The following is a 60,680-nucleotide window of genomic DNA, read 5'->3' as shown; positions in this document are numbered from 1 at the left end:
CTTAAGTGTCTTTGTGCTGGGTGAGAAGTGAGGGAAGCCTGATTTAGCCAGATGTGTCTGTGTGCAGTCAACCTGGCAGCTTGCCTTCTCTGGCTGCTCTGCATCTCTCTCCACCTTCCCTCCTGTCTCTGCCCCGCAGATCCCAGTGGAGGGCCTGCCTCGTAACCATGGTGAAATGCTTCCCTCTTGTGTGTCTCAGATAACTCTGCCCTCTTCTCATGGTGCTGCCGACTCACTCTTTGGCAAATGCTGCTACACTCCGACTCTGCTGATCCAGCTCGGTGGTTCATTTTTTCCAAACGTTGCCTGCAGAATCAGCCCAGCTTTCTGTCTTGCTGGATGTCATAGCATTTATCCTGCCAGATGGCAATGGAGCACTTACAGCTCCTGAGCTTTGGGTTCATCAAAGTGGCCTGGAGCGTCTAGTGCTAATGTGCTGACTGCCTCTGGCAGCATTACTCACGCTCACAGTCCCTCCTCACCCAGTTCTCTGACAAAAACCTTTCCAGGATGATGAAGAAGCCTGTGGCCTGGGAGCCGAGTCTCCCTAGCCAAAGCTCAGGAAAATAGCATCTCTGGACTCTGGTGTAGGAAGTTCACTCTGGTCCTGTGATATTTGTGTCCCATGGTTGTGTTCCTTCTGAACCTATTTACACAGGCACCAAGTTGTTAAAAGGCTCTCCTTGTGTCTGGCCATATTCAGGTATAAGAGACAAGGTGGGGAAGGTGATGTCTTTTATTGGACCAAGTTCTGTTGGGGAAAGAGACAAGCTTTCAAGCTACATAGAGCCCTTCTCAAAAAGAAAAGGAGTACTTGTAGCACCTTAGAGACTAACCAATTTATTTGAGCATGAGCTTTCGTGAGCTACAGCTCACTTCATCCGATGTAGCTCACGAAAGCTCATGCTCAAATAAATTGGTTAGTCTCTAAGGTGCTACAAGTACTCCTTTTCTTTTTGCGAATACAGACTAACACGGCTGTTACTCTGAAACAGAGCCCTTCTGCGGGTCTGGGAAAGGTGCTCTGAGCGTCACAGCTAAAGACAAGGTGGAACAAATTTGCTTTGCATAGGTAGGTAACACACATTTCAAGGGACCGTTTAAGTTGAAGTGGCCTGTTAACATCTCTCCAGGCATAGAGGAGAAAGAAGGGGTGGGGGGTGAGTGGGTTACAGATGGTTGTAATAAGCCATAAATCCTATGTGTGTTCGGTCCATGAGTTTGTGTCTAGCAGAGCTACGAACTGAAGTTCCGAGGCTCGTCTTTGGAAAGCGTTGTGCAGGTTTCCTTTGAGAATGCAGGCGCCCCTGGAGCGTTTCTAGTGTGAGCATAGTCCGTATGTCTGTCGGAGCCTGCCGTGCCCTGTACACCCAAATGTATGGACCAGTGGAAACAATGTTATCAGACTTCCCGGCCTTTCTCTGCTCCCCACATTGTGGTACCTAGGAGAGCCTGCCAGCAATATCCCACACAAGCTGCGTAGCAACGCTGGGGATTGACCCTCCGGTCACTGATGCCCATTGCTCTCAGACTGTGCAGGAAGGCTGGGGTCCTGAAAACATAATGTGCTAAAACTCCTGTTCCCAAATCCAATATTGAATTGGAGAGGTCTTCTGCGTGTTTGTAAAACAGTCCCTTCACTTACCGGCACTCCCCCTGCTTTACATGGTCCATTTTAGGCAAGTTGCTATTTTACTAATACCCACAAATGCAAACGCACTGTAGCCTGTGTGCAGCAGTGAAACTGGCATGGTATGTCCTGCCAGATCTAGCATCTACACTGCCTAGCAGGGATTGTTCTGGTGGAGCTGCTGAAGACTGGTTGGAATACATTTGTCATGTTTTAATCAACAACTGAGGAAGGTGTGGCTCACCTGCATTGTACTTAGCGCCCTGCTGTTTCTGGGCTGGAATTTGGTGGGTGATGAATCTGAAAAGACATGGTTGATCATTAGCCTGGTCGGCACATGTTGTCCAGGCATTCTAAGCCTGGTCTCTTTCACGTTCAGCTGACCATTGTGAGTGGTGCACTGTGTCCATTTACATTCAGGGCTCGGGTCTGTCTAGCTGTGTGACAAGCACACACCTGTTTCTTCAGCATCTGAAATGAAGGGCTTCGTGCAGGGTGACCACCTGTATGGGAGTGATGCTTGACTGGGAAAGGGCTGCTGCTGGGCATTGGTTTTTCTTTTCTGATTACCCATTACGAATGGAGCTCCCTTTCTGTGGGACGTGAAGCTCGTTGCCTCCCAGCTGCTTCTTCATTCCAAGAGAAATATGCCGTGACCTGTGAGAGTCCGTGCCTCAGGCCACAGAACTCTGCCAGCCAAGCTGAGATGGTACAAGGAAGTGATGGCTCCAGGAGTCACCTCTATTGAATTAACTATTCTGAGCAATCTCCAAAGGGATTGTGAACACTTTCTAATTAACTTACTGGGCTAATGAAGCAGAGAGGAGAGGCCCTTGGCTGCTTCATCTTTATAGTTTTTCTGTGGAAGTTGTTTTTGCTAAATAAGAAATTGGTTTTCAGCTTTGCTTTAAGAACCTGACCCTGGCCAGCAGCTGAGCTAGGATCCAGGTGGGGCAAAGATACCTGCCTTAAGGGGAAGAACATAAGAACGGCCACACTGGGTCAGACCAAAGGTCCATCTAGCCCAGTATCCTGTCTGCTGTCAGTGACTATTTCAGGTGCCCTAGAGGGAATGAACAGAACAGGGAATCATCAAGTGATCCATCTCCTGTCGCCCATTCCCAGCTTCTGGCAAACAGAGCTGGAGACAGCATCTTTGTGCATCCTTGCTAATAGCCAAGAACCCCACTATTATGAGTTCTCCCTTACCTGCAATAATTCTTCCTCCTTCTGGTTTCTTGGAAGTTAATTGAACCAGCATAGGAGGATAAAAGGTCTGTCTAACATTCAGCTAATGTCTAGCCTGCCTTGACCATCCAGGGGGAAAGCCCATTGCAGGAGCTGGTCTTGGTTTTTTTTCTGGGTCCATTTTCTCGTAAAACAGAACACTATAGCTTCCTGCTCAGAAGCAGTTAACCTGTCATGACTGCACACTGTGGAAGTGATTGTGAATGCCGAGGCTGCTGCGTGACCGGTCCTTTTGTCCACAGCGGGCCACTTACAGTGCCAGAACTTGCTGAGTAGCCAGCAGCCCTCCAAAGACTGAATCTCATTACTGGCTCTTAGCCCACACATTCCTGAGTGCCTTGCCCCTGGATACTATGAGATGGCTGTTAGGCATTTTCAAAGCCAGTAGTGCCCAGCCCCAAACACCTTAAAGGGCCCCAGTGTGGAACTCCTGGTTCGTTTTTTCATGTGTGTTTGGATTCCCCCACTTAGCGGCTCTCTGACCTCTCTTCTTGTAGGGCTTTGGCAACACGGGCCTGCACACCATGAGGTACCTGCACCGCTACGGAGCATGCTGTGTGTGTGTCGGGGAGGTGGATGGCGCTATTTACAATTCCAGCGGGATCCATCCCAAGGAACTAGAAGACTATAAGAAGGTAGGTTCAATCCAGACCCACAAAAATGTGGTCTTAATGGGGGGTGGTGTGTGAGTGTCCAGCCCAGCTCCAGATGCAGAAGAAATGTGGGGAGTGGACAGCTCCTCTCTTCTCTTCTCCTGTAGATTATGGCTCAGGCGTCTACAAACGCCAGCAGAAGCCAGCCATGGACGGGTGCTGTGGTGCAGCTGTGGGCCACTTACAGAAGGGGCTCTGCAAAGCAGCTGGCTGGGCACTGCTGAATTGGCCTTGTCATTCCAGGAACATGGCACCATAGTTGGCTTTCCCAAAGCAGAGCCTTATGATGGCAGCGTCCTCGAAGTACCTTGTGACATCCTCATCCCAGCTGCTATCGAGAAGCAGCTCACGAAAGATAACGCGCATCGGGTCCAAGCCAAGGTACGCAGTACAAAGAATGCTCCCCTTCCCCATCCAAGAGCGCCTGAAGCAACGGGAGCTGTCCTAGGTACCAGGGAGCAGAATTTGGCTCTCTGTATATAAATGACCCAGTGTAGACTGACTGTCAACATACAGCGTGCAGCACCTTGTGCTCTGAGCCGGCCCTTCCTCTCTGCAATTGTTCAGAGGGAATATAGATAGACGGGTTCATCTGAAGACAGATAAGCATCCCCATGGTGCTGGAGCATGAGGCAGAGGTGATGAGTCGCTCTTACGGTGTCCAGGCACCAGTTGCCACGGTCAACGTTCCTTATGGAAACCTGAGTGGTATCAAGCGTGTGTGGTGAGTCAACACCTCACGTCTCACTGTGCGGGGAGGGAGCGGGGAATTGCTAGAGCAGCCTCTTGTGCGCCTCTCAGCAAGCTAACCCTCGGCCCCAGTGCAGCCATTTGGGCCATGCCAGAGGGCAAGAAAAGGGTCAGGAAACCACTGGTGGGGAGAGACATTTCAGAGGAGGAAGGAGATCGGTATCCTCTGCACATGGGGATCTTGTCACTCTCCACTAGGCAACAAACAAATGCAGTACCTCGGGGTAGCCAGAGCATGGGCCTGCTGGCCAGGTGCAGCCCATGGAGACGACAGGTCCCAGCAGGCATGATCTCTACCACGTGGCTCATGGTGGAGCAGGACATGCTGGAACTTGCAGTCGCTCCAGGCCCGAACTCTGCCGTCGTCTGTACTTTACACAAACTCTGGGCAGCCCTGGGTTCTGGTGAGTTACCAATCTGGCCTTCAGCTGGCGCAGGCTGAGCAGCTGCCCACTGGTACTCAGCACCCTGGGAAAGGGCTGCTGGAAATAACCCTTGTTGAGAGTAGGGAACAAGGCTGCGGCGAGTCTCCCATCGTGACCGCAGCCCTGTGTCCACCTCCTCTGGGCACTGGCTGCCTCGTGCCTTCGTTTGTGCTTCACAGATTATCGCCGAAGCTGCCAACGGCCCCACGACACCAGCGGCCCATGAGATCTTCTTGCAGAGAAATATCCTCGTCATCCCGGTACGGCCGGGGACTGTGGTCCTGCGAGTCAGCCCAGGGTGCAGGGTAAACAGGCGGGAGAACTTTCCTTTGCTCTCCCTGGCCCCATGGTGGTTCCTGCTCAGCCCTGATGCTCTAGCAAGGCATGGTTGAGCAGACTTCCCCTCCCGTGAAGGTTCTTTCCCAGCTTGGCTTGGCCAGGGCCAGGGCAGTTGCTGAGAGCTGTCAGATGGACATGATGCTGTAGGGCCAAATCCAGCCATGGCGCACAAGCGGGACTTGGCGGGAGGGTGGGCAGCATATGCTGATTCGGCAGGTGCTGCGCATGCGGAAGAGTGGCCTGCGCTGTGATGTTGTTTCGGGCTTCTGTCAGGGCTTGCTCTGGCCTAGGAGCGAGAGCCTTGCTCAGTTACGCCGCCCCGTCGTGCTACTCCCCGGATTCCCTCGCAGCGCCCAGCTCCGCTCTCTGTGCCAAGGGTGCCAGGGGAACTGCCCGGTAATGGAGGCAGGGCTGAGCCCACAGGGTCAAACTTGGTTCTGACTTCCACTGGTGTAAATCCGCAGCAGCTCCGCTGGTTGCTGCGAGGTTCCTCAGTATCGATGATGGTGCTGCCCACACGAGCACCTGGTTGCGAGTGGCAGTAGCTCTCCCTTGTACCCAGCTGCATGCCAGGGAGGGGCCAGGTTTTCTGCTTTGCCTTGTGCCCCGTTTCCCAGCCTGATCTCAAGTCCATTTCAGGGCTCACTGAGTTTGCCCCAGGTTTGCCCAGGGCAGTGTGACCTGCTCCCTCAAGTTTGGGCCATGAAATCCAGCTTTGTTCCCTGCACTCGGCACACATGGGGGGACTGCAGGGTCTCTCCCATGGTTGTGGCTCTATGAGAACAGGGGGGCCCTCGTCTAGGGCTTGTTTCTGCTCTGGGGGCTGGCTGCCTGGGGACAAGCTGACAGGAGTCTGCACTTCATCAGCTTCAGAACACCCGTGCAGCCAGCGTGGTGGTGACCCTTCGGTGGCAGTGGTCTGGGAGTCCCCAGGGGCTGAGTCCGTGTGGGGGCGCGTAGGGAGCAGAACAAAAGCGGGCCAGGAATGTGCCCAGGCTGCACGGCTCTGCCCAGCTCCGTGTGAACAAACCAGATGCTCTGGATCTGTCCTCCTCCCTGGGCCTGCCTTGCAGCGTCACCGCCCCCTCCTACCTGCTGCTGGAAGCAGCCCCTGGTGCAGATGCAGCGATTCTGGCAGGAGCCGGGTCAGCAGTCGGAAGGGGACCTAAAGCGAGGTGCTGCCTGCACGCGGTTCCCCATGCGACTCCAGTTCCTCTCCCATGAGACGGGTGGCAGGAGGAGGGAGGGACCTGCCTGCAGCCGCTGCCCTAGGATGGCTCTGGAGCGGATGTATCGGGACTCTGCTCTGTGTGTTGAGGGGCCTCCCCGCAGCCACAGGAGGGTCTATTCCATCACGGCCTCTCCCCTCACAGGACCTGTATGTGAACGCGGGCGGCGTGACGGTTTCCTTCTTCGAGTGGCTGAAGAACCTGAACCACGTGAGCTATGGCCGCCTGACCTTCAAGTACGAGTGGGACTCCAACTACCACCTGCTGATGTCTGTCCAGCAGAGCCTGGAGCGGACCCTTGGGAAGGGCAGCGGCGAGATCCCCATCGTCCCCTCCCCGGAGTTCCAGGCCAGGGTGGCAGTAAGTCCAGGCTTTGTCTGCTCTGCATGCTGCTCTGGTGCTGGCAAAAGGGCAGCCTCACTCCAGAGCTGTGGGCCAGATCCAGGCTGGTGCTGGTGCAGGGACAGAGACCTCCCTTATTGGGGTGCAGTGGGTGCTGACATGGGACAGGCCAGGACAGCTCTGAGGGCTGCCCAAGGTGTGCCCCTGCTGCAAGGGCCCGTGGGTCTTCGCAAGGGTGCAGAATTCCCTGGCTGCAGTCCTGACCCCAACTCCCCACAGAACACTGCAGCGCCTGGGGCTGCTGTGCGGGAGGCACAGAGCAGGCTTGGGGTTCCCGGGAGGACCTTATGCCAGCTCTGCAGCCCCTTTGCCCCAGTGTCACTGGTGTGGAAAGGATGAATCGGCCCTGGGACTAGACTGTCCTGACTCCCTGAACCCTTTAAGGACAAATGGCCAGAAGGGTGAGGGATAAAAGGCAGGGCTCAGGCCGGGAAGTGCAGCCTGCAGGCCCCAGCCAGCTGAGCTTCATGGCAAAGATGGGGCTGTCGCAAGGGAGATGCTGGCCCCCTGGGCTGTAGGCAGCCCCCGCTTTGGCTATCTGGAACTCCTGTAGCCAGGGGTGTGTTGGAAACCCAGTGGTGCGGGCTTGGAGCTGGGCTCTGTACTAGTACGAGGCTGACGCCGAGGCCGTAGGGACCAGTCTTTGGAAAGGGGGGGCTGGTGCTCAAGTGGATGGGGACGAGTCGATGTTAGAGCAACGAGAGCCCTGCAGAACTCCCAGGGTCTGGGCTTGGTTCAGGTTCAGGCTGGGGTTAGCGAGGGACGGAGCACAAGTTACAGTGATCTGAGACCTGGGCCAACCAGGTTCATGCTGGTGTAAATTGGGCGCAACCCACTGAGCCAGGGAGTGTCCCCGGAGAAGCGCCGCAGCAGCCTGCCCAGGACGACCCGGCCCACAGGGTTCACCTCATGGCCACCCAGCCTGCGCTGGTAGCCCTTCCGTGGAGTGGGCTGCCTCTCGTCCCGAGGAGGAGAGCTGAGAAGGCTGTGTCCGGCTATGCAAGGGGGGTGATGCTCAGCTCATCCCTGTCCAGGGATTCATTTGTTTTCCCCTTGCAGGGGGCCTCCGAGAAGGATATCGTGCACTCGGGTCTGGCCTACACTATGGACCGCTCGGCCCAGGTATGTGCCTCTGAGCATCAGCTATGGTGACACCTGGGGGGAACAGGTCCCTCTTCCTGACTGCCCTGGGGTCCGAGTCCTAGCCCTCTTGTTGTGCGGGTTCCGTCTAGTATTCATACGGGGCCTGCACACCTCGGCGCGCCCAGGAGCTGCTCCGAGCCGGGGCTCCGGGGATCAGTGCCAGGGCAGCAGTTTATTCCGTTCCCTTTCTTGTGGGGCCCCCCCCGGGTTGTAGCCGAGTAAAGAGCTTCCCTTGGCCATGCCTCTGCACTGTTATCGGCGCAGGGTGTGAGGCCTGGGAGCTCCCAGCTGGCAGCGCAAGTGCCTCTGACCAGTTGCGATCTCAGGGCTGCTCTAACCACAGTCTTGGGGCCTGGGAGCGGCCTGGGGCTCCGGCAAGCCCCTGGGTGCTGAGTGAGGCCCCGCTGGTGTCCAGCCCCTCCCAGGCCTCACCCACGCGTGTTCTCGCTGCTGTGCCTGGATGGGGAGCAGCTGGCTGAGCAAGATGCAGCCTCACCTTGAAGTGCCTGACAGCCTGCCACTGCCGTTGTCGAGGGCTGGAAGCCGATGGAACGTCTGTGGGTAGAACTGGGTGCCGCCCAGACTGAAGGCTGACGGGAGGTTCCCGCTGGAGATGCGCTGCCGTGGGGGGTGCCTTGTATAACCTGCCAAGGACGTGGCCCATACACAGGCCCTGGGTCCCAGTTACCAGGTGCATTAGCAGCGCTAGGATCGTTCCGTCCGAACTGCTGAGTGCAGGCTTCTCCTGCGACTGGGAGAGCCCTGCTTGGCCAGCCCAAAACCCCATTTTCCCAGGCACGGCCTCTCCACTGCCACTGAAACCCTGGGTCTGACCTGCCCCGGCTCACTGCTGGAGCTGCAGAAGGGATGGTCCTGGGCCCAGGCTTGCTGGCAGCTGCTGGATTTCACCGCGCCCCCCCCCCCCCCCCAGCCCTCCCGGTTCTCAGCCACCTGGTGTCCAGCTCAGCCCTTGTGCCTCTGCGTATTGTTTGTTTTCTAGCAAATCATGAACATGGCCACGAGGTACAACCTGGGCTTGGACCAGAGAACCGCTGCCTACCTATGCGCCATCGAGAAGGTGTTCAGGGTGTACAATGAAGCTGGGTTCGCATACTGACATGAGCTGTCCCCTGGCCTTGGCTCTCCCTCCCCAGGCTAAGGGCACAGCTGCCGAAAAGCTCCCGGAAAGAGACTCTCGGGGGGCGGGGGGAGAGAAGGAGAAGTGCTGGTGGTGGGGGTCAGGGCATGTTTGTCCCTGTGGCTCCAACCTCAGCCCTCCTGCGTTGCAGAGGGAGCCGCTGCCGAGGCTGCGTTGGGGTCACCTAGTTCTGCGAGTGCCACCATGCATTGTCTCTCCATAAACCATTTACTGGGAGCACTTAGGCGGGTTTGTTTTGCCCGATGGCAAATATGAAAAAAAAACAGATGTTGAAAATAGAAAACCTCAATACTGATGTAAACAAAGAGGAAGGTTCCAGCCCGTGGGCTCAGCACCAGTATGTAGATAGACCGGACCCGCTGTCATCCTGCAGCCATAGGAGGAGGTCCTGGCTCTAGAGAATGAGTATCCCCCTAACATGCAGAGCTACCAGAGCACAAGGTTAAGGACCAGCAGTAACTCTGAGTTTAGAGCCACGCTTTATAGTGCCAACCCTGGACTCCTTAACAGTGCGTTGTCCGCCGTATGTGCCCTGAGTGTTGATTCTAGACAGACCTAGCCACCGTATGGTCCAGTGTAACTTCAGCAGTTAAAGTACTCTTGGAAGTGCTGGCATAGCTCAGGGTTTGCTGTCTTTCCTCCCTCTTTCACTGCTCTTCTGGAGAGAGAACTTTTCACACAAGTTTCTTTTCACTTTTTCCCAAAATTTCCAATTTTTCCAGACTGGGCCTTAGAAAAACCCCTGTGTTTTTCTGGGACATTTCCATCTTTTCCCCTGGACCGCGCCTTCTCTAGTCTTGTCCCCCTGAGAGCAGGTGCCCCTTGGGTGGGAAAAGGGTCCATCTGATTTTGGTAACCCCTGGGTGCCAGAACTGCCTGGCCCCATGGCTGCTGAGTGGGTGTGTTGGCTGCAGGGCTGCAGGGATCTGGTAAGGGCTCCGGGTGGCTCCTGCACATGGAACCAACGTGCAGAGTCTGGCTGCTGCCTGTGTCCACCCTTGGCTGCTGGCAGGGCTTTCCCCCGGGGCCCTGTCTGCGTTCCAGGGCAGAGGGAGCCCGTTCTTGCTCTGTGGCGGGAGCTGGGGCCCAGGGCGCTGCGGGGAGCTCTGCAGGCTGGCAGAAATGCTGCAGAGGGGATTGCAAGGCAGCAGCAAACCAGTTGTGAGGTGGGGCTGTGGGCTGGTGCCCCTTCCCTTCTGTGCTGGGGAAGGTGACCAGCAGGCCTGGCTTGGGGGATGTAACTTGGGTGGGGGACCCAAGAGCGGTGGCCTCCATTGAAGTGCGAGTGCGGGCTCATTGTCCCCACCTAGGCGGGTTGCCCTGGGTTCCCCGTTTTCACAGCCTCACCCTTTCTCGGGGCTGCGCCCTGCCCTCGGGGCTGGCTGGCGTTTGCTGAGTTGGGGATGACGAGGGCCCAGAGCAGCGACCCCCGCAGGCAGGAGCTCTGAGCCGTGCGAGGGCCACGTGTGCCTCTTGCGAAGGCCCCAGCTTGAATTGTGGGTGTGAAGGCACTATCCTGTTCCTAGGTGTGGACCATAAAGGCTGCCCAGGAGTGAGAGAAGGGCCCCACCTCTGCTCCTTGTGCCTGGTGTGTTACGGCGTGTTCCTTGGGGCCCAGACCACGCAGGGTTAAGGGGGGTCCCCCCTCACACGCAGCCTGTGGAGACGTACTCTTGGCACCTGGCCCCCTTGTCTGGGCACCTGCCCAGATGGCAGTGGGGTGCCGACCTCTGCAGCTTGCTGAACCCCCACCTCCTGCATCAGCATGTCCCCCCCTCTCCTGTGCCTGCGTCATGGCCTGGCAGGTGGGGTCCTGGGCAGCCCGCACCAGCCCTGAAAACCCCCTGACGGCCTCGCAGCATTCTTCTGGCCAGACCCCATCGCCCTTGTGTCTATCCACGGCCCCCTCTCCCTGAGCCCTTCAGGAGCATGTAACCCAGCTACGGGGCAGCGGCAGGGCCTAGGGGCACCAGGACTCCTGGGTTCTTGGCCTGGGTTGCTGCCGGATGCTCAGCATGTCACTGCATAGCCTCATGCCTGCTTCTTCCCCCCCACATTATGTAGGCGAGTCAGGCCACCTGCTTCCTGGGGCTATGCACTGTGGGGCTCCATGCACTTACAGCCCTTGGGGCTGGGGTCCCAGGCAGCCTGTCCCCGGACCTGTGAGAGCTGGGCCACGTGGTGAGGGGCCCAGAGCCAGCCCCCCACAGTGTGCACCTGGCCAGGCCCTTCCCCATAGAGCAGCTGCCCATGGGGCCTCATGTTGAGCCAGGTCCAGCCCGTCCCCATGCACCAGCCATGGGCTCTTCTGAGAGCTGGAGCAAGGTGCCTGGGAGGGGAGATCCCTGTGGGTGAGCTGAGGGGACCCTGCAGGGTGCTGACTGTATGCACCTGGGGGCTGCTGGGGGACAAAGACACCCTGCAGCATGAGGTAGAGGCTGGGACTGGCTCTGGGGCCTCTGAGGCACGCTCCCCCTGCCCCTCAGGGAAGAGGCCCAGGTGAGCGTGTCCCCTAGGAGCTGGGCTCAGCATGGTGATTTGCCCGCTGGCCTGGGGCAGGGGCTTAGCTCAGAAGCCCCTGGCTGGAGGCGAGTGCCTGGCAACCCTTGTGGGGTGTGACCCCATGCCCAGCCCTGTGGGTTACACACCATGACCCTGCCCCAGGAACAACAGACCCGCACCAGCAGCTACAGACGAGAGCTGGCTTTATTCACGGACGGGGCAGCTGTGTCACTGGCAGCTGCCCCGAATCGCACACGCAGGACGGGGGGGGGGGATCCATGCCACATCACAACACAGCATTGGGGGGGCCCTTGGGACGTTGTTTGGTGAACACCGACACGACGGGGGGGGTCACAAGGGCATAAACGATCCAGCCGAATATCAAAAAAAGTTCCACAAAGACAGGAACAGACTCGGCGTGAGGCGCGTGCAAACGAATGTACAGCAGCCCTGGGGGCGCGCGCCGCACCAGGGTCCCGGCGGCCAGGCCGCTCGGCTGCACTAAGCATGCGGGGGACGGACACGGGGCCGGCCGGGCTTATGGCACTGGGAGGGACGCAGGGCGACAAGCCGGGCCTCGGCCACCCAAACGGCTCCGGGCGGTTGGCCGACGAGTCCTCTGAGCACTACAGGACACGATACAGCAACACGGCCTCCGGCGAGGCCCCTGGGAGCGGGGCTGCAGGAAGAACTTGTGACTTAACGGGGTGGAGGGTCCTCGCCATCGCCCCCTGTGCCGGCACCTGCCGGGGGGGGGCACGAGGGGGTACTGTCATTATTGTGCTGCTGGTGGAGGTGGCGGGGTGGGCGCGGCCATTACGCCTCCGGCTCGTACTCCTGATAGTCCTGCAGAGAAGAGACCGTGCCTGGCGTGAGCCGGTGACTGGGCCGTGCCAAGGCACCCAGCTCAGCCTCACGCGGGCAGCAGCTCTGCAAGCTTGGGCCTGGCCAGGGGCTGCCCCAGGGCCCTTGCCCCCCGCGCAGGCGGGGGACCAGCTGCCCTGGCACCTCAGCAGCCACCACTGAGCAGGTCAGCAGAGACCCTGGGCGGGCCCCGACTGGTGCCCTGTCGGCCCCTGGAGCCGAGACCCGCCGGGCGCCGCGTGCTCTGACCACGCCCTGGCCCCGGAGTGGGCCCTGCTGGGGGCTGCTGTGAAGACATGAGACCAGCACCGGCCAGGCTGGGCAGTGCCTGCCACGGGGCTTTTCCTCAGGCCAGCGGGGCAAGGGACTGGGCCTGCCCCCTCGAGCGGCCTGAGGGCACGCGGGTGACATCTGTCCCAGCACAGCCTGCTCCAACCTGGGGCTGTGACCAGGCTGGCGCCTTCCCCCTCCAACAGGGCAGGGTGTGGTGTGAGCTGGTGTCGCTGGGGCTGGGGGGTCCCACTACGCTCAGCCTGGGTGTTACCCAGCTCAGTGGGTGGGACAGTCCCGCGGTGCAGAGGGGCTGCGGAACGGGGCCTATCTATACTAGCTCCCAGCCACAAAGAACTGCAGCCCCACTGGGCCCTGGCCCCCACAGCCTGCCCTGCCCAGGAGCTCCCAACGCTGCAAGGGGCTTGGGGCTGGGCTCCCGTCCCTGCTCCGATGGGCCGCGTGGGAGAGAGTCCAGGGCAGGCCCGTGGCTGCGCCCAGTGCCCCAAGGTTCTGACCCCCTGGCCTGGCCCCTGGGTCAGGGCTGGGCCTGCGGAGGGGAGACCCACCAAAACGTGTCAGGGGAGGGGTCTGTGTACCCAGGGCCACACGCCGCCCAGGCCGAAGGGCTGAAGCTGCTGTGGAGTCCAGGGTGCGGGCACCAATGTGGGAGGGAGAGGGTCAGCGCTTTGTGGCTGGTGCCATGGGCCAGGCGAGCCCATCCCCCGGGCATCTGGGCTCCTGCTCTGCAGTGTCTCTCCCCCGTGCCCCTGCCCACGTACCTGGGGCGGCTCCTCGTAGTTCTCACCCTCGGGCTCTATCAGCGGCTCCTCCACGGCCTCCTGCCCGACCTCCTCAGGCTGCAGGGGAGAGGGGGGTGTCAGGGGCAGCTCCTGGGGTGCCCCACCGCTGGGCCCAGAGACGTGTGTTACTGGGCTTTGGCCAGTGCCCCTCACTCCCGACTCACAGCCCCCTGCCAGCCCTGCAGTGCCCCTCACTCCAGACCCGCAGCCCCCTGTCAGCCCCGCCAGTGCCCCTCACTCCTGACCCGCAGCCCCCTGCCAGCCCTGCTGGTGCCCCTCACTCCCGACCCGCAGCCCCCTGTCAGCCCCGCCAGTGCCCCTCACTCCCGACCCGCAGCCCCCTGCCAGCGCCCCTCACTCCCGACCTGCAGCCCCCTGCTAGCCCTGCCGGTGCCCCTCACTGCCAACCCACAGCCCCGGCTATCCCACCTCAGGGCTCCCTCACTCCTGACTGGGCTCTGACTGATGCATGGTTACTAATGGATTTCCGGGGGCAGCAGGTGCATCTTGGTGCTGCTCAGTCTCTATCTGGCTGGGGGGCTGCAGGCTTGGCCCCCCCTGGAGCTTGCAGGCGGCAGGCCACATGCCCGTGTGCTCCCTCCCTAGAGCTCCCGGCTTGGGGACGCCCGGTGCCAGGTACGTGCTGCCCCTCCCAGGGCGCAGCCGCTCCCTTTTGTGGAGGTGCCCAACCCCCTCTGCTCAGGCCTGGGCTTCCAGTTCGATTCCAGAGGGTGGATGGGCCCCAAAGCCCCAGCAAGTGTGGGGACCTGCCCCTCCTCCGGGGACCTGCCCCTCCTCTAGGGCCCAGGGCAGAGGGGTGGGGGGCAGCAGGGCTCTGGGGGCCAGGGGTGGGGGGGTAGAGGTGGGGGGGTGGCAGCACTAGGGTTCTGGGAGGCAGAGGGGTGGGGGAGCAGCAGGGCTCTTGGGGGCAGGGGTGGGGGCCCCAGGGCTCTGGGGGACAGGGGTGGGGGTGGGGGAAGCAGGGCTTTTGGGGGCAGGGGTGGGGGCACCAGGGCTCTGGGGGATGGGGGGCAGAGGTGTGGGGGTGGGGTGGCACCAGGGATCTGGGGCCAGGGGTCAGTGGGGGGGGCAGGAACACCCATGGGGGGTGCAGTTTAGGCCATTTGTTGCTCTCCTTTGTGCTGTATGTGGGCCCCAGGGCATTGTGGGCAATAAGCCACACCACTGGCCCAGCAGGGAGCCCATGGGCCAGCCCCCCCCTGCCAGCCCCCCCCATGCCCAGCCCCCCCATGGGCCAGCCCCCCCCTGCCAGCCCCCCCATGCCCAGCCCCGTGCAACTGAGCGAAGGCACCGGCCCGGCCCCACCGGTCTCCGGGTCCCGCAGCCCGGAGCTTGGCTGGTTGAGGGGGCGGCTGGGCCCTGCCCGCGGTGCTGCAAGGAATGGGGGGCAGAGGGGCTGGGGGCAGTGCTGGGCACCAGGCTCCTGGTGCTGACATGGGTTGTGGGGGGGGAGCCAGGATGGGCCGGGCCCCTGGGCCCCTGGGCTCCAGCCCTGGCTGGCTGCCCCATGCTGGCCTGTGTGACGGGTTTGGGCTCCTCGGACAGGGGGCAGCACCCCTCACAGCCTGGTCCTGCTGACCCACAAGGGGTCCAGCTCCACCCGGCGGCTGGTCCTGTGCAGAGCCCCCTGCCTGCCCCCTCGGGCCCCATGGGCCCTGTGCTGGGGCTCGCTGCCCTGCCCCCAGGAGCGGCTCAGCCACGTCCTCCCCTGCCCTCCCCGCGGAGCTGCCCGCTGCCCTGGCCTCCTTGTTTCAGCTGTTGCTATTTTCGGATAAGCTGGAAGCGAACAGCTCATTGTGGCAACTCGGCTTGCGGAGGCTGCAGCTGTCGGGCACCTCACGGCTCCAGCGAGAGCAGCCACGGCAGTGCCCATCCCTGCATGAGCACACACCCACGCACGGCCTTCACACGCACACGTCCCTGCACGAGCACACACCCACGCACGGCCTTCACATGCACACATCCATACACGTCCCTGCACATGCATGTGACGAAGTGGGACTGTTCTTAATGTTTCCTCTGATTAGTGTGGGGGTGCCTCAGTTTCCCCTAGGCAGTTCTTAAGTATCTAGGGGGTGGGATGGGGGTGTATGATCATTGCAGAGCCCTAGAGGGCAGGTGTGTGCAGGGGTCTGGACACAGAGAATGGCCGACACCCTGTTTCCTGGCCACTGATGGCCTGGGCCCTTCCCCCCTGCAAGGTGAGAGCTAAAGGGCTGGAGAACAAAGGAATCCGGTGACCTCCTAACCTGGGAAAGGGACAAAGCCCAGAGGAGGAGGGGCTGGGGGGAGTTTCAGTTTGGGGCTGGCTGGAGACATGGAGTGAAGGGCAGACGGGGTTGTCTGGCTCACTGCCCCCCAAAATGCACCCGGCTGAGGGGTCCTGTTCTCTGCACCTACAAGCTCTGTGTTAGACCATGTCCCTATCGTCTAATAAACCTTCTGTTTTACTGGCTGGCTGAGAGTCACATCTGACTGTGAAGTTGGGGGGCAGGACCCCCTGGCTCCCCCAGAAGCCCCGCCTGGGCGGACTCGCTGTGGGAAGCACATGGAGGGGCAGAGGAGGCTGAATGCTCCGAGGTCAGACCCAGGAAGGGGGAGCCGGGTGAGCTGTGTGTCCTGCAGAAAGGCTGCTCCCAGAGAGGAGACTCCCCAGAGTCCTGCCTGGCTTCATGGGGAGCAGTTCCAGAGCATCGCCCGGGGACGCCGGGACAGTGCACACACCCACACACGGCCTTTACATGCACGCACACGTCCATACATGTCCCTGCATGTACACACCCTTCCAAACACACATGTCCACGTACACACGTGCCCACATACATCCATACACACCCCTGTCTCCATCCGCCTGTGCACGCATCCCAGCGCATCCCTTCTCCACCGGCTGGGCACCACCCACGCACCCACTCAGCAATTCCCTGCCAGACAGCGGTGGTGCCATCCTGGCCTCCCACCCAGCCGCGACGGGGGAGTCACCCACTCAGCGAAGGGCCGCCTGCTTCTCTTGCTGCTCCCAAGCCGGCCAGGCCTCACTCACCCCGCCCCGGCTGGGTTCAGCTGCAGGGGAAGCCAAACCAGCTGCACTGAGGGGCTCATTGTCTGCAGGCAGCTGGGCAGCCTGGCTGGGGCTCACGGGGGCTCAACCCGATTGGCAGTTGGACTTTCCACCTTCCAGAGGCTTGCCCCCCTGGCACAGACTGGGCCCTGCTGCACCTGGGGAACTCCCTGCCACAGGGCAAGCTGGCCCTTGACCTGTGCCAGGTCAGCTGCCCCCCACTGGGCTCCAGAGAGGGCATCTGGGCCTAGAGGGAAGGAGGCAGCGAGGAGCTCGGGGGAAGCTGGTGAGAACTGGCCAGAGCTGGGAGCCCCTGAGAAGTGGGAGCTGGGGCAGGTCTCCCTGGAGAAGGGGAGGCTCCTGTTTGGTCGGGGAGCTGGAGTGAGAGGGTGGATCCCCTGAGCAGGGGTGGGGAGGCAGAGGGGAATTGGAAACCGGCTTCTGGGGAATTACTGCAGCGGTGCCCGGGGTGTGTGTGTGTGTAACACCCCTGAGATGATGTTCCTTTTCATGGGCAGAAGACAGGGGAAACTGAGGCAGGTGCAGTGGGCAGGGCCTGACAGCCACCCTGTGGACGTGGGTGCAGAACCCCACTGGTCCCCCTGCAGAGGCGGCAGCCCCCGGCTCGCTGCAGGGGACACTCACCTTCAGGTCAGTGGGGAACTCCTCCTTCTTGACCAGGCCGGTGGCAGCCGCGATGTTCCCGGCCCCCGAGATGACGGCTCCTCCCAGCTGGGATGCCTGCTCCTTGGTCTTTTCAGCCACTGGAAGAGGCAGGCGGAGCCGCGTTACAGGGCCCAGCCTGGGGGTGGCGCCCCTCGGCTGCCAGGCAGGGCCCGGCTGGGGCTAGTACTTGGGGGGCCTGGCTCCCGGGCCTGTGCTCGCACTCCTAGCCCCAGCGAGCTTGAGGGGGTCAGGCACCTCCCCTCCACCCCTGTGTGTGCCTGGGGGGCAGACTCATCCCGCCCCCCCACCAGGCTGGGGCCATGAGGCAGCCTGAGACCGTTCCTCCCAGCTGGGTTTCAAGCCCTGGCCCAGCAGCTCCCAAGCCCGTGTTCTGGCCCCCGTTACATAAGGGGCTTTGGGCCGGTGACATCACAGCCGCCGATAAGCCTGAGCTCGTTAGTGCAGCCGCCCACGCGTGGCACTGGGCTGGGGGACTAGAGCAGCTGGTACCTGAGGTGACGCCTTGCACCACGCCCTGGGTTTTGCTTCCTAGAGAGAGCGAGAGAGAGGAGGGGGTTAGAGGGGCCGGTGCCAGGCGGGGCCGTCTGGGGCTGCCCGCGGAGGGACCGTGGTGTCCGTACGGGCATGTGGGGCAAAGCCCTGGCTGCAACTGCACAGCATAGGGGTCCACCGCACAGCCCTGCTGATGCCCTTCGCCCCGAGCCCGCACCCCCTGCGACCCCAGCCCACGGCTCCTTCAGCCCCACGGCACGGCAGCCTGGCACCACCTGGGACAGTGGGAGAGCGCAAGGCGCAGCCGCCTGGCCCAGTCCCTCGCTGGTCCACGCTGGGCGCGCCAGGCTGGCTCACACCAGCACCCCCTCTGTGGTGGGCTGGGGGGGCTGGCTGCAGCTGGGGCAACCAGCCCTTGTACTGCCGCCCCCTGACACACACACCACCCCTCACCCCAGAGGCCCTGGTCTCTCCGCCGAGATGCTGGCATCTCCCTGGGGATACCCCATGGGGAGGCGCCAGGGCGGGGGCAGGTTGGGGGGTTCCTGGCTGTCCCAGGGGTGCCCTGCACACATGGTGTCCGCACCCTGCGGCGGGGGGCATGCGCTGAAAAGGACTGACATTGCCAGGGAGGCAGCTGGGGTCTGGCCAGGACTCACCCCCCCCCTGCTCTGGGGTGGAGGCTGCTGCTGCAAGGGGGAGCCATGGGGGTGCAGGGGGTGCCCTGGCCTCTGGATACTGCTCACCCAGCTTCCTGCGCAGGCCAGCCCAGGGGGGGACGATGGTTTGGGGGTCTGTCGCTAGGAGAATTGCCGTATCAGGCCTGCCCCTCTGTAGAGGTGACCCCAGTGGCTAGCAGGGGAGTGCTGAGGGAGGGGATCCGGGGAGCCCTTCCCACTCTGGGCTGAGGGCCGGGGGGTTCTGGAGCAGTGGACGGATATTGGGGGGAAGGGGGGCAGGACAGATGCGTGGGGGAAAGGAATTGACGGCCAGGCAAGGCCACAGAAGGCAGCCAGGGCTGAGCGACTCCATGAGGGAGAAGCTACCCAGCCTGTGGACATCTGCCAGGGCAGGGTCCCTGGCTGAGCCCCACTGGCCCCCAGGGACCCCACGGGGCCGTTAGTGCCCGTGTTTTCGGGGAAGCCGTGCGCCCTGTGCACAGAGTGTGCGACACCGTGCGGGCTAGGTGTTCCCCCGCGTGCCCTGTGCACGGAGCGTGCGAAACAGCTGAGTGCGAGAGAGCCAGAGGACCGTGGGAGACAGCGAGAGCCCGAGAAAGAGCTGCAGAAGCAGCAGCAGCATGAACTGGCGGTGGGGGAGCGGAGAGGCCTAGGGGACCTCCCAGGCATGAGTGGGGATAGACCCCGGGGGGCCAGTTCCGCAGGGAACCTCGAGACTAAATTGCTGCCCCTGGTTAAGGAGGGGCGGGGGGATGTGGATGCCACCTCACTGCCTTTGAGCAGGCTGGAGATCTGAACCAGGGGGACCCTGCGGAAAAGCCCCGGTGTCTAGCTCCCTTGCTGGGTCCCAAGGCCACACACTCCGTCAGCCAGATGGGTGGGGAGGTGGACAGGCTCCCACTCCTGACCCCAACCTATATGTCTGGGTGGAGTCTCCTGGGCCCAGGCCCCTCGGACCCCCAGTGGGAGAGGAAGGTGATGGTCAATGGGGAGACATTCCTGGGGTGGCGAGATCCTGGGACAAAGAGAACTGGTGTCAGGCCCTGGGTGGTGCAGCCTCAGAGGCTGAGGGGCTGGGTGAGCTGGGTGAGGGTCCCAGGGACGAAGCCCCTCGCCCTGCCTATGGCCCAGATCCCTGTGCAGACCCAGGAGGGGTGGGGCTGGCTGGCCTTTGGGGTTCTCCAGGATACCAGCTGCAAGACCCTGTTGTGGGGCGACTGTGTCTCTTTGGACAGGATCCAGGCCCTGCTCCTGTAACTGCCAAGGGTTTGAATTTGAATCCAGGGAACCAATTGGGGGAGAGGGAAACAGTCAGTGAAAATGCAGATGACCTGGCTGGCAGCGGGGAGGAGCGGCTAGGCTCAGGCTACCTGCCTGCCTGGAACCAGACCCCTGGGGGTGGGTGGGACAGAGAGATGCTCCCCGCCCCCTCGCACACCGGAGATGGGGCTCCCGCTGGCTCTGAAGCTGTAAGGAGAGCAGAGAGCTCGCTGCCTACCCCCACTGGGACAGCAAGGGCAGCGCTGAGCCAGGGGGGAGGTAAGACCCCAGCTGAATGGGGGGACCCACAGGCAGGGCAGGTCGGCTACCAACCAGGTTTGCCTGGTCCAGAGGCGCTGCTGGGAAGTGATCCCATGGCAGGGAGGGAGCGACCAGGGACAGGGCTCAGCGGGGCTGTGACCCCAGGCCCAGCCCGCAAGAGGGAGCAGGTCCCACTCCCTCCCCCAGCAGCTGAATTCCAGACCGAGCTGCAGGAGGATCCCTCCTTGGAGGGGCTGAGGGGACTTGCTGGCCACAGGCTGCAAACCCCTGTGGGGAAGGCTGCAGGGACAGATTGCCGTGGGAGAAGGGGTTCCTGTACTGGGAAGGGGTTCCCCCAGGGGAAGTAGAACCATGGGGGATCAGGAGGCCACTGGGGGTGCCCCAGAAGTATCACCGCAGGCTCTTGTACCTGGCCCACGATGCCTCTCTCGGGACACCAGGGGATCCAGGCCCCAGGAAGCCGTGACTGGCCCGGAGTCTGGGACACAGCCTGGCAGCACGGCAGGTCCTACGACCCTGGCCGGGGTGGGGGGAAGGCCGGGATAAGGGTGAAGCCCCCTTGAGACCCCTGCCCATCACAGGGGAACCTTTCCAGAAGGTGGCCATGGACATAGTGGGGCCTCTCAGCAAGGCAACCCAGGCAGGGAAGAAATACGTCCTGGTGGTGATGGATTTCACCACCCGCTACCCAGGGGCGGGGGCTCTGCCCTCCACCAAGGCAGACACCAGGGCAGACGCGCTGCTGACCATCTTCAGCAGAGGGGGAGTCCCCAGCGGGGTCCTTACAGACCAGGGGTCCAATGTCCTGTCACCCGGCTCCAGGGCTGGTGGGAGAAATGGGGGGTCTGGCCCACCTGGGCCTCTGCAGGTGACCCTCCATCCCACGGGCTGGTGGAGAGAGTCTATGGGGCCCTGGGGATGATGCTGAGGGCTTTTATGAATCAGCATCCGCAGGACGGGGACAAGCACCTGCCCCACCTGCAGTACGGGGAAGTGCCCCAGGAATCCACCGGGTTCTTCCCTTTCGAGCTGCTGTGTGGGAGGAGAGTGAGGGGACCCTGGATCTGGTAAGGGACAGTCGGAAGGAGAACGGGGAAGACCCCCTGGTGGATCTCTTCCCTGAGGTGGGAGCCAATTCTCCCATCAGGTGTCGCCCGTTCAGAGTCACTGGGAAAACAGCCCAGAGCCTGGAGAGAGAGGTCAAGGACATGCTGGCTTTAGGGGTGATCCATCTGTTCAGCAGCCCATGGGCCTCAGCCATGGGGCTGGTCCCCAAGAAAGACGGGTCGATCTGATTCTGTGGGGACTATCAGAAGCTTAATGCCATCACCGTGTCCGATGCCTATCCCAGGCCTAGGCCTGGGGAGATTCTAGACAAGCTGGGGGGGGCTCATTACCTCCCTACTATGGATCTCCCCAAAGGTGACTGGCAAGTTCCTGGTCCTGCCTTTTGACCTCGAGGGGGTGTCGGCCACCCTCCAGCGCCGGGTGGATCGGTTACTGAGAGGGTGGGAGAACCTGGCCCTGGCGTCCATTGATGACATCTGTGTCTTTAGCCAGATCTGGGAGGAACACATGTCCCAGGTGAAGAGGGTGCTTGGGCTGCCCCAAGGAGGCAGAACTGATGGTAAAAGCTGGAAAGTGTAAGGTGGAGACAATCAGAGATTGGTCCGTTCCCCAGATCAAGAAACAGGGCCAGGCCTTTACCGGGATGGTGGGGTATGACCAGAGGGTTGTACCCCACTTGAACTCCCCAGCTACCCCCATCACTGAGCTATGTAAGAAGGGGAAGCCAGACAAGGTGGTCTGGACTGAGCCGTGTCAGGGGGCTCTCTGTGTGCTGAAGGAGGCCCTAATCCAGGGCTCGGTAAATCTGGTAAACCTGGACAGTGCCAAGCCCTTTTCAGTGTTCACCGACGCCTCAGACACAGGGCTGGGTGCGGTGCTGATGCAAGTCGATGCTAAGGGAGGGGAGACACCCCATCGGGTACCTGAACAAGAAGCTGCTGCCCCAGGAGTGGAATTACGTGGCCATAGAGAAGAAATGCCCACCTGTGGGGCAGGCCCTTAAGAAGCTGCAGCCGGATCTATGGGGCAGTGCTTTGCGGTGTCTACTGACCCCTCTGCCCCGACGTGGCTGCATCCAATGAAAGGGGCTGATGCCGAGCGGCGGGGGACAGAGACACATGGCCAGAGGGTGGCCAAGGTCAAGATGGGGGCTCCTAACCAAAAGAGCCCGAATCACAGTCCTCCAGTCTGGAGCACTGGGAGAAGACCTGATCCCAGTTTGGGGGTTGTGGGGTGGCAAATGGGCACTGGCAGCATAAACCTTCCCACGTGCGGCCTGCGAGTGCCATTGAGCACACCCGACCTAAGGGACGGTGTAACTCCCACCAAGGAACGGGAGAGATGCTGGGGCATCCATGGAAACGTTGGTGGCTTCAAACTTCCCCAGGTCACCGGCTAAAGTGACCCTGTTCAGTTTGGTCTCGAAAGGGGGAGAGATGTGACAAAGTAGGAATGCTCTTAATGTTCTTTCTGGATACTGTGAGTGCCTCAGTTTCCCCTATGCAGTTCTTAAGTATCTAGGTGGGGGGATCAGGGGGTGTGATCGTTGCAGAGCCCTAGAGGGCCAGTGTGATGATGTCAGCACAGAGAATGGTCAACACCCTGTCTCCTGGGAACTGATGGCCTGGGCCCCTCCTCTGCAAAGATGCCAACTGAAGGGGTTGTAGAACAAAGAGATCAGGCGGCCTCCTGGCCCAGGAAAGAGACAAAGGCCAGAGGAAGGGCTGGAGAGTTTCAGTTTGGAGCTGGCTGGGGAAATGGAGGGAGGCCCAGATGGGGCTCTAGCCTTCCTGCCCCACAAGATGGACCTGACTGAGGGGTCCTGTTTCCTGTACCTACAAGCTCTGTGTTAGATCATGGCCCTGTTATCTAATAAACCTTCTGTTTTACTGGCTGGCTGACAGTCACGTCTGACTGCGGAGTTGGGGGGCAGGACCCTCTGGCTTCCCCAGGACCCCGCCTGAGCGGACTCGCTGTTGGAAGCACACGGGGGGGGGGGGGGGGGCAGAGGAGGCTGAATGCTCCAGGGTCAGACCCGGGAAGGTGGAAGCCGGGTGAGCTGTGTGTCCCGAAGACAGGCTGCTCCCAGAGAGGAGACTTCCCCAGAGTCCTGCCTGGCTTCATGGGGAGCAGTTCTAGAGCATCGCCCGGGGACGCCGGGACACCAGCCCTGAGCTAGGAGCTAGGCAGCCAGGACCTGGGGGGCAGCTCAGGTGGGTGCTAGATCCATCTGCACCCCAGGAGCCTAGGAACTCCCAGGTTGGGGCACTGGCCAGCAGTCTTAGTGGCTGGGAGGGGCCGTTGTGGGGAAGGGGAGCTGTGGGAGGGGGGTACTGTGGGGAAGGGGGTGCCATGGGGAAGGGGCGCCATGGGAGGGGGCACTGTGGGGAAGGGGGGACATCGTGGGGAAGGGGAGCTGTGGGAGGGGGGCGCCGTGGTGCTGCTATGGGCGGGGGGCGGGCGGGGGCGTTGCAAAGCCAGTGCTGGCGGACCCCAAAGCACCACCGCAGGACAGCGGCGCTTCAGGGATGCCTGCTGGTGCCTGCAGTGGGATTCTGCTCATGCCCAGCGCGAGGACAGTCCCACAGCACAAGGAGGGGCGGTGCTGGCCTGGCAGAGGCTGCCCTGCAGCGGGAGGCCGCCAAACGTGGCATCTGTGGGAAGAGGACGCGAGGGAACGCAGGGTCCCGCTGCCCTGGGTCCAAGGCTGGGTGGGGGCAGTTCTAACGCAGCAGAGAGTCACTTACAACGTCTGACACCGGACTCAGGCTGTCCTGACGTGACTGAACTGGGAGCAATCCCACGGGCATCGAGGGGCACCCGTCCTCACCCGCTGGGAATCCCAGCTCGCCCGCCAGGGTTAATAATGGATTCACGGGGCACGTCTGTGACAGAGGGGGGCAAGCCCTGGCTTTGCCAGGTGTGACGAAGTGGGCCTGTTCTTAATGTTTCCTCTGAATAGTGTGGGGGTGCCTCAGTTTCCCCTATGCAGTTCTTAAGTATCTAGGTGGTGGGGTAAGGGTGTATGATCATTGCAGAGCCCTAGAGGGCAGGTGTGTGCAGGGATCTGGACACAGAGAATGGCCGACACCCTGTTTCCTGGCAACTGATGGCCTGGGCCCTTCCCCCCCTGCAAGGTGAGAGCTGAAGGGTTGGAGAACAAAGGAATCAGGTGACCACCTGGCCCGGGAAAGGAACAAAGCCCAGAGGAGGAGGGGCTGGAGGGGTTTTCAGTTTGGGGCTGGCTGGGACATGGAGTGAAGTGCAGACGTGGTTGTCTGGCTCACTGCCCCCCAAAATGGACCCAGCTGAGGGGTCCCGTTCTCTGCGCCTGCAAGCTCTGTTTTAGACCATGTTCCTGTCGTCTAATAAACCTTCTGTTTTACTGGCTGGCTGAGAGTCACGTCTGACTGCGGAGTTGGGGTGCAGGACCCTCTGGCTTCCCCAGGAGCCCCGCCTGAGCGGACTCGCTGGGGGAAGCGCACGGAGGGGCAGAGGATGCTGAATGCTCCGAGGTCAGACCCAGGAAGGTGGAAGCTGTGTGAGCTGTGTGTCCTGCAGACAGGCTGCTCACAGAAAGGCGACTGCCCCAGAGTCCTGACTGGCTTCATGGGGAGCAGTTCCAGAGCATCGCCCAGGGACTCCGTGACAACTGGTGGCAGCGGTGGGATGTACTGCACCCCGTGGATGGCGCTTCCTGCAGTAAGTGACTGGGGAGCAGTAACACGAAGGGGGATTGCCGAGGACCAGGCCTGCTGAAGGCTCAGAGAGGAGCGGTTTCGGGGGGCGGTTAACCCCTGGGAGTGTGTGACCAGCGAGAAGGACTGTGCAGTAATGGGGTCCCCCTGGGGACTGCAGTGAGCAGTCTCAGGGGCGGAGGAGCCTGCAGCTTGGCCCGGGGAGAGAGAAGGACTTTTGCAGTAACAGGGTTCCCCTGGGGATTGCAGCAAGCAGTCCAAGGGGCGGAGGAGTCTGCAGCTCGACCCTGGCAAAGAGGTGGTGACCTCGAGAAGGGCTGGCACACTAGGGGTTCTCCCTGGAAACCGTGGGGAGCTGAGAACACACGGGCCTGTGAGTCCACAACAACTTGGGAGGAGCGGAGTGATGGCCTGTCACCGTCTCCTTAAGAAGGACATTGTAACCCTGTGCAGAAAGAGAGGGTTGAGCGTTGGAAAGTTCACCAAAGCAGAGTTAATTGTGCAGCTGGAGGAGGATGACCGCTCTAAGGAACAGATTCCTGACCCCAACTGGGGCTATAGCAGGATCTGGGAGCAGCTGGAGCGGGAGCCAGGCATCGCCAAGACTCCTGTCCCCGACCAGACGGGGGTCTTCACGATCGGGTTCCCCATCGGGGGATCGAGACGGACGGGATTGGAGCGGAGTCTGAGAGAGCAAGAGGACCGTGGGAGACAGCGAGAGCCCGAGAAAGAGCTGCAGAAGCAGCAGCAGGATGAACTGGCGGTGGTGGGGCGGAGAGGCCGAGGGGACCTCCCCGGGGTGAGTGGGGATAGATCCCGGGGGGCCAGTTCCGCAGGGAACCTCGAGACTAAATTGCTGCCCCTAGTTAAGGGGGGGGTGTGTGGATGCCCACCTCACTGCCTTTGAGCAGGCTGGAGATCTGAACCAGGGGGACCCTGCGGAAAACCCCGGTGTCTAGCTCCCTTGCTGGGTCCCAAGGCCACAGACTCCATCAGCCAGATGGGTGGGGAGGTGGACAGGCTCCCACTCCTGACCCCAACCTATATGTCTGTGTGGAGTTCCCTGGGGTCAGGCCCCTCGGACCCCCAGTGGGAGCGGAAGGGGATGGTCAATGGGGAGACATTCCTGGGGTGGCGAGATCCTGGGACAGAGAGAACTGGTGTCAGGCCCCGGGTGGTGCAGCCTCAGAGGCTGAGGGCCTGTGTGAGCTGGGTGAGGGTCCCAGGGACGAAGCCCCTCGCCCTGCCTATGGCCCAGATCCCTGTGCAGACCCAGGAGGGGTGGGGCTGGCTGGCCGTTGGGGTGCCCCAGGACACCAGCTGCGAGACCCTGTTGTGGGGTGACTGTGTCTCTTTGGGACAGGATCCAGGCCCTGCTCCTGTAACTGCCGAGGGTTTGAATTTGAATCCAGGGAACCAATCGGTGGAGAGGGAAATGGTCAGTGAAAATGCAGATGACCTGGCTGGCAGCAGGGAGGAGCCGCTAGGCTCAGGCTACCTGCCTGCCTGGAACCAGACCCCTGGGACTCGGTGGGACAGAGAGATGCTCCCTGCCCCCTTGCGCACCAGACTGGGGACTCTCGCTGGCTCTGATGCAGTGAGGAAAGCAGTGGCCTGCCCCCACTGGGACAGCAAGGGCAGTGCTGAGCACAGTGGGAGCTGAGACCCCAGCTGAGTGGGGGGAGACACAGGCAGGGCAGGGGATCTGTGGGGAGTGGCAAGGTGCTTGGTAAGGGAAGTTTGGATGAGCCTAGGCAGCCTTGTGAGCTGATGGCTGTGTCCAGTCAGCAGGGTGGGAAGGCGAGGAGAGTGGAAGATGAGAGTCCCTGGACCTTACCTGTTAGCTGGGTGGAGAATTGGGACAGTGAAGGAAATGGGTCTCTGTCTGTCAGGGGTATTGACTTGCCTATGGAGGGAGCTACCCTGATCTCCAAGCAGTTGTCTGTGACCAGCCTTGTGTGCTGGGACAAAGGGAATGAGATCCCAACCTGTGTGTCTGGTAAAGGAGAAAGTGTGTCCGGCTCTTCTTGGTCTGTGGAGCAGACAGAAGGGGCCTTTCAGCCTGTGATGGTTGAGGGTCATGCAGTTGTCTCAGAGCTGGTTCTGGATTCAGCTAAAGCCCAGGAAGGGAAGGGTCCTAAGTTTCTGTCTGCTCGGGAGAATGGCCCTGTAACTAGGTCACATCCAGTTAGTGTCTATGTAAAATCCCCGAGACCAGACAATTCTGGTGCTTGTATTTTGCCTGTTGCTAGTGTGTTGTTGGAAAGGGTGTAGCAACTCTGTCTAATCAGGGTGAGATCCTAGCCAGGGCACAAGGAGAGCAGGAAGGTGATGTGATTGTGGAACCTACTGAGGGTGTGGAAACCTGTAGCAAGAAGGAAAAGATTCCTGAACTTGTGTGTGGCAAAGGGAAGGAGAATGCTTCTAACCTTTTATCTAGGAAGTCTGTAAGTTTGCATGAAAGGGGATTGTGTAGGAATCCGCCTGATGGGCCAGAGGTGATTCTGGATGTAAGGGAGACCCAGAAAGAGTCTGTAGTTGCTCAGGAAAGTGTTCCCCTAGAGCAAGCCCTAGGTAAAGAGGGTAAGAGCAGAATTTCTGGGAGGGGGTGAATTGTTGCATAGAAAAGCCCTCGGGAAAGGAATCCTCATGGAGTCTTTGCAAGCAGTTTACTGCCACTGAAGGGTGTGAAAGTGATTTAATCAAGAAAGTTTCAGTTCCTAACAGCCAGAAGTTTTCTGTTGTGAATGGATCCACTGACTTTCCTGTTGAAAGATCCAGTGTGGAGAGCTTTGAGAAGGTCTCAGATGGAGTGAAAGCTATTAAGAAAGGTATACCGTCCTATAACCAAGTGGCTGTGTTTGGCCAGCTTGTTGGGGAGACAAGGTTGTTGGGAAAGGGATGTCTCCATGCTAGTTCTGTAAGTGAACAGTATGTGGCCCAGGTCAAGATGGGGGCCCTTAACCAAGAGAGCCCGAATTGCAGCCCTCCATTCTGGAGCTCTGGGAGAAAACCCAATCCCAGTTTGACCCCCTGGGGTTTTGGGGTGGCCAAAGGGCATGGGCTGCAGAAACCTTCCCACATGCAGCCTGCTAGTGCTATCGACCACCCCCGACCTAAGGGAGGGCGTGAAACTGGAAGGGCCTGGTGTAACTCCTACCAAGGAACGGGAGAGATGCTGGGGCATCCATGGGAACATTGGTGGCTTCAAACTTCCCCAGGTCACCGGGTAAAGTGACCCCGCTCAGTTCGATCTCGAAGGGGGGAGAGATGTGACGAAGTGGGCCTGTTCTTAATGTTTCCTCTGAATAGTGTGGGGGTGCCTCAGTTTCCCCTATGCAGTTCTTAAGTATCTAGGTGGTGGGGTAAGGGTGTATGATCATTGCAGAGCCCTAGAGGGCAGGTGTGTGCAGGGATCTGGACACAGAGAATGGCCGACACCCTGTTTCCTGGCAACTGATGGCCTGGGCCCTTCCCCCCCTGCAAGGTGAGAGCTGAAGGGTTGGAGAACAAAGGAATCAGGTGACCACCTGGCCCGGGAAAGGAACAAAGCCCAGAGGAGGAGGGGCTGGAGGGGTTTTCAGTTTGGGGCTGGCTGGGACATGGAGTGAAGTGCAGACGTGGTTGTCTGGCTCACTGCCCCCCAAAATGGACCCAGCTGAGGGGTCCCGTTCTCTGCGCCTGCAAGCTCTGTTTTAGACCATGTTCCTGTCGTCTAATAAACCTTCTGTTTTACTGGCTGGCTGAGAGTCACGTCTGACTGCGGAGTTGGGGTGCAGGACCCTCTGGCTTCCCCAGGAGCCCCGCCTGAGCGGACTCGCTGGGGGAAGCGCACGGAGGGGCAGAGGATGCTGAATGCTCCGAGGTCAGACCCAGGAAGGTGGAAGCTGTGTGAGCTGTGTGTCCTGCAGACAGGCTGCTCACAGAAAGGCGACTGCCCCAGAGTCCTGACTGGCTTCATGGGGAGCAGTTCCAGAGCATCGCCCAGGGACTCCGTGACACCAGGTCACACGGGGTAGCAGAAACAGTGTGAAGAGCAAAGCGTTAGCACCCCCAGAGCTCATTAGCATCTCCAGGGCAGAGCCCCACGGACTGAGAGACCAGAACCTCAGTGCCAATGTCCAGCAGGATCCTTGAGCCAGAGACAACAAATGCTGGGGTAAGAGACAGAAGAGCTGAATGCCTGAGGCTGCCAAGAGCCTAAGGCCATAGCTGTGAAAGGGGAACTGCCCTGTGCAGCGCAATTCCAAGGCCCATGGCTCTGGGGGACCCTGCCAACCTGCCCCACGGGGACAGAAGGGCCCAAGCAGATACTCCTCAGCTGCTGGGGTGCCGATGGTGGGGAGAGAGATGGACCCCTGCAGTTGCCAAGGGGAGTGGCATGGGGCCGTGGTGCAGGGATGGAGGGTCTGGGGCTCCCAGTGCTTGCCCCATGGGTGCCCTGAGGGGCTGAGCTCCAGGCTGCCCCCTGCTGGGGCCAGCCCAGAGGAACTGCTCCTCGCCCCACTCCTGAATCCTCCAGGAGTGCACTGGACAGGAGACCCAAGCTGCCATGATTGGCCACGCAGGTCACGTGGGACTGGTGCAGCCCCTGGTTGGGTGTACGGGATTCGCGGGAAGCAGGGATTGCCCGCGATGGCTGCCCCATGTGCCCCATTTCCTGCCCTGCCCCAGAGCTGTGGCTGGGACCCGTGGAGGTGGGAGAGGCCACAGGTTAACATCTCCCTTCCTTTCTGCTCCCCCAGCCCTGCCGGTGCCCCTCAGTCCCGACCTGCAGCCCCTGCTACACCAGCCCTGCGCCCCCTCCCTCACCCAGCGCTCCTCCCCGCTCCCTACAGCACCCCCTGCTGGGAGCAGCCGGGAGCACCTCATCCAGCCAGCTCTCCTACCCCACGTAGGGGCACTCCCGCTGGGAGATGTGGGCAGAGGGATCTCGGTCTCCCTGGCGTGGGCTGTGGGGCAGCTGTTTGTTCCTCTCCCCTCCAGCTCGTCAGGACTAAATCAAGTCCCTCCCCAAAGTGGCCTCCTCTGGGCCCCGCGCCATGCGCCTGCAGGGTCTCTGCCCAGCTTGAGGGGCAAGAGGTGCCAAGCTGTGGTGGGGCAGGCTTTCACAAGCTGAGCCCCCTGGGTGCGCGCTCAGCCCCCCTGACAGCCCCTTGGCCTGCTGGGCATGAATCCCCATGAGCAGAGCCCGGGCAGGGGGCTGACTTGGGAATTAGACTGAGCTGCCAGGATCTGAGCCCACCCTTGGGGCGGGGGGGTGGGGGGAGCAGTACCAGAGCAGGACACCCCTGCGGCGGGGAGGGGGCTGGTCTGGGAGTGACTGGAAAGCAGCCCTGCCAGGGACTTCATGCTCCCCAGCCCAGGAGGCTTTGGCTGCCGGCTCCCCATCAGAGCAATGCCCCGCTCTGCACAGAGCGCGGGGGGCTGAGCCCTTAGCTCCTCATTCCCCCAGCCTGGCTCACCCCGACTCGAGCACTTAACAGCAGCGCCTCCCTCTGGGCCAGGCCAGGACGGGAGCCGCACCCAGCACGGCTGCCCCGCTCCCCACAGCGCCCCCTGCAGGGAGAGGCTCAGACCGCAGTAGCTGGGAGCACCCCCCAGCGCCCCCCGCAGGGTCGTTCACTAACCGCGGGAGGATCTAGGGCGTGGGAGTTGGAGTCCCCTGCCCCTCGGCCGTTCAGTCCGCGTGTCCACCAAGCAGCTTTCCTGGCCCTCATCCCCCCACGGCCGAGCGGCGTCACCACGAGCCCCAGGGCCCTAACGGAGAGCTTCCCCCGTACAGCCTGGGCCGGCCAATCCACAGCAACGGGGCCAGGTCCGGAGCTGGGGCAGGCAAGGAGCAGCAGGCCCCAGGCACCCCGTCATGGCCCGATCCTCAGCACATGGGGAGCTGCTGCTTCCAGGCCGGCGGGGACAGGCCAGGGCAGCGAATGCGGGTACTGAGGAGCGCTGTGGGGCCCTGGGCACAGGGGGCTCTTGGCTCTGTGCCAGTCTGAGCGGCCTGAGCTTTGCAGGGGGGATGCGGGCACCAGCCAGCCAAGACAGAGCGCACCTCCTGCCTATGGCCTGGGTGCCAGCAAGCCCCCCTGCCAGTGCCCCCCAGGGTCCCAGGCCCATCAACCGCTGAGCTGCCCAGAGCACCTGGCAGCTGCCCCTGTCTCAGCGGGGGGAGCTCCAGGCACACACGTGGCCGAGACCTGGGCCTGGCATTTCACTGGGGGACCGGCAGGCTCCATGGGCCGCCCTTGGAGATGGGGGCAGCTGTGGGTGACGTTCCCGGGCCTGGGGCCCCCTGGCTCTGGCATCCTGTTCTTTGCCCAAGGGCTGAACCTCCCCCGCCCAGCTCCAGTGCCTGGGCTCCGCCTGGCCTGCTGCTCCCAGCGGCTGGCAGGGCGGGGAGCCCCCGGCACCCCCAGGGCTGGATGCAGGCACTGGGCCTGCCCCTGCCCCGGAGCTGTGGGCAGAGCCTCACCTACCTGCCCCATCCATTGCCCCAGGATGCTGCCAGCCTGCACCCCTCCACTGGGCTCTGCGCACCCACAGCTGGGGTGGTGCCCAGCCCTGGCTCTGCCAAGCCCCTGCAGCCTTACCCGCACACAGCCCCCCCACCCTTACCTGTGCACAGCGCCCCCCACACCCTTACCCATGTACAGCGCCCCCCCACACCCTTACCTGCGCACAGCGCCCCCCCACACCCTTACCTGCGCACAGCGCCCCCCACACCCTTACCCATGTACAGCACCCCCCACACCGTTACCCGCACACAGCGCCCCCCCACACCCTTACCCGCGCACAGCGCCCCCCACACCCTTACCCATGTACAGCACCCCCATACCGTTACCCGCACACAGCCCCCCCACCCTTACCCGTGCACAGCGCCCCCCACACCCTTACCCGTGTACAGCGCCCCCCCACACCCTTACCTGTGCACAGCGCCCCCCACACCCATACCCATGTACAGCACCCCCCACACCCTTACCCGCACACAGCGCCCCCCCACACCCTTACCCGCACACAGCGCCCCCCGCACCCTTACCCACGCACAGCGCCCCCCGCAGCCTTACCCATGTACAGCGCCCCCCCACACCCTTACCCACGTACAGCCCCCCCATACCCTTACCCACGTACAGCGCCCCCCCACACCCTTACCTGTGCACAGCGCCCCCCACACCCTTACCCACATACAGCGCCCCCCGCAGCCTTACCCACACACAGCGCCCCCCACACCCTTACCCATGTACAGCGGCCCCCGCAGCCTTACCCACGCACAGCCCCCCCACCCTTACCCATGCACAGCGCCCCCCACACCCTTACCCATGCACAGCGCCCCCCACACCCTTACCCGCGCACAGCCCCCCCACCCTTACCCATGTACAGCGCCCCCCGCAGCCTTACCCGCGCACAGCGCCCCCCCACACCCTTACCCGCGCACAGCCCCCCCACCCTTACCCGCATACAGCGCCCCCCGCAGCCTTACCTGCGCACAGCGCCCCCCCACACCCTTACCCGCGCACAGCCCCCCCACCCTTACCTGCGCACAGCGCCCCCCGCAGCCTTACCCATGTACAGCCCCCCCACACCCTTACCCATGTACAGCGCCCCCCGCAGCCTTACCCGCGCACAGCCCCCCCACCCTTACCTGCGCACAGCGCCCCCCGCAGCCTTACCCATGTACAGCACCCCCTCCTTGGTCTTCTCCGCAGCCTCCGCCACCCCCTGCTTGGTCTTCTCCGCCGCAGCCACCACCCCCTCCTTGGCCTTGGACAAGCCCTTCATGAACGCGTCCATGGCGGCGGCTCTGCACGGAGAGAGACCCGCAAGATGGCTCCGGGAGCCGGACCGCTGCCCGCGGTGCCCACAACCCCCCCGTGCCATGCAACCCGGGCACAGCTGTACCCCCACCCCGCGGCGCAGGGAGCGGCTCCTCCCGGGCGCACCCCGCCTGGGGCCGCTCGGGGGGGGCGGACCGACCCCCCCGGCCCGGTTCCGAGCGTAGCGCCCCAGATCTCGGCTCCCCGCTCCATGGCCCGCCGCCCCCCGCCCGGCTCCGTGTCCTTGAAACGCAGGAAGGATGCAAAGAACCGCGGGGCGGGGGGGCAGCTCCGCAGCAGGGGCACAAGCCAGGCGGCTCCCGGGGGACGGGGGCAGGTGCCGGCCGGGGTCGGGGGGTCCCTGCCCCCCGCGATGAGCGGCCCGCCGGGCTCACCTGCAATCGGCGATGGCGCTGGGCTCAGCGCGGCTCTGCCATGGAGCGCTTCGCCCTGCTGAATATTGCGCTGCGCCGCGCCGCCCCTCCTCGCTGCCCGGATGAACGGGGACCCGCAGGCCGGTCCCCGGCCTGGCTCTTGCGGGGGCGGGGGCTCCCACAGCGCCGGCGGGAGGGGCTCCCCCACTCCACACACACCATGTGGTTGGGGGGAGGTGGAACGGCTGCGCTGCGGGGGTGCAGGGAGCGCAGTGGGGCAGGGCTGGGGGGGTGCAGGGAGCGCAGGGGGGCAGGGCTGGGGGGGTGCAGGGAGCGCAGGGGGGCAGGACTGGGCCAGGCAGGGAAAGGGGGCTGCAGGAGAGGCAGGGATAACCCACAGGCTTGGCCCTTGTGCAGCCCCCCGCGGTCCCCGGGTGTGACTCAGACAGGGCAGCTCGGGGGAGCAAGTGGCCCCTGGTGCCCGCACCCCCAGATGCAGGTGGCACCTGGGCCGGGGCAGCCTGTCCTTCTGCTCAACCCAGGCCCTTTATCCAATGATCCAAAGCAGCCAGGATCCCTGCCCCCCACGTTCATTCTGCTTGGGGCTGGAGCGATGCTTGGGAAATCAGAACCAGGGTCCCACACGGCACAGCCCTGGGGGTAGGGGAGACCCTGCTACCTCCTCGTGGGTGGCCATGAACTGCAGCCAGGGCCCTGGGAGCCTCTAACAGCCCAGACCTCCCACGGCTGTGGTCAGAGGTCAGCATTGCAAGGTGATTACAATAATCCCAGGGAGCCAAACCTGGAGACCGTCTCCTTGGCCCGGCGTAGGGTGGGGAAGGCTCCCTTGCAGGACAGGATGCACTGGCAGCCCCCAGCCGGGGGAAGACAAGGTCTCTCTCTCTCTGCCATTGGCAGAGCACCCATCGCCACAGCATCTGGGCTGCCCCAGCCCTCACGACACCTCCTGCCCTGTGGCCCTGGCCTTGGGATTTCCCCCCTCTGCCAGCAGATTCTGCTTCATCTCCCTGTGACGCTCCCAGGGGGCACAAAGTCCCTGCCAGCTGAGAAAGCGGGCCGGGCAGGGGTGAGACCGCGGGGAGGGCTGGCTGCCCCTGCCCCCCAGGCAGCTGGGCCTTTAAGAGTCTGGGTTCCACATAAAAGGAGCTCTGCAGGGGGTGGGTCCTACTCTGGGAAGATGGCTGCAGCTGAGATGGTGAGTTGCACCATGGCTGCCTGGCTGCTCTGAGCCCCGCCTGGAGCTCCCCCTCCAGCCTGAGGTGCCAGCCCCCCATGGCACTTGTGTGGAGCCAGAGCCCTGGCCCTGCAATGTTCCAGGGAGACCCCTAGCAGCCTGTTTAATGTGCCCTGTTGTGGGGTGGCAGGGAGAGGCCTGGCTGGAGGGGGCCTGGATCTGGGGTGGGCTGGTGTTCCCCTGACACTAGCCCACATGATCCTGCCCTGGTGCTGGGAGGCGTGACTCTGCCAGCTCCCTGGGGGCCTGGGCAGGCTGCTCCCTGCCATGTGCTCTGCCCAGGGCTGTGCCAGGCCCTGGGTTAAAGGGTCTTGGCACGTGCACGTCTCAGATGGCTGCGGGCAGGGTGATGGCACCGGTGTGGCTGGAGGAGAGGGGGGACTGGCTTGACACACCAGCCCTGGGCAGGCTCTGCCTGGGGGCATGTCCCAGCCCTGCAGCGGCAGTGCTGGGGGGCAGTGCAGTGGAGGGAGGTGCTGCGCCGGCTGAGGCTGTGGAGAGGACAGCAAGCAGCGACCTCTGCTCATGTGCCAGGCCCTTTGCCCTGCGGTGCTGCCGTGCCCTGGGAGGCTGCAGAACCGCTCTGGGTGCTGGAGGCCTGGAGCCTGGCTCCTGCCCTGGGGACGCCAGGGAGTCCCTGTCTCAGGGCACCTGGGGCCCTGGCAACCATGTGGTTAGTCTCTGGGCATGGGGCACCCAGCGCTTGTGGGGCTGGACCTGGGGTGCGGCTGGCTTGGTTACTCACGGGGCTCCACTCGCCCACCCTCTGGGGTCCCCTTGAAGCCATCCCTGCCCTCCAGAGTCTGCCATGCCCGTGTGCCCTGCCCTGTGCCTTACGCCAGTCTGTGCAGGGGGGCGCGCTGCACCGGCGAGAGGATCAGAGACGGCGAAAGGCCCAGAGGGAGGCGCTCGCTGCTGAAATCTGGGACAAGCACCCCCTGCAGAACAGGTATCGGCCGGCCTGGGCGGGGGGGGCTCCCCTAGTCCCTGGCACTCCCCTGAATTCCTGCCTGCTGTCCCCCACCCCACATGGCTCCCTCCTCCAGCTGCTCTGTGCTGCTGCTCCCCTGGGTGCTGTGGTGAAACGCCCATGCTGGGGCTAGGCTGGTGAGGGGCCCCGGGGGTGCCCTGCCCCATGGAGGGGCTGTGAGCCTCTGGTGCTTGCCCGTAGCCGCAGAGCGGGGGGTAGAGGTGGCTCTGATTGCCAGGTGGAAGCCCCTCTCGGACACCCCCAGCTTAGAGGAAAGGCCATGTGGGGTCCTGGACTTCAGAGGGGTCACGGAGTCTGATCATCCCATCTGACCCCTGTGTCACTGGTCCCCAGCACCCCTCTGCCCCCAACAACCGACAGGAGACCAATCTCCCAGACCGCAGCAGGCGGGACAGGGACGGACGAGGGGCAGGGCACCAGGGACTGAGCCCTGCAATGGCAGGGAGAGGGTTAAGTGGGAGACGACCCCCCCCCAGATAATCCTGGTGAGTGACCCGCACCCAGCACTGCAGAGGGAGGAGCCCTGGGGGGGGGTGTCACTGCCAGTCTGACCTGGGGAAATTCCTCCCTGACCCCACCCCTGGTGATCAGTCAGAGCAGCCAGCCAAGCTGGGCCCTTGTGGTGGGGGTGGGGCCGGGGACAGACCTGTCAGTGAAGGGGGGCGACTTGGGTTTGGTTATATTGGCTTGGGGGGGGCTGGTAGAGTGAGGGGGGTGGCAGAGGGCTGCCTGGCTGGGTGGCCAGAGTTAGTGTGGCAGGGGTGGCTGTGGGGGGAGGCTGGGGGGGCACAGGGGTGCGTGGCGGGGGCTGGCTGACCAGCATGGGGAGCCGGGCGGGCACAGGGGTGCGTGGCGAGCTGACCGACCAGCATGGGGGGCCGGGGGGGCACAGGGGTGCGTGGCGGGCTGGCCATGTGGGGGGCCGGGGGGGCACAGGGGTGCGTGGCGGGGGCTGGCTGACCAGCATGGGGGGCCGGGTGGGCACAGGGGTGCGTGGCGGGCTGGCCACGTGGGGGGCCGGGTGGGCACAGGGGTGCGTGGCGGGGGCTGGCTGACCAGCATGGGGGGCCGGGTGGGCACAGGGGTGCATGGCGGGCTGGCCGCATGGGGGGCCAGGTGGGCACAGGGGTGTGTGGCGGGGCGGGCTGGCCGGCACGGGGGTGTCCGACCGATGTCTGCTCTCTGCTGCGTGTGGCTCTAACCGGCCCTGCCCCTCCCTCCAGGTGGGCTCTCTGGTTCTTCAAGAATGACAAGAGCAAGACGTGGCAGGCGAACCTGCGTCTGGTCACCAAGTTCAGCACCGCGGAGGATTTCTGGGCGTGAGTCCCCCTCGGGTCCTTGCTGCTGGGGCGGGGTTGCTTCAACTTCTGCAGAGGGATCTTGGGGGCTCCCCTGTCTGAGCGGGGCGACCGCCCCCTGTGTGAGGCCCTCATGGGCAGGAGGGTCAGACTGTGGGCATGGGAATGAGGCAGCTGGCGCAGGGGTCGGGGCTGGCACTGACGGGCTCATGCCCCCAGCCCTGGCCTCTCCCCTGGTGTCTGCATGGGAACTTCGCTCCCGTCTGTGCCCGGGGCTCAGCAGAGGGGGGTTGGGGTTCAGTGTCTCTGACCCACGGGGGGAGGGTGTTCACCCCTCTGGGCCCCAGGTGGTGTTGTGCGGGGCGGGGGTCCTAGGGGCTTTGGGGGGCTGCTGCACCAGGTTCTTCTGTCCAGCCACTAACCCGCTCGTCTCCGCACCGGCTCGTCTCCGCAGGCTGTACAGCCACATCCAGCTGGCCAGCAAGCTCACGTCAGGCTGCGACTACTCCCTCTTCAAGGTAGGCCTCTGCCCTCCCGCAGTGCCCATCCTCGCGGCCAGGGGCACCCAGGGGTGCCAAAGAGCCAGCTGGCCCCCGGGGGTGGGAGCTCGCTGGGTCTGTCTGTGCGCCAGGGCTCCGGCGGGCGCGTGGCCCTGCCCAGTCCGAGGGATCTCGCCCGGCTGCCCGCGGGGGGTGAGGCAAGCTGAGGGGCTGGTCTCGTCCCCTCTGGGGCGGGGGCAGCGTGACCCCGCGGGGAGGGGCTCAGGGTGTGGGAGAGGCTGTCAGGAAGGCTGTGGGTGATTTTGGGGAAGGCTGGCGGCTGCCTGCGCCCCTTGACTCGGCACCTCCCTGGCCCAGGACGGGATCGAGCCCATGTGGGAAGACAACCGGAACAAGCGGGGTGGGCGCTGGCTCATCACGCTGGCCAAGCAGCAGAGACACACGGAGCTGGACCGCTTCTGGCTGGAGACGGTGAGAGCGAGTCGCAGCCCTGCAGCCTCGCACCCCTTGTGCCCCCGTCCCACAGCTGGGCTGGGTGGGTTCTAGGCCCCCCTCTCTGCCCTAACCCTGGGGCTGGGCCCCAGGGCTCCGCTGTCCCTCGGACAAGTCCCAGCGAGGGGACCCCTCTGCACCGGGGGGTGGAGGGTTGGATACCAGCCACAGCTTCCCCCGGTGGGGCAGGAATCCTTGGCAGCTCCCCACATTCAGCCCTTCAGGGGCCTCTCGGATCCAGTGCACCCGGCTTCTCCCATGGGGGGCCTAGGGGGCTGCCGGTTTGAGCCAGCAGCTTCCTCCTTGCCATGGGGCAGAGTAACAGCTCCTCAAGGGTGTCGCGCTGCCCGGCCTGGGGGATGGGTGCTGGCCTGCCCCCCCGGGAGCAGGTGCCGCAGACCCATGGTGACCCAGGGGACTCCCCCCGTGCACAGCTGCTGTGCCTGATTGGCGAGACGTTCGGCCCCTACAGCGAGGACATCTGTGGGGCCGTCATCAACATCCGGGCCAAGGGGGACAAGATCGCAATCTGGACCCGAGAGGCAGAGAACCGGGACGGGGTCACCCACATTGGGTAAGGTGGCTCCGATGGCTCTGTCGGGGGGGAGGGGAGGGCTGGGCACAGGGCTCCCCAGATGCCCCTTGCTAGGCAGGCCACGGCCCCCAGAACCACGGGCCGGGCATGGGACTCTGCAGGCCTGGCGCCGAGCTGGGATCAGCCTGGAGGCCGCTGGGGAGGTGGGGCTGGCGCTGGGCAGGTGGGGCGGGGGTGCTGTTCTGCATTAGTACCTCTGGCTCCCCAAGCTGGGACCCGGCCCTGCGGCTCCCGGGGCTGAGGGGGGGCCCTGCAGCCGGGATTCCCAGGGGGCGTGGGGGTGGGCAGGCCGGAACCCAAGAGCGTGCTCTCTCCCCAGGCGGGTGTACAAGGAGCGCCTGGGGCTGTCCCACAAGGTGGTGATCGGGTACCAGGCCCACGCGGACACGGCCACCAAGAGCGGCTCCCTCACCAAGAACAAGTTTGTGGTGTGAGTGCCAGGCTGGGCTCCTGGGACTGCCGGCCGCACCCCACCCGGGGGGAGGTTGAGGCGGGGGCCTTCCCCTGGCGGGCTGGGCTGGCACGGGATGGGGGAGGGCTCTGCCTGCGGTGGGAAGCGAGATGTAAATTCCCACAATGCAAGTGCTGCATCCAACCACTGACTCTGTGTCTGCCTGCGGGGTCGGGGGGCTCACTGCTGGGCCTCGCGCCCCCACCCGCCAGCACCCAGCCGTGCAGGCCAGGGCAGGCCTGGGCCAGCTCCAGCAGAGGAGGCTTTGGGAGCACGGAGGGGAGGGTGCAAGTGAGCTCCAGCACTGAAGACACCTGAGCAGGTGCCCACTGGTGCAGGTGCCCAGAGGGGAGTCTGTGCCCACCTGACATGGAGAGTGGATGTGCCCCCCGGCGGTGCCTAGGGTCCAGCCCCCCTGCTGCTACCAGCCAGTACCCCCTGCTGCAGCCCTGCCCACTTCTGTCCCCTGCCCAGGGGGCTGGGCACCAGTGCTGGCCCTGGGGAGAGCAGTGCCCACGACCCGCTGCTGAGCAGCCTGGCACAGGGGGAGCTGCCCCACAGGGCTCTCCTCTCTCTCTCAGCTCCTGCTGCAGCAGGAGTGTGTGTGGGGGGGAAGGGGGGGGCGGCCCCACGCTGCATGACGGGGACAGTCCCGCCAGGCTCCTGCTCCTTCAGGCCATGGGAGGGGACATAGCAACAGGGCCACCTTCTCCATGCCGTGCCCGGCCTCACCCTGGTGGTTCCCGTGGGGTGCCTGCTGCTGGGCTTCCCTGGGTGCTGGGGGGGGGGGGTCGCAGAGCACCCAGCTCCACTCCAGGCTCTGCTTTGGGGGCACCTGGCTTGGCTCTGGGCGGGCCCAGCTGAGCCCAGGCAGCCTGTCCTCTGCTGCCTCTGGGCAGTGCTGACCCGGCAGCTGGGTGGGCTGCTGGGGAGGAGCCCAGATGCAGAGCTGCTGCCCCCCCAATGCCCTGGAGAGAGGCCTTGATGCCTGGCAGGGGTTGGGTGGGTATCGGCCTGCTGGGGCAGGGCCAAGGTGGGGCCAGCATGGGGGGATCCCTCCAGGCCCCTGGTCCTGCCCTCCTGGAAAGCAGAGTCCTGCTGGGCTGCTGAGATGGGGGCTGCCTGAGCACCGGTGGGGGGGAGGGTACAGTGACTCGAGGGGCCCAGCAGGCAAAGGAGAGAGCCCCCCTTTGGACCCCTGCCCCAGGCTCTGGAGTACTGGCTGTCAGGGGGTCCGTGGGCGATGCTCTGGGACTGCTCCCCACGAAGCCAGGCAGGACTCTGGGGAAGTCTCCTCTCTGGGAGCAGCCTGTCTGCAGGACACACAGCTCCCCCGGCTTCCACCTTCCTGGGTCTGACCTCGGAGCATTCAGCCTCCTCTGCCCCTCCATGTGCTTCCCACAGCGAGTCCGCCCAGGCGGGGTCCTGGGGGGGCCAGAGGGTCCTGCCCCCCAACTCCACAGTCAGACGTGACTCTCCACCAGCCGATAAAACAAAGGTTTATTAGACAACAGGAACATGGTCTAACACAGAGCTTGTGGGTACACCCAGGACCCCTCAGTCAAGTCCTTCTGGGTGAGCAGGGAGCTTAGACCCCAGCCCTGGGGTTCCCTGCGTTCCACCACCCAGCACCAAACTGAAACTCCCCCCCCACCCCCCCGCGCACGTCCTCTGGGTTTTGTCCCTTTCCGGGGCCAGGAGGTCACCGGATTCCTTTGTTCCTTTAACTCTCACCTTGCAGGGGGGGAAGGGCCCAGGCCATCAGTGGCCAGGAAACAGGGTGTCGGCCATTCTCTGTGTCCAGACCCCTGCACACACCTGCCCTCTAGGGCTCTGCAACGATCACACACCCTTATCCCACCACCTAGATACTTAAGAACTGCCTAGGGGAAACTGAGGCACCCTCACTATTCAGAGGAAACATTAAGAACAGTCCCACTTCGTCACGCTGGCTGCCTAGCACAGCCCCCCTGCGTGGGCCCATGGGGAGCAGCGTCCCGACGGAGGAGGTGAGATGCTGCTCCGGGTTCTTGGGGCTGTGGTGCTGGCCCTGCTCAGCCAGCCTGCGGCTGCCGGCCCTGATGGGCCCCTCCCGGCACAGGGCGTGGGGGGGTCAATGCCCAGCCAGCTGCCTGGGGAGCCGTCCCGTCTCCACTTTCCCTGTCGGGGGGGGGGGTGGGGGGTCCGAGAGGCCTGGCCCGAGCTGCTGTTCCTGCCAGGGCCAGGCTCAGCAGCAGGGTCAGCGCTGGTGTCACGGAGTCCCTGGGCGATGCTCTGGAACTGCTCCCCATGAAGCCAGGCAGGACTCTGGGGCAGTCGCCTTTCTGGGAGCAGCCTGTCTGCAGGACACACAGCTCACACAGCTTCCACCTTCCTGGGTCTGACCTCGGAGCATTCAGCATCCTCTGCCCCTCCGTGCGCTTCCCCCCAGCGAGTCCGCTCAGGCGGGGCTCCTGGGGAAGCCAGAGGGTCCTGCACCCCAACTTCGCAGTCAGACGTGACTCTCAGCCAGCCAGTAAAACAGAAGGTTTATTAGACGACAGGAACATGGTCTAAAACAGAGCTTGCAGGTGCAGAGAACGGGACCCCTCAGCTGGGTCCATTTTGGGGGGCAGTGAGCCAGACAACCACGTCTGCACTTCACTCCATGTCCCAGCCAGCCCCAAACTGAAAAACCCCTCCAGCCCCTCCTCCTCTGGGCTTTGTTCCTTTCCCGGGCCAGGAGGTCACCGGATTCCTTTGTTCTCCAACCCTTCAGCTCTCACCTTGCAGGGGGGAAGGGCCCAGGCCATCAGTTGCCAGGAAACAGGGTGTCGGCCATTCTCTGTGTCCAGACTCCTGCACACACATGCCCTCTAGGGCACTGCAATGATCATACACCCTTACCCCACCACCTAGATACTTAAGAACTGCCTAGGGGAAACTGAGGCACCCCCACACTATTCAGAGGAAACATTAAGAACAGTCCCACTTCGTCACATCTCTCCCCCCTTCGAGATCGAACTGAGCGGGGTCACTTTAGCCGGTGACCTGGGGAAGTTCGAAGCCACCAACGTTCCCATGGATGCCCCAGCATCTCTCCCATTCCTTGGTAGGAGTTACACCAGGCCCTTCCAGTTTCACGCCCTCCCTTAGGTCAGGGGTGGTCGATAGCACTCGCAGGCCGCATGTGGGAAGGTTTATGCAGCCCATGCCCTTTGGCCACCCCAAGAATGTCTCCCCATTGACCATCACCTTCTACTCCCACTGGAGGTCCGGGGGGCCTGGCCCCAGGAAACTCCACACAGACATATAGGTTGGGGTCAGGAGTGGGAGCCTGTCCACATCCCCAACCATCTGGCTGACGGAGTCTACGGCCTTGGGACCCAGCAAGGGAGCTAGACACCGGGGCTTTTCCGCAGGGTCCCCCTGGTTCAAATCGCCAGCCTGCTCAAAGGCAGTGAGGTGGGCATCCACACACCCCCCTCCTTAACCAGGGGCAGCAATTTAGTCTCGAGGTTCCCTGCGGAACTGGCCCCCCGGGATCTATCCCCACTCACCCCGGGGAGGTCCCCTAGGCCTCTCCGCCCCACCACCGCCAGTTCATGCTGCTGCTGCTGCTTCTGCAGCTCTTTCTCGGGCTCTCGCTGTCTCCCAGGGTCCTCTTGCTCTCTCGGACTCAGCTCCAATCCCGTCCGTCTCGATCCCCCGATGGGGAACCCGATCGTGAAGACCCCCGTCTGGTCGGGGACAGGAGTCTTGGGGATGCCTGGCTCCCGCTTCAGCTGCTCCCAGATCCTGCTATAGCCCCAGTTGGGGTCAGGAATCTGTTCCTTAGAGCGGTCATCCTCCTCCAGCTGCACGATTAACTCTGCTTTGGTGAACTTTCCAATGCTCAACCCTCTCTTTCTGCACAGGGTTACAATGTCCTTCTTAAGGAGACGGTGACAGGCCATCACTCCGCTCCTCCCAAGTTGTTGTGGACTCACAGGCCTGTGTGTTCTCAGCTCCCCACGGTTTCCAGGGAGAACCCCTAGTGTGCCAGCCCTTCTCGAGGTCACCACCTCTTTGCCAGGGTCGAGCTGCAGACTCCTCCGCCCCTTGGACTGCTTGCTGCAATCCCCAGGGGGACCCCATTACTGCACAGTCCTTCTCGCTGGTCACACACTCCCAGGGGTTAACCGCCCCCCGAAACCGCTCCTTTCTGAGCCTTCAGCAGGCCTGGTCCTCGGCAATCCCCCTTCGTGTTACTGCTCCCCAGTCACTTACTGCAGGAAGCGCCATCCACGGGGTGCAGTACATCCCACGGCTGCCACCAGTTGTCACGGAGTCCCTGGGCGATGCTCTGGAACTGCTCCCCATGAAGCCAGGCAGGACTCTGGGGCAGTCGCCTTTCTGGGAGCAGCCTGTCTGCAGGACACACAGCTCACACAGCTTCCACCTTCCTGGGTCTGACCTCGGAGCATTCAGCATCCTCTGCCCCTCCGTGCGCTTCCCCCCAGCGAGTCCGCTCAGGCGGGGCTCCTGGGGAAGCCAGAGGGTCCTGCACCCCAACTTCGCAGTCAGACGTGACTCTCAGCCAGCCAGTAAAACAGAAGGTTTATTAGACGACAGGAACATGGTCTAAAACAGAGCTTGCAGGTGCAGAGAACGGGACCCCTCAGCTGGGTCCATTTTGGGGGGCAGTGAGCCAGACAACCACGTCTGCACTTCACTCCATGTCCCAGCCAGCCCCAAACTGAAAAACCCCTCCAGCCCCTCCTCCTCTGGGCTTTGTTCCTTTCCCGGGCCAGGAGGTCACCGGATTCCTTTGTTCTCCAACCCTTCAGCTCTCACCTTGCAGGGGGGAAGGGCCCAGGCCATCAGTTGCCAGGAAACAGGGTGTCGGCCATTCTCTGTGTCCAGACTCCTGCACACACATGCCCTCTAGGGCACTGCAATGATCATACACCCTTACCCCACCACCTAGATACTTAAGAACTGCCTAGGGGAAACTGAGGCACCCCCACACTATTCAGAGGAAACATTAAGAACAGTCCCACTTCGTCACATCTCTCCCCCCTTCGAGATCGAACTGAGCGGGGTCACTTTAGCCGGTGACCTGGGGAAGTTCGAAGCCACCAACGTTCCCATGGATGCCCCAGCATCTCTCCCATTCCTTGGTAGGAGTTACACCAGGCCCTTCCAGTTTCACGCCCTCCCTTAGGTCAGGGGTGGTCGATAGCACTCGCAGGCCGCATGTGGGAAGGTTTATGCAGCCCATGCCCTTTGGCCACCCCAAGAATGTCTCCCCATTGACCATCACCTTCTACTCCCACTGGAGGTCCGGGGGGCCTGGCCCCAGGAAACTCCACACAGACATATAGGTTGGGGTCAGGAGTGGGAGCCTGTCCACATCCCCAACCATCTGGCTGACGGAGTCTACGGCCTTGGGACCCAGCAAGGGAGCTAGACACCGGGGCTTTTCCGCAGGGTCCCCCTGGTTCAAATCGCCAGCCTGCTCAAAGGCAGTGAGGTGGGCATCCACACACCCCCCTCCTTAACCAGGGGCAGCAATTTAGTCTCGAGGTTCCCTGCGGAACTGGCCCCCCGGGATCTATCCCCACTCACCCCGGGGAGGTCCCCTAGGCCTCTCCGCCCCACCACCGCCAGTTCATGCTGCTGCTGCTGCTTCTGCAGCTCTTTCTCGGGCTCTCGCTGTCTCCCAGGGTCCTCTTGCTCTCTCGGACTCAGCTCCAATCCCGTCCGTCTCGATCCCCCGATGGGGAACCCGATCGTGAAGACCCCCGTCTGGTCGGGGACAGGAGTCTTGGGGATGCCTGGCTCCCGCTTCAGCTGCTCCCAGATCCTGCTATAGCCCCAGTTGGGGTCAGGAATCTGTTCCTTAGAGCGGTCATCCTCCTCCAGCTGCACGATTAACTCTGCTTTGGTGAACTTTCCAATGCTCAACCCTCTCTTTCTGCACAGGGTTACAATGTCCTTCTTAAGGAGACGGTGACAGGCCATCACTCCGCTCCTCCCAAGTTGTTGTGGACTCACAGGCCTGTGTGTTCTCAGCTCCCCACGGTTTCCAGGGAGAACCCCTAGTGTGCCAGCCCTTCTCGAGGTCACCACCTCTTTGCCAGGGTCGAGCTGCAGACTCCTCCGCCCCTTGGACTGCTTGCTGCAATCCCCAGGGGGACCCCATTACTGCACAGTCCTTCTCGCTGGTCACACACTCCCAGGGGTTAACCGCCCCCCGAAACCGCTCCTTTCTGAGCCTTCAGCAGGCCTGGTCCTCGGCAATCCCCCTTCGTGTTACTGCTCCCCAGTCACTTACTGCAGGAAGCGCCATCCACGGGGTGCAGTACATCCCACGGCTGCCACCAGTTGTCACGGAGTCCCTGGGCGATGCTCTGGAACTGCTCCCCATGAAGCCAGGCAGGACTCTGGGGCAGTCGCCTTTCTGGGAGCAGCCTGTCTGCAGGACACACAGCTCACACAGCTTCCACCTTCCTGGGTCTGACCTCGGAGCATTCAGCATCCTCTGCCCCTCCGTGCGCTTCCCCCCAGCGAGTCCGCTCAGGCGGGGCTCCTGGGGAAGCCAGAGGGTCCTGCACCCCAACTTCGCAGTCAGACGTGACTCTCAGCCAGCCAGTAAAACAGAAGGTTTATTAGACGACAGGAACATGGTCTAAAACAGAGCTTGCAGGTGCAGAGAACGGGACCCCTCAGCTGGGTCCATTTTGGGGGGCAGTGAGCCAGACAACCACGTCTGCACTTCACTCCATGTCCCAGCCAGCCCCAAACTGAAAAACCCCTCCAGCCCCTCCTCCTCTGGGCTTTGTTCCTTTCCCGGGCCAGGAGGTCACCTGATTCCTTTGTTCTCCAACCCTTCAGCTCTCACCTTGCAGGGGGGAAGGGCCCAGGCCATCAGTTGCCAGGAAACAGGGTGTCGGCCATTCTCTGTGTCCAGACTCCTGCACACACATGCCCTCTAGGGCACTGCAATGATCATACACCCTTACCCCACCACCTAGATACTTAAGAACTGCCTAGGGGAAACTGAGGCACCCCCACACTATTCAGAGGAAACATTAAGAACAGTCCCACTTCGTCACAGCTGGCCCTGCCTTGAGGCTTCTGGCCCCCCCCCCACGGCTTCTGGCTTCATTGAAAACGAGTGCCCTAGCCTCCGGTCTGCTCGGTCTTTGCTCCTGGCCTTGGCTGCAGCTGGTTGGCTGGTGCCGCCTGGCCTGGGTATCTCTGGCAGCAGAACACGGTAAGCGGTGTTTCAAAGACCTTCCCCGAGGATTTTCCTCAGCACTTCGCAGCCGCTGCAGGGAGGGACGGCTCCCTACAGAGCAACACGAGCTCCCCGTCTCCACGGGGCAGCAGAGGCAGGGTCCCTGCGCTGCTCAGCCGATGGAGAGGCCTCCGGCGAAGATAGCCGAGGGACTGCGGGTCAGGAGTGAGGAGCAGCGGCAAAGATGGGGGAAGCTTAAGCCTGGGATAAAAGGGGCTGTGGGTCCGGCTGGAGGGACTCTAGGTGAGCTGGGAGGAGGAGAAGAGCAGCTGGGGCTGGTCTAGAAAGGGGGGCTCTGGGGTGGGAGACCTCCTGTGGGGGGGCAGATTATCCCCCTGTGCCCCTCACAGGCTTCATCCACCTTCCCCTGCAGCATCTGCTGCACTGGGAGATGGGGCTAGCGGTGCCTGAAGCCGGCTGGCAATTCCTCTGTCCCACCTGCTGTGCTGCCCTGCCCTGCCCCCTGCATCTCAAACCCTCACAAGCCCCTGTCCTGGGGCGGCTGGGGAAACTGAGGCTCTGAGCAGGTGACAAAGCCCTGGCTGGGATGATTTAATTGGGGATTGGTCCTGCTTTGAGCAGGGGGTTGGACTAGATGACCTCCTGAGGTCCCTTCCAACCCTGATATTCTATGATTCTAACCCTGTATGGCAGTGGGGCTGACTGGTCTCTCATGCGCTCAGAAAAGTGAGATTGGTAGAGTTGTCACGGATCCACAGAGCGGTGCAATGGCCCCACTTGGGAACGTACTCCTGGAGGAGCCCCTGCAGTGAGCCAGACCCCCTGGGCTCCCACTCCTGCCTGGGGATAGGCCCCACAGCCTCCTTGACTGAGCCCTCCTGCTTCGCCCGTGAGCTCTGCCCAGTGTGTCTAGCTGAGACAGACCCTGGTGCAGCCGTGTCCCCTCCGCGGGTTAATGCCCTGGCCCCGTCTTCGCAGCGACCCTCACCCAGCGCTGTCACAGAAGAGGGCTGACCAGGCAGCTGGCCGCAGCACCAGCTCTGAGGTTAGCCCAGAGCCAGGAAGGTCCAAGCAGGGCCCAGCTGGTCAAGCTGCAATTCACCAGCCAACCTGGAACAAGCCAGTTCTGGGCTCTTGCTGATTTCCTGCCCTCGTCTGTTCCCAGCTGAGAGCCCCAAGCTTCTTCCAGAGCTGCCCCCTGCCCCCCATCTCCTCCCAGCCCTTTGTTCTCGAGCTGGGGTCACCATTCAATTGTCTCTCCGGACCCCTTGTTGACCTGGGTCCATTTCAACCAGTTCCTTAATGACCCTTCATTCCACCCAGACGAGTGGGTGACACAAACACACTGTGTCTCTCTCAGGCTGCCCTGAGAGCAGCCTTAATCCTCTTCCCCCCCCCCCCCCCGCCTGCCCCCCCAGCCATGCAGAGGTCCAGCAGAGGGCAACAAAAATGATTAGGGGACTGGAACACATGACGTATGAGGAGAGGCTGAGGGAGCTGGGATTGTTTAGCCTGCAGAAGAGAAGAATGAGGGGGGATTTGATAGCTGCTTTCAACTACCTGAGAGGTGGTTCCAGAGAAGATGGTTCTAGGCTATTCTCAGTGGTAGCAGATGACAGAACGAGGAGTAATGGTCTCAAGTTGCAGTGGGGGAGGTTTCGGTTGGATATTAGGAAAAACTTTTTCCCTAGGAGGGTGGTGAAACACTGGAATGCGTTACCTAGGGAGGTGGTGGAATCTCCTTCCTTAGAGGTTTTTAAGGTTAGGCTTGACAGAGCCCTGGCTGGGATGATTTAATTGGGGATTGGTCCTGCTTTGAGCAGGGGTTTGGACTAGAACTTCCTGGGGTCTCTTCCAACCCTGATACGCTATGATATTCTATGCACAGTAGTGGGGGAAACTGAGGCACATATCAGATTCATAAACATATTACAAAAAATTCCCACTTTGCCACACCAGGTAACCGTGTAGATGTAACCGATGTCTGACTTAGCTGCCTGTGAGAACAGGGCACTGGCCTGTGTCCTGTGATGTGGTTCTGGGGGATCCTGTGTGATCCTTGGATGAGTAACAGTGTAGGGAAGCCATTCTCCCTCTGGCCGTGGCCTGACTGAGATGGATGCTGGACACTGCATCAAGCCAGGGCCAGCCCACCTCATTTTGGCACCTGAGGCGGGGAGCTCAAAGGATGCCCCCTTGCTTGGGCCAAAACTTTGAAACTCTGGGTCCTAGTGCCCTCCCCCCCTCCCCGGGCACCTCAGGTGGCTGCCTCAGTTTGCCTCGTGGTAAGGCCAGCCCTGCCTCCAGCTCTGCTGGCCACGGTCTAAAAAGGCTGTTGAAAGATGGGAGAGGGAGCAGAGAGGAGCCACAAAATATTAGGGCTGGAAAATACCCGTGGATGAGTGAGCGACAGAGCGCAGGCTGGCAGAGAGCACCCCCGGGAGACACGGCTGGGTCCTCGGGGCTCTGAGCGAGTGGAGGATGGCGGGACAGGAACCCGTGGCTGGAAGCAGCAGGCAGCCAAACTCCAGTGAGGAAGGCGGCAGAGTTCCTGGGACTTTGCAACCAGGGGTTAATCTCCGAGTCATTACCTCCCCTCCTCTCCCCTCCAGAGGGGCAGCGGGCTGGGCTCCCCTGGGGCTGGGTCTCTGCACTTACCTGGGCCATGTGACCCCTCTTGCTGGGCAGGGGGCCCCAGGCCACAGAGAGCGGAGGTCAGGCCGTTTGCTGCTTGGAAGGGAATTTCCTCTGCGTTGCGGGCAGGGTTAAGATTGACCCTCTGCCGATCAGCCCAGGAAATGCACCCGCCTGGCAGCACTTTGCTTGGCTTTGGTCCTGGAAGGCCCCACTCAGCTCCGTATTGTCCCTGGGGACATGCTAGGGACGCACTTAGGGCCATGTGAGACACGTGCCCTGCCCTGGGGAGCTCCCGTGGGGGCACCTGGCCAGCTGCAGACTGAGCAGAACCCCTTCCCTGGGTGCGGAGCTGGAAGGGGCCTGGCCTGGAATCCCCTCTCTGGGTTGAAGGGAGGGCTGGGACAGCCTGGACCTGGGGCTCATGCCAATGCTGCTGAAGGGACACCGCGGGTCGGGCGTTTCAGTAACTTCCTGGGAGAGACCCCTTGGCCCAGCCGTTCGCCCCATGCGCTGCCCACCAGGGGCAGGCTGGGATACAGGGGCTACTGTCTACTGTGCCAGGCGCTGCCCAGGAAATCCGCTTCGCCTACACACGAGATGCTGCTGACGGGCTCGTGCGATGCCCAAAACCTGACTGTGCAGCTCCCTAGGCTGGTGTCCCAGCACAGCCCGGGGCCTGTCTAGGCTCCGGGGGCCGAACAACCCCCCTGAAACTCGTCTTCTCCCTGCTGGGCCCCTGGGGCTCAGCTCCTTTCTCACGTGCGGGGAAGAGCCGCTACTTTCCGGGTCCGCCTCGTTCTCACGGGGATCAGCGGTTTGTTCAACATCTGCATCAATGAGCTGGAGGACAGCGTGGATTGCACCCTCAGCAAGTTCACGACGACACTAAACTGCGGGGAGAGGTGGATATGCTGGAGGGTAGGGACAGGGTCCAGAGTGAGCTAGACAAATTGGAGGATTGGGCCAAAAGAAATCTGATGAGGTTCAACAAGGACAAGTGCAGAGTCCTGCACTTAGGCTGGAAGAATCCCATGTACTGCTACAGACTAGGGACCGAATGGCTCGGCAGCAGTTCGGCAGAAAAGGACTTAGGGGTGACAGTGGACGAGAAGCTGGATAGGAATCAACAGTGTGCCCTTGTTGCCAAGAAGGCCAATGGCATTTTGGGCTGTATAGGTAGGGGCATTGCCAGCAGACTGAGGGATGTGATTACCTACCTGTCCTTCTGCACCCTGCCCAGTGTGAGCAATGGGGCAATTGCCAGTCCTCAGCCTGCCAGGGGTCTGCCCTCTGCACCCTCCTCCCTGGGTGCTGGCAGTCAGCTGCGATTCCTTGGGCTGGGGTGCTGTGTTCAGAGGAGGTGAGGGCAAACATGCTCGGGGAAAAAAGGGAAATAAGGACAACCCGGGGAATTACAGACCAGTCAGCTTAACTTCTGTGCCCAGAAAAATAATGGAGCAAATAATCAAGCAATCAGTTTGCAAAAATCTAGAAGATACTAAGGTGATAAGTAACAGTAAGCTTGGATTTGTCAAGAACAAATCATGTCAAACCAACCTGATAGCTTTCTTTGACAGGGTAACAGGTCTTGTGGATGGGGGGAAGCGGTAGACGTGGTCGATCTTTGTGACGAAGTGGGACTGTTCTTAATGTTTCCTCTGAATAGTGTGGGGGTGCCTCAGTTTCCCCTATGCAGTTCTTAAGTCTCTAGGGGGTGGGATAAGGGTGTATGATCATTGCAGAGCCCTAGAGGGCAGGTGTGTGCAGGGGTCTGGACACAGAGAATGGCCGACACCCTGTTTCCTGGCCACTGATGGCCTGGGCCCTTCCCCCCTGCAAGGTGAGAGCTAAAGGGTTGGAGAACAAAGGAATCCGGTGACCTCCTGGCCCCGGGGAAAGGGACAAAGCCCAGAGGAGGATGGGATGTAGAGAGTTTCAGTTTAGGTCTGGCTGGGGACATGGAGTGAAGTGCAGATATGGTTGTCTGGCTCACGGCCCCCCAGAATGGACCCAGCTGAGGGGTCCTGTTCTCTACACCTACAAGCTCTGTGTTAGACCATGTCCCTGTCATCTAATAAACCTTCTGTTTTACTGGCTGGCTGAGAGTCCCGTCTGACTGCGGAGTTGGGGGGCAGGACCCTCTGGCTCCCCCAGGACCCCACCTGGGCAGACTCGCTGTGGGAAGCGCACGGAGGGGCAGAGGAGGCTGAATGCTCCGAGGTCAGGCCCGGGAAGGTGGAAGCCGGGTGAGCTGTGTGTCCTGAAGACAGGCTGCCCCCAGAGAGGAGACTTCCCCAGAGTCCTGCCTGGCTTCATGGGGAGCAGTTCCAGAGCATCGCCCAGGGACTCCGTGACAATCTTGACTTGAGTAAGGCTTTTGATACTGTCTTGCATGACCTTCTCATAAACAAACTAGGGAAATACAACCTAGATGGAGCTACTATAAGGTGGTTGAAAAACCATTCCCAGAGAGTAGTTATCCGTGGTTCACAGTCATGCTGGAAGGGCATAACGAGTGGGGTCCCGCAGGGATCAGTTCTGGGTCCGGTTCTGTTCAATCAGTGATTTAGATAATGGCAGAGAGAGAACACTTCTAAAGTTTGCGGATGATACCAAGCTGGGAGGGGTTGCAAGTGCTTTGGAGGACAGGATTAAAATTCAAAATCATCTGGACAAACTGGAGAAATGGTCTGAAGTAAATAGTAAATTCAATAAGGACAAATGCAAAGTACTCCACTGAGGAAGGAACAATCCGTTGCACACACACAATGGGAAATGACTGCCGAGGAAGGAGTCCTGTGGACAGGGATCTGGGGGTCATAGTAGATCACAAGCTAAATATGAGTCAACAGTGTAACATGGTTGCAAAAAATGCAAACATTATTCTGGGATGTGTTAGCAGGAGTGTTGTAAGTGAGACAGGAGAAGTAATTCTTCCCTTCTACTCTGTGCTGATTAGGCCTCAGCTGGAGTATTGTGTCCAGTTCCAGGTGCCACATTTCAGAAAAGATGCGGACAAATTGGAGAAAGTCCAGAGAAGAGCAACACAAATGATGAAAGATCTAGAAAACAGGACCTATGAGGGAAGATTGAAAACACTGGGTTTGTTTAGTCTGGAGTAGAGAAGACTGAGAGGGGGTGTGATAACAGTTTTCAAGTACATAAAAGTTTGTTACAAGGAGGAGGGAGAAGAATTGTTCTCCTTAACCTCTGAGGACAGGACAAGAAGCAATGGGCTTCAATTGCAGCAAGGGTGGTTTAGGTTGGAGATTAGGAAAAACTTCCTATCAGGGTGGTTGTCACAGTGTGAGGGGGAGTCAGGGCCCTGCACCCCCACTTCCTGCGATTCACCGTGACTCTCAGCCAGCCAGGAGAACAGAAGGTTTATTAGAGACGACAGGAACACAATCCAACCCAGAGCTTGCAGGCATAAACAGGATCCCTTAGTCAGGCCCTTCTGGGGGGCAGGGAGATTAGACCCCAGCCTTGGGGCTCCCTCCTCTTCCCCAGCCAACTCCCCAAAACTGGAAACCCCTCCAGTCATCTCCCCCAGCCTCCCCCCAGCTTCTCCTCCTGCCTTTGTCCAGTTTCCTGGGCAGGTGTCACCTGGCCCCAACCCCCCTCCTGGCTCAGGTGTCTTCCCTCAAGGGAAGTCTCCCCTCCCCAATGAAACTCCCCTGCAACATCCCCAGGTCAATCTGCCCCACTCCCTGCTGCATCACAGTGGTTAAGCTCTGGAATAAATTGCCCAGGGAGGTGGTGGAATCTCCATCACTGGGGATGTTTAAGAGCAGGTTGGACAAACGCCTGCCAGGGATGGTCTAGATAATACTGAGTCCTGCCAGGAGTGCAGGGGACAGGACTGGAGACCTCGTGAGGCCCCTGCCTGTCCTCTGAGTCTATGGGCTGCAGCCTGCTGGGCTATTTCCAGACATGGCTCCAGGATTGCCCCATGCCCCATGCCAGAGGGACTCTGGGGAGAGGGTCTGTTGGGGGCAGCTCCCCCAGGTCTCCTCCCCAGCCCTTCTCAGGCGGGTTCCCCTATCCAGGCTGTGTGTATGCTGCATGGGGCAGTGGGGGCGGGGGCATGCACTGGGCCAGGCAGTGGGGCTCCCTGTCCTGCTTTAACTGGGGCCCCTCCCCCTCCTTAGTGGTCTTGCTGTGGGGCCCATGGACCCAACGACTGGAACCTCCATATCTACTTCATCTGGATGGACCCGAACCCCAGCAGGGAGCACTGTGGGGTGCCGTTCTCCTGCTGCCTTCAGGACCCTGCGGTAAGGGGTGGGGAGGGCTGTGACCCCTCAGGGGGTGGCTCCAGAAACCAGAATGACCATCCTGCCCCGGGTGGCCATTGCAATGCATGGGGCTCAGTCACCTCCAGGTGCGCAGCCCCCAGAGAGCAGGGGCTGAGGGTGGGGCACAGCTAAGCTGGGGGGCAATGTGCACCCCCCAAAGGTTCCCTGCTGTGAGGACGGCTGGGCGAGGCCTGGGAGCTCTGACCCTGTCACGTGGCTGCTCCCCACAGGAGGACGTCCCCCCCACACAGTGCGGCTACGGCGTCCAGCTGAAACTGGGGAGCGCTGAGCAGTGCTTGGGGGGCGTCAGGGAGTAGGTGCTGGGGGGAGGGCTGGGCTGGGCTGGGGGGCCTGGGGGTTTGGGCATCTGGGGGGAGGGGTGTCTGGGGCCCTGGGCTGGGGAGGCAGGTCAGTGTCAGGGGAAGCTGTTTCCTCTGGCCCCCCCCTCACTCGCCCAGGCGGCTGCCCCGGCCGTGACCCCCCCACCCCATGGCACAGGAGCCGGAGCACCAAGGCTTCATCCACACCAGGGGCAGCGCAGGGCGGTGTGAGGGCGGCTGTGGGACGATCTGATCGCGGTGGCTGGGGTCTTCGTGGGCACCGCGCTGCTCCAGGTGCTGCCTGCCGGCACGCCCACGCCCAGCTGGCACCCGGCTGGGACCCCCCGTGCCAGGCCCCCGCGCCCAGCTGGCACCCGGCTGGGACCCCCCGTGCCAGGCCCCCGCGCCCAGCTGGCACCCGGCTGGGACCCCCCGTGCCAGGCCCCCGTGCCCAGCTGGCACCCAGCTGGGACCCCCCGTGCCAGGCCCCCGCGCCCAGCTGGCACCTGGCTGGGACCCCCCGTGCCAGGCCCCTGCCCCCAGCTGGCACCCGGCTGGGACCCCCGTGCCAGGCCCCCGTGCCCAGATGGCACCCGGCTGGGATCCCCCATGCCAGGCCCCCGCCCCCAGCTGGCACCCGGCTGGGACCCCCCGTGCCAGGCCCCCGCCCCCAGCTGGCACCCGGCTGGGACCCCCCGTGCCAGGCCCCCGTGCCCAGCTGGCACCCGGCTGGGACCCCCCGTGCCAGGCCCCTGCCCCCAGCTGGCACCTGGCTGGGACCCCCTGTGCCAGGCCCCTGCCCCCAGCTGGCACCCCCGCCGGCCAAGAGGGGCCATGTCGGGTCCCGTGCTCTGCCCCAGCTGGCTTGTTGGGGCGCAGAGACCCCCGGCAGGGCTGGGACCCCCGAGCTCCCTGGTGTCTGAGCTCCCCTTGTGGAGGCAGTGGGGCTCCCGGACACCTGGGTTCAGCCCAGCTGTGTGGTCTGCGGGAGGCCTCGGAGGGGGGCCGCACCTCTCCTCTGCGCTCCCCCTCAGCTCTTCAGGCCTGTCTGGCGCAGAGCCCGGCGAGCACCGGCGAGGCCGTGAAGGCGAATTTGGTGACACTGGCACCAAGGGGCAGTCAGGGCCGTGACGCTGCCTGCTCCGTCACCCCCCACCCTCCTCCCATGCGTGCCCCGCGCAGGGCTGAGGGTGCTCGGCCGCGAGGCAGCTGTGATTCCAGCCACGGCCACCAGGCGTCACGGTAGGTCCACAGCAGGCCCTGAGCCCTGCAGCTGGCTCCCTTGGGTGCTGCCCAGGCTGGGTCTGGGGGTCCCGGCCAGAGGGGCAGGAGAAGCTAGCCAGCACCACGCCGTGTGACAAGAGTGCAGTGTGCCATGGGGCTGAGTAGGAGCAACACCTCCCTCTACCCCATGGGGCTGGTTCGGGGCCTCGTGGGCTTGGCATGCTTGGGGGGCGAAAGGACGTGCAGAGTGGGTGCCCCCTGCTCCCCCAGGGGGGGGTTCAATAATCTGATGAGGTTCAATAAGGATAAGTGCAGGGTCCTGCACTTAGGATGGAAGAATCCCAATGCACCGCTACAGACTAGGGACCGAATGGCTCGGCAGCAGTTCTGCGGAAAAGGACCTAGGGGTGACAGTGGACGAGAAGCTGGATATGAGTCAGCAGTGTGCCCTTGTTGCCAAGAAGGCCAATGGCATTTTGGGATGTATAAGTAGGGGCATAGCGAGCAGATCGAGGGACGTGATCGTTCCCCTCTATTCGACATTGGTGAGGCCTCATCTGGAGTACTGTGTCCAGTTTTGGGCCCCACACTACAAGAAGGATGTGGATAAATTGGAGAGAGTCCAGCGAAGGGCAACAAAAATGATTAGGGGTCTGGAACACATGAGTTATGAGGAGAGGCTGAGGGAGCTGGGATTGTTTAGTCTGTGGAAGAGAAGAGTGAGGGGGGATTTGATAGCTGCTTTCAACTACCTGAGAGGTGGTTCCAAAGAGGATGGCTCTAGACTGTTCTCAGTGGTAGCAGATGCCAGGACAAGGAGTAATGGTCTCATATTGCAGTGGGGGAGGTTTAGGTTGGATATTAGGAAAAACTTTTTCCCTAGGAGGGTGGTGAAACACTGGAATGCGTTACCTAGGGAGGTGGTAGAATCTCCTTCCTTAGAGGTTTTTAAGGTCAGGCTTGACAAAGCCCTGGCTGGGATGATTTAACTGGGAATTGGTCCTGCTTCGAGCAGGGGGTTGGACTAGATGACCTTCTGGGGTCCCTTCCAACCCTGATATTCTATGATTCTATGATTCTATGTTACCATAGTAACCTTCCTCACTTGGAGGGCAGGCTCCCTTTCTCTTGGGCTGGGGGGTCTCAGAGTCTCTGTGGCCACAGCACCCCCCCCGACCTCCAGCCCCCGCCATGGGCCTGCTGCTCTGTGGGGTGGGGGCATGTGACCCACGCAGAGCCTGGGGCCTGGCAAGTGCTGGCAGGAGAATGGCTGGGGGCAGGACACGGCCCTGGGTGCAGGTGGGCCTTAGGGGGTCGCTCTTTTCTTGGGTATTGTCTCCGCTTTGCCTAGGCAGCCTGCTGGGTGCTGCCCCCCCGCCCTGGGCTGGGCTGGGCCCCAGGGGCCAGGCTGTGTGCCTGGCGATGGGGCCACCCAGGCCTCTGTCCAGCCCCCATGGCTGGGCTGTAAGACAGTGACTGGCTGCCCGGGGTCGCCCGGGCCCATCCCCACTGCGCTCTGCTGCTAACCGGGCTTCTCGCAATACACTGGGGAGCGACCGTCAGGAATGTCCTGAGCCAGGGCGGCTGCTGCCCCAATAAACTGCCCCCCCACCCCACGCTGGCTGACGCCTCCTTCCTCACTAGGGCTCGCTGGGCTGGGCCAGGCTGGGGGCAGGGCAGGCTAGGCTGGGTGGAGGGCTGGGCCGAGCCGGGCCAGGGGAAAGGAGGGTTCCCAGCAGATGGTGCATCCTGCCCTGTGGAAAAGTCAAATGCAGTTGTAGGTTGCATTAACAGAGGCCCCCATGCAAGTCACGGGAGGCGATAGCCGCGCTCTACTTGGCGCTGGTCAGGCCGCAGCCGGAGGCCTGTGTCCAGTTTTGGTCACCACTATCTAGAAAGGATGTGGAGAAACTGGAAAGGATCCCGAGGCGAGCGACCGAGATGATCAAAGGGCTGGAATGCAGCCATCTGAGCAAAGGCGGCAGGGCCCGGGTCCCTGAGTTTGGAAAAGGGGAGCTGGGGGGATAGGATAGCAGGCTTCAGACACGGGAAAGGCTGCAGTAGGAAAGATGGGGAAAGTTGCTCCCTTTTGCCACCGAGGGCAGGACAAGGGGTGACGGGGTCAAGTATGAATCCTGCAGCGTGGCAGGGGTCGGCAGCTGACCCCTAGGGTCCCTTCTGACCCCGTGGGGCAGCGCGGGGGGGGGCGATGCACACTGCTGCAGTGACGGCTTCTCACCACACGAGGGCGCCCCTGACCAGCTTTTGTCCGTGCCCGGCTGCCTTGGTGCGCCCCGGGCCGTGCCCCAGCTCCAGGGTCTCCCGCGGCCCCCCCGGGTGCCCCGGCAGCTGCCCCCAGAGGGGGGGGGGCAGGGAGCTGGAGGCAGAGCAGGCTCCTGCGGCACCCCCCAGGCAAGGACACACCCCAGGGCCTGGAGACTGGCCAGTGCCTAGGGGGGTCCCAGAATGCTGGGCTGAAGATGGGGGGCTTGATTTCCCCCCCACCCCAGGTGCAGTCGGACCCGCCAGCTCCAGCCCATGTGGCTGCTGGCTGAGATCCAGGGGCTGACCCGCGCTGGGAGGGGAGCCAGTGGGCTGAGCAGGGGACTCCCCCTACTGCTTAGGGCCTCCAGTGACCCCCAGGAGCCCAGAGCAACCGTTTCCCCTGCCCGCCGTAACCAGCTGGGCGGGAGAGGAGACGCTGGGCAATGACCCAGGCTTGCCCGCATGCCCGGCTTCCCTGGAGACCTGCTCTGGGCCACCCCGGCACAGTCTGGGCAGCTGGACCCCAGTGGGGGCCTGGCCGGCCCTGGGGTGTCTGACGGGCCCTGCCAGTCCCACCCAGGCACCAGCCGCCCCGGGATACTGCCAGCTCCTCTGAATGGGAGCGTATTGGGCTGGGCTGGCAGCTCAGTGGGGTGGAGCACCGTGCCCACCCTCGCCCTGTCAACACGGCCCAGTCAGTCCTGGGCGCCTCTGGTTGTGGGCAGCAACCCCATGTCCCAGCCCCCGGCCTGGCCTTGGCACCCTTCCCTGGCGGCAGCTCGGCACGAATGCTGAAGAGGGAGCAGCAGACGGGACCATGTGTGGATGGGAGCCGAGGCAGCACGTGCTGCCGGCTCTGGAGGGCGGGCACGGCCCAGTGCCAACTGCACAAATGAGTCCAGAGCACCTGGCAGCAAGCGCTCTGGGGAGCTGGCACCTCGCACGCTCACATGCATTCTCGCACGCTCAGCAATGGGGACCAAGCACCCTGGGGATGACGGGAGCCAGTCTCCTGGCACATGGGCAGGGATGGGCATGGGGTGAGCGGGCGGGCAGAGGCCAGCGGCCTGGGTTCTACTAGTGACTGCCACCGACTCACTGTCTTACCCCTTGCTGAGTCCCTCCTGCCCAGTGCCCCATCCCCCTTTTCCGAGCGGGAGTCGGGCTGCCCGTGGGGCAGGCTGGGCTCCGGGGGAGGCTGCTGGACTGGGGCTGGGCATGACGAGGTGGGTGAAGGCTCCGGAAGGGACGGGCGCTGCTGGCTGGCAGGTCGCGCTGCCCTCTCCGGCTCTGCAGCAGCCCATGCTGGGCTGGCTCTGGGGAACGTGCCCAGCCCTGTGAGGGCCTGATTCCAGCTCTGCCCGCAACGCCAGGCCCAGCCCTGGGGCCCCCGCCTGCCCGTGGGGCACCTGGCCACGTCTCAGCTGCAGCCTGCACTGCCATCTGTCTCTCGCCACTGTGCAGCCGTCCGCTCCGCCAGGGTCACCTTGGCCGCCACGCTGGCAGGGCTGGAGCCCAGCCAAGAGCTCCCCAGCCCCTCCCCCAGCCCCGCTGCCCCCCCGGCGCTGGCTGGCTGGCTGCCAGCCCCCCGCAGCCGTCACATGCTGTTTGTTCTCCCTCTGCCGCTGTGATTGATGGGCTGAGGCTTAGAATAAAGGACAGGTCCCCCCACGCTGCCATGCTCGGCTGGGCCGGGCGACGGGCAGCACCGTGCCCGCAGGACCAGCGTGGGCGGGGGCTGCTGGGGCAGGGTGCAGCGCAGATCCCGGGGAGGCGCCAGGCTGTTGTGCCGCTGGGGCTCTGTGTTTGAGATGAGAAGAGACCCAGGGGCCCGCGTGTTCGGTGACAGGACTCCGGCCCGTTCCGCAGGGCTCGGGCGTTCAGTTCGGCACCTGGGCTGGGGACCTGCCCTGCAGGGGGCTCAGCTGGGGCTTGGGGCCTGGGCAGGGCCGCTGTGCTGGGATGTGGCTGCTCTGCTCCCCCACAGAGGTGGCTGCAGGGCTGCAGAAAGCACGTGGCAGATGGGCCTGGGGCCCTAAAAATGGAAGAGTTGGGGGGTCCCCCCCGGGGCTGGGAGTGCAAATGGCTGGGTGCTGTGCCTAGAGCAATCAATGTATCAGCTATGGCACCTGGTGAACAGGTGACTAAATAAACCGGCCGCTCCCGAAAGCCCCCCCCCCCGATTCGAATCCCCCCCTCCCAAAGACCGGAGCTGCGATCAGTCCCAGTGCCCACCCCGCTGCCTGTGCCCAGCCGCTCCCAGCCCGGCTCACTAGCCACGTGGCTACTAGCCCAGGGCACCCTGCATGGCACCCAGCCCCCGCCCCAGCCACGCTCTAACTGGGCTTGCCTCAAATGCCAACGGCTCACCACACGGGCCCACCGTGCCCCCAAAACTGCCCCTCACAGCCGACCCCCTGCACAGACACCTCCGGCCTACTGAGCTCTCTGCATTTCCAATTAAAGCAAAGACCCCCCCCCTTCCCACGCACAGCTTGGCCCCCACCCTCACCTCCATGCACACAACCCTGCCCCAAGCCTCCACCCGCATCCCCTCCCCCATGCTGCTGCAGAGCCCAGGGTGCCAGAGGCCGAGGAGATGCTGCCAGACCAGCCCCATGCTCGTAGAGGCGCCCCTTTCCTCGCTGACTATCTGCCTGGCAGGTCCCTCCGCCCCCTGCCATGCCCCACGGCCTGCGAGCTCCAAGAGCCTGAGGAGAAAGGCTGGCTTTGGGGATCATCTGGTCCCACTCCCTCTGCCCAGTGCGGGCAGGTCTGCAAACAAGCCCAGCAGCACCAGCGCCCCTGAATTGCTGGGAAGTGGGACCCTGAGTTCTGGGACCCAGCCCCCCTGCCCTGCCCTGCCCCCAGCTCCCCAAGGTGTGAGGGGTTAACTCAGGCCTGGGAATCAGCTAACTGCTGTGGACTCTGGTGGGTGGGCCATGCCTGGGGGGAAATCCCGCCCAGCTGTGGCCAGGAAAGAGCTGAGTGGGGCAGCTGGAGCTGCTCTGGGGCATGGTGGGCTGGAGAGTCAGGGAAGCAGCCAGCCCGCCTGGAAGGGAGCTGGGCAAGAGCCGCTGGAGGACGATGGCTGCCTGGAGAGGAGGAAGGTTGGTGCCAGCCCTGGCAGTGCCCCACAGATCTGTGGGTAGGTGTGAAGGGGGTGTGGGAGCCCGGAGCTGGGGGATTGGTTAACGGACCCTGTGTGTTATGCAGACAAAACCACACAGGGTCGTTTCAGGGGACAAGACAAGGCGTCACGTTTATTATACCACAATTGGATTTATGACCAATGACTAATATCTAATACCTGTGTGTACACCCCCCTGCGCCCCCCCCCCCCAAATGTTCTGCAGCTGCTGTATAGTTACCAGTCCTGAACGTAGCTCATGGCGGCTCACTGGCCAGGAAAGTCAGGCACAAGGGAGGGCTGGGGCTCTGTGGGGCGCGCACTGAGGCCCTTCCATGTTGGCAGCAGAATGTTACTCTCCAAAATCTTCCATCTCCCCAATCCTTTTCGTAGGCTTCAGTTTGAATCCAGAGTCTCCAGGTCTTGCTGTGTCAGGCTGCCTCTCGGTCCGGTGTGACTGATCCTCCCTCAACTGCAGACGTGACTTTCTGCCTGGGACCTGGCTCTGATGTTTCTTCAATTGTACTTTTGTCCTTTTCTTTTGAGGGTGGGCTCCTCTTGCTTTGTCAGGGCTGCTGTCTGCATCTTCAGCCCTTGGGTGTTTACACTTTATTTCATCAGAACAGGCTGGGGCTGGAGGTTGATTCTATCATCCATCCATCCCTCATTCCCACATCGAAACTACACTCATCAGATTACAGCCGGGTTTAGCAAAATGGAGTGAGCGTTTTAAAATGGACAGGTGTAAAGAACGGCAAACAGGGAGCAGAAGTTACAGTGTTGAGGCCGTGCAAGTTTCAGTGATTTAAGCAGCAATTGGATTGAAAGTGAAACTCAATTAGCCAGTTCTTGGGGCAACCGGTTTTATGAATGAATGTTGTTTCATTCATAAAACTTTGCTTATGAAGTTATATTAATAAAGTGAACAATTAAAAACAATGTCATGTATTCGTTCTACCTGTGGCCTCAGCAGGGCCCGACTGGAAGTTGTCCTGGCTGCAGGGTTGGGTCACTTGTGGCTGAAACAGTCCAAGTATGTGGGGAAGGGTCCCGGGGGAACTTGGCAGGGCAGGGAAGAGCTGCTAACCGGTGTGTAGCCCATAGCTTCTATCTGCCGCTGCGCCGGGAGCTCATGTGATGGCTCGGGA

The 60,680-nt window shown here is 62.3% G+C and overlaps 3 protein-coding genes across 7 annotated transcripts in view; 2 read left to right on the top strand and 1 right to left on the bottom strand.

The window, feature by feature from the left end:
• Positions 1-9,194, top strand: part of LOC125641269 (glutamate dehydrogenase 1, mitochondrial) — a 14,970-nt gene extending 5,776 nt beyond the window's left edge. For all 3 annotated transcript variants that reach the window (XM_048860935.2, XM_048860936.2, XM_048860937.2), the window contains exons 7-12: positions 3,376-3,513; positions 3,775-3,912; positions 4,886-4,966; positions 6,419-6,634; positions 7,736-7,798; positions 8,820-9,194. In XM_048860935.2, coding sequence (XP_048716892.1) covers positions 3,376-3,513; positions 3,775-3,912; positions 4,886-4,966; positions 6,419-6,634; positions 7,736-7,798; positions 8,820-8,936 — 753 coding nt within the window. In that variant the 3' untranslated portion in view covers positions 8,937-9,194. The remainder of the gene's footprint in view (positions 1-3,375; positions 3,514-3,774; positions 3,913-4,885; positions 4,967-6,418; positions 6,635-7,735; positions 7,799-8,819) is intronic.
• A 2,472-nt stretch (positions 9,195-11,666) lies between these two features.
• Positions 11,667-33,077, bottom strand: SNCB (synuclein beta). Its single transcript, XM_075131217.1, has 6 exons — positions 32,873-33,077; positions 32,334-32,464; positions 17,673-17,711; positions 17,142-17,260; positions 13,397-13,474; positions 11,667-12,326 (listed from the first exon to the last, which is right to left on the bottom strand). Exons 2-6 carry the CDS (start codon positions 32,452-32,454, stop codon positions 12,297-12,299), a joined length of 387 nt encoding a protein of 128 aa, XP_074987318.1. The 5' UTR covers positions 32,455-32,464; positions 32,873-33,077; the 3' UTR covers positions 11,667-12,296.
• A 119-nt stretch (positions 33,078-33,196) lies between these two features.
• EIF4E1B (eukaryotic translation initiation factor 4E family member 1B) lies at positions 33,197-60,453 on the top strand. Of its 3 annotated transcripts, none has more exons than XM_048860955.2 (9): positions 33,197-34,067; positions 34,949-35,055; positions 36,321-36,416; positions 36,850-36,913; positions 37,253-37,366; positions 37,822-37,961; positions 38,302-38,412; positions 52,447-52,572; positions 59,926-60,453. In XM_048860955.2, the coding sequence occupies exons 1-9, from the start codon at positions 33,711-33,713 to the stop codon at positions 59,987-59,989; spliced, it is 1,179 nt and encodes a 392-aa protein (XP_048716912.2). In that variant the 5' UTR covers positions 33,197-33,710; the 3' UTR covers positions 59,990-60,453. The 3 variants fall into 3 exon arrangements, with proteins under 3 accessions (XP_048716912.2, XP_048716913.2, XP_048716914.1); XM_048860956.2 differs by having other exon boundaries at positions 33,198-34,067; positions 34,958-35,055; XM_048860957.2 differs by lacking the exons at positions 52,447-52,572; positions 59,926-60,453 and having other exon boundaries at positions 33,200-34,067; positions 38,302-38,577.
• The last annotated feature ends 227 nt before the right edge of the window (positions 60,454-60,680 follow it).

This window comes from Caretta caretta, chromosome 8 (assembly GCF_965140235.1).
Source record: "Caretta caretta isolate rCarCar2 chromosome 8, rCarCar1.hap1, whole genome shotgun sequence".
NCBI classification, from domain to species: Eukaryota; Metazoa; Chordata; order Testudines; family Cheloniidae; genus Caretta; species Caretta caretta.
This window is presented reverse-complemented; position numbering and strand designations above follow the sequence as displayed.

What these genes read in the sequence shown, in the direction of transcription:
- SNCB (XM_075131217.1), bottom strand. Translation starts at nt 32,454, where the DNA reads ATGGACGCGTTCATGAAGGGCTTGTCCAAGGCCAAGGAGGGGGTGGTG. An exon ending in GGAGGGGGTGCTGTACATGG is followed by an intron (nt 17,712 to 32,333) that starts GTAAGGCTGCGG and finishes CGCTCTCTCTAG; the next exon opens with GAAGCAAAACCCAGGGCGTG. An exon ending in GGTGCAAGGCGTCACCTCAG is followed by an intron (nt 17,261 to 17,672) that starts GTACCAGCTGCT and finishes TGCCTCTTCCAG; the next exon opens with TGGCTGAAAAGACCAAGGAG.
- EIF4E1B (XM_048860955.2), top strand. Translation starts at nt 33,711, where the DNA reads ATGCACTGGCAGCCCCCAGCCGGGGGAAGACAAGGTCTCTCTCTCTCT. An exon ending in GCGACTACTCCCTCTTCAAG is followed by an intron (nt 36,914 to 37,252) that starts GTAGGCCTCTGC and finishes TCCCTGGCCCAG; the next exon opens with GACGGGATCGAGCCCATGTG. An exon ending in GACGGGGTCACCCACATTGG is followed by an intron (nt 37,962 to 38,301) that starts GTAAGGTGGCTC and finishes CTCTCTCCCCAG; the next exon opens with GCGGGTGTACAAGGAGCGCC.